General features: G+C 27.7%; 1 protein-coding gene across 1 annotated transcript; it reads left to right on the forward strand.

The window, feature by feature from the left end:
- Window positions 1-9,529: 9,529 nt before the first annotated feature.
- On the forward strand, window positions 9,530-31,626 carry LOC129961777 (NACHT and WD repeat domain-containing protein 2-like). Its single transcript, XM_056075341.1, has 10 exons — window positions 9,530-9,643; window positions 10,568-10,683; window positions 12,242-12,330; window positions 14,602-14,718; window positions 15,765-15,968; window positions 18,950-19,094; window positions 20,515-20,740; window positions 23,610-26,508; window positions 28,819-29,091; window positions 30,651-31,626. The coding sequence occupies exons 2-10, from the start codon at window positions 10,581-10,583 to the stop codon at window positions 31,608-31,610; spliced, it is 5,016 nt and encodes a 1,671-aa protein (XP_055931316.1). The 5' UTR covers window positions 9,530-9,643; window positions 10,568-10,580; the 3' UTR covers window positions 31,611-31,626.
- Window positions 31,627-72,089: the final 40,463 nt, after the last annotated feature.

Raw genomic sequence — 72,089 nt, forward strand, 5'->3', positions numbered from 1 at the left:
ATTTTCTATTAGATTCCTCATTTTCAGATGGTAAAATCAAGTGCTTAAGAATTATCTTTTATGAATTTTATAGTTCTTGGTTCCTTCTTATTGTTAGTTGTAATTTAGTTGTTGTATTAGATGGAAAGATTAATTCATTAATTAATGCGAAGGTTTTTGTGCATGTTATTAATTATTTATGTAACAGATATTCAAAGTGCAAATATATATTTTGGTATATCTTGACGATATCAAGAAATTATAAATTTCTTTTCAAAAAACAAGAAAACATTCTTTTTTAGAAGCATTAAATATGGGAATAAACTTGTAATTAGTAATTTTCGACTTTAAATTATCCTCATAAAAAGAATATTAATTATAACTTTTTAATATTGATTGTAATTTATAAATCTTCCTCGTCCATTTTTTTTATGCTGCAATGGCAGGAATTTCATATTTTGTGGGAAAAAAGTTCGTACACATTTTTTTTCCCCCTGTAACGCTACATTAGTCTTTTTTTAGATGACCATGAGTTTTGATCGTATCCTAATCAACAGCCTTGAAATGACATTTTAAATTTGCGGTTATGGTTTTGAACACATCTGATAATATGAATGGAAAGCCTGTTCATCTCTTACTGCCAGACTATTATATTAAGAACTTCTTATCAAGGTTGTATAAACGGAGTTACAATAAAAATTCTCAAATGTGATTAATGGAAAGATGGAACAATGTAAACAATTGTTAGTAATTCTTAGTTATGTTATCGTATCTGTAAGGACTGCTGAGAAATTGCGAAAAATTCAAGGCTATTATTTATTAACGGCTGAGAGTTTTCTATGTATTTATGTAACCTGCAAATAAGAAGTCATCAGTCTATTAGTGATTTATCAAGTATATCAATAGCTTTTTGTTAACTATAAGACTTTTCTGATGTTGGCCAGAAATACGTATAGCTTTATAGCATACTGAAATAAAAAATGAACAATGCATTTTTTAAAATTAAAAATTGATTATGATTTAATGTGGGGTGTTTGTATGAGTGATGGGAGAAAAAAAATTAAATTTTATCGGAATTTAATTCTTAGAAATAAGAAAGAAAATATTAATGCAAAACATTACAAATCATAGAAATGCAACTTATATGGAAATCAAAAATCTAAAGTTTTAATTTAAAAATTTATATAAGTTTTGACACAGAATAAATAAATAATCAAAATCACAATTAGAAACTATTGGAATGCTAAATTAAGTGTCACAATTTTGTAACAATAGAGAATTCATAAAATGATGCAAATAATTAATTAATTTTATAAACAGGAAATCGAATCTTAAAAAAAATATTCATTGCTTTAAATAATGTAGTCTGCAGTCAATGCTTAACTTATTTATTCGATAAACAATAGAGAAAATGTACTTGAGAGGAAATATTTACAAAGCCTGGCAAAAGCTCTTACGAAAGAATGCTTTGAATGAAGAGCGTCTGTTTATAAAAAGATCTAAAACAAAAAAGTATTGGGAAAAAAAAGCAGAACAAGGTATTAAAACGTGAATTTCAGATTTAAAAAAACCTAATTACACCAGGTTTAACCGTATCACAGCCCAATTTTAATTATTAATCTCTCAAAAAATTATATTTCATAATAATGCATCTAGGAAATAAGCGTGACCTTTCAATACAGAGGGCGAATTTGCATCTCCTGGAAGGTTAAAGACTGTTCGCATGGTTTATTCTAGTTTTTTTAATGCGTGGGAATTATGCATTAATCTGATTTCTTTAGTTATATTTAGTTCATAAGCTTCTCGGAAGCATTACTCAAAGAAATGCAATCTTACTAGTGTAAGTTTAAGAGATTTCTTATGATGTTATGATATCCTCAACTATCTGATGATTGTTTAAATCAATCTAGATCCTTAATAGAAATCAGATAATATTATTAAATTCGACTTTGTAACCGAGAAGTTTATTTTGGTGTACTGAATATATTGAATAATCGATGACTGATCTAAAATTAAATAAGTCAGATTCAACTGTTGACAACCTTACATAATAAATCTGCGTCATACTGTCATATCAATGCGATTAATGCTTAACCAAATTTTATAATTATTTCTATAAAAAATTTATTAATGAAAGTTTAAACATCTCAACAACTGAAGATTTGTTCGTCTAGAAGGGCTGTTATCCTTTTAACAGTATCTCGGATATGATTGTCACAAATAAAACGTGAAAGTTGTAGCAGAAAATAATCTCAAACACATTGACAGAGTATTTAAGGAATAAAAAAAATATTATTTGTACATTTTAAATGTAAATATATAATAACATTATTATTTTTTAAAGAAGGATTTTTCTATCCATGATGCTCATGAACACTAAAAAAATAATTACTGAAATCGGTTAGAAACAACAGTAATCCAGAAAGAAATAAGACACTACAGGAGCCTAAAAAAAGAAAGCTGAATTTTCTATAATAAGGAATTCTGCCAAAGCTAAACACTGGGAAGCAAAATACGTATGATTAAACGATCAATAAAATGAATAATTTTATATAAAAAAAATTAATCGAACTCAAAATTGATAAAATTCGATTCCCAAAACGCTGATATCGGCTTTTCTGGGGAAGTGCAATGTAAAATATAAAATAAAAATAATGCTAGTGAAAAATATTAGCACACTTCAGCCCATTAACCTTTGTTAGAATTTAGCATAGTAAATGAAATTTGAAGTTTGCGGTCTTACTTTATCTACATAATATTCAGGAATATTCAAATTAAGACTAATAATCAAAATCGGATTGAAATAAATGGTGATTTAGTAACACAGAAAGAAAAATGCATTTCCAAATACAAAATAAGAAAAAAAAATACTGAATATAAAAAAAAGAAAGAACCATATTCGTGTTTATATACACCTTTGGGATTGCTCACATTCGATACTCGCGCATATTAAACAAATAAAAATAAAATCAGAAGCCAAAACAAGATGGCTAGGTACGAAAAGAACGTTACTGTTATTTTTAGATAACTCTTATGTAAAAAGATTATATGTCTGAAATTTGATTAACAATAGAATTTGTGATCATGCGTGCTATACGGAGTATCCATAATAATCATGTCCCAATAGATAATTTTTAAACTTCTAGACATAAATATGTGCTCGAAAAATGTTCTTAATAACAAAAAAATTCTGTTACAATCAATAAATGTAGTGTTTTAAATATATGAAGTCTAAATTTTTATTCAGTCCCCCTCTCCTGTTTGTCATATTTAGTAAAATATTCTCAATACATTAACATTGTTAAGAAAAAAATTCCACTCTTCTACGATCAAAATTGACTGGATGGTTTAGAAGCTTTGAAGCTCTTTGTTTTTCATCAAACAATAGATATCCAAAAGTCTTCTACTCCCTTGAGGAGTACACTGTAATGATCTAAAATAGTCATTATTCAAAGCTTCACAGTCCCATCAGTTTGATCATAGAAGAGTTGACTTTTTGTTGTTTAATATATTTAAGAGTCAATCATATTTTACAAAATACAGTTAATTGGATCAGATGGTCTGTATAAAAATTTAAACATCATAATTTTTTTAGAATTATATTTATTGGTTGAAACAATATAAAATGTAATTCGTCACATCACTTACAACATTTTTTTGTCTGGAAATATTGGCCTATTGCTAAAAGTCTTTGGGCTTCACGTTTATGGTTATGATTGGACACCCTGTTTATTAAATCATAAAAATTAATTGCAAAACCGAGAGTATTTCGATTTGACAACCAATTTTATTAATTCAATATTTAAATTTTATCTATTAAATAAACAAATGAATTTTTCTAAAAATAATCTTCTTGTCGTGGTTATAAGATAGCTTTTTCTTTAGTAAATATAATTCTATCAAAAAATCATTGAAAAGACATACGAAAATAAGTATCATTAAACTGTTAAGAAACAATTGTTACTGAAACCAAGGAAAAAAATGTATATGTAGGGTACTTTAGAACTAGACATAAAAATTTTCTGCAGACAAAACGAAAAGAGTATTTAGAAGGATAGATTAGATGAATCGCCATTCGAGGTCATTTCCCGAACCTCAGAAATAGAAATTAGTGTTAAACTTTCTAAAAATCTGTATCTATGATTCTGAATCATACTGCATGAATTCTTTTAGATGAAATTCACTTTAATTGTATTCATTTTCAAATATGAAAGTAGGTTATTTACATTTCACAATTTAATTACAGCCACGTTTTTGAAAGTAAATGAAACGTGAAATTTCAAATATCTGCAAACATTTAATAGATTTCATTTTCTTTCATTTTTTTAAAATATGTATTCCTCAGTGATGTGACAAATGACCGTTAATCACGAACTGACTACTCCAACCAGCCGGAAGGCAGGCGGAAAAACTTAAATGACTGAATCGCTGCAACAGTCACACAGGCGGGAACTGTGACTGAGTCCTAAGGGCCGTCATCGGCCACTCTACAACCCTCCCCAAAGGAAGTACGTTCCGTTATCGGTGGGAAGAACTAGACCTTCTTTTCGTGTACCCTCCACGGTGGCGAGAACCAATGTCGGAAGCTTTTCATTCTCAATTAGGAGGTGCCCCCCCCCCGTGATACACAAATGAACATAAAATTAAATTTTATTAAAATGTTCGGTAAATTAAACATTTTTTATTCTTTAATTATTTTCTAAGTTTTCTTACATGGAACAATCATAAAAATTAAAAAAATTGCAACATTAAATTAAAAATTTCATACATCTAAAAGCTTTCAATGACAAGTTAAGAATACAAGAATTTAAGTTTTGAATTCCTATAATGCATCGCTTTATAATTATGGATAAAAAAAGTCATAAGTTGAAATATACCATTACATGCTACATTTTGGCAGATTTTTAGTAGGAATATAAAGCGATTCAGTAAAGAATAACTAAAATACAGTGAGGGCTTATGAAGACAGGCCATCTGATATATTCACAGATTTTATGTACGATAATGAATGATAGGAAGATGTAACAGCAAAAAAATAATGTAATCCTACGTTCCTATTGCAAATTAATATTATTTTCTTTCAACTTAATTATTTGCTTAATAAAATTTGTAATATTATATTCATACAAACAAAACACTTCAAGATTTAGGATGAATCTCCATGTTATAAATCTCTCAGATTTCGACCCCCACCCCATTTTAGAAATTTTTTCAGTAGATGAATACGGCAACTCTAAAGAGGTTAGTTAGTTAGGCAAATAAAACTTGGAATGTCACTTTAGCGCAAATTTACAGTTCTATTTCATTTTCTTTGCTAAAATCCACTAAAGGCATTTTGTTATTCATTTGTCTCCAGCTGAACACGACAGCGTAAAAGTGATAAAAGACAAATAAAATTTGAAATATGGTTTCTATGATCAAAATTACAGATTTGTGTTCCATGTTGAGGCAACATCCCTCCCCCCTCCCCCCCCAAAATGACTATCTATCATCTGTATATGATTCGATAATTCAAAAATTCAGCAAATTAGATGAATCAAATTAGGTTTATGATCTTTACATTAAAATTGTAAATCTGTGTCAAATTTTGAATTCTGTTAGCCAATGAAAACATGCCTAAATGCATATTTGATTTTTTTCCTCAGAACTATAAAATTTACCACTTTGTGTAAATATTTAAAAAAAAAATGTCTAAGAAAGAGCATACTTTTCGTAATGCATTTTCTTATCTAGTCATTTAAGTTCAAAATATTTGACCCAAGTTATTTTTAAAACGTTATCAATTTACTATAAGTTAATTTCTGAAGCTTATTGATTTTCTGTCATCCCCAGAAAAACATTAAGAGATAACGACAGTGCTTTGATTCATAGTTCAAAATCCATTCACTTTCTTTTTTTTTTCCTTATCGAGAATTTTATAAAACATTGCCCTTTTATCTGACTTAAAATCTTTATATAGTTAAAAATAAATTTGCATTATCTAAGTATATTTTTATCATACGAGGCAATACTGAATTAGGTCATGCTAACGAACTTATTAAGTAACAGTTATATTTTTGTCAATACACTTAAGATAAATCCATTTAAAAAGTTAAATTTCTTAAAACCCGGGTTTTATGGTTTAAGCAAAATCAGCTATATGAGCTATATTTTAACACTTTTATAGGATTTTTAATTTGGTTTTTTTTTTATCATTTAAAGGCAGAAGCAGAAGTATAGACTTATAGCAGAAATTGTTTTGACAATGAAATTTCTAGAGTACTATTTTGTGGGATTGAAAGTTAAATTCATATATAACAATTCTGATTTTTGATACCAAATAAATCAGAATCAAGAAAATCAATTATTCTCCTTTAATGCAGAAAATTAAAAAAAACATGAAAGCATTAATGAAAAGCATTTCCATGAAAGCATTAATTTTTAACAAAAAATTAACAGATTTAACAGAAGACGATAAAACTAAAATCGCAGAATTTCATATTTTGATTTGTGATATGAGGTTTTAAGAAAAAAGAAATAAGAAAATAAGTAGCTTTAAAAAAAACTTGTGAATTAAAATTTTAAAGAATTAACAATTTAAAATATACATTGCAATCAAGATTTGAATCGTAACGATAAAAAAAATTACTTGGATTTGATCGACTTAAGTCTTGGTTAACGGCAGATGCCTATGTTAAAAGCTGAAAATGCCCTTAATTTGATTCTTGTCAGATGATTGAAACCGAATAAAGCTTAGGCAATGGGTAAGTTGCGATCGAGTTTAATACTCTAAGTCATAATTTGATCTTTGTTTACTTTCCGTCTAGGTTTGTTTGGGAAAGTATCGGTCCCCAGGCATCCGGCACTTAACATGTTAACGATATATTGGGTTGGTAATTTCAAAAATGAAGAATGCATCAAAAGGCATCATGAATATAGAGATGGCGTGATTGCAATAGTCTTAAAATATTTAACAGCAGTGTTGAGATGGGAGAAAGGTTTGAATCTGTTGTATGTGATTGATATCTCAAATAATGATTTCGACAATTAGAAATGAGTGCTGAGGATAGATTTATACATTGATATTCATTATTAGCAAATATGTCTAGGGACATTTAAATGAAAAGATAGAACTTCTTGTTATTTCCCAAATCCACAATTTGTATTTCTGAAGGAATTTACTAGTACTATATTGAAATTTAAAAATATCTTTATATAAAAAAATGTTAATATGAGATATAAATACTGAAAGCAGTGAATTTACTTTTTTTAAATGTGGGATGAATAGTGCTACAGATTTAAATCGATTCTTAGCATTTTCATTTTGATGTAATTTCGAGATCTATTAAAAATGGAATGATTAACAGCGGAAACCAACCGCTGTCATAAAATGTTTATTTAAATGTTTTAACTTTATTGTGAAACCATTAATAATTTTAGATCAATGCAGTAAGTAGAAAGCGGATTCTTTAATGATATAAGAAATAAGAATTTAATGCTTGGATTCTAACGCGTCCGTCATTTCCTTCAATGCTTTCAATGATTTGAATAGTTTCTTTCTCGATATTTTTGAATCGAGCGTCTTTTAAACTTAGTAGCACTGGCATTTAATTAAGGGGAAAGCATTACAAAATTATTTGCAAGACGTTTATAGTAATATTTGCGATCCAAATCCCTTTGTTCCAGCTCATGACGTAGTTATTTCATGGAATTTAAATTAAAACTTAGCTAGAATAACAAAGATCAATAAGATTCTTAGTTACAAGATACTTTTTTATCTTCTCAAAACTTTGTGAAAACACCATCATATTGTGGTTTCAACATGACGGTGCCCCTGCAGACAAGCCAGCTAGAACGTGAAAGTTTCTCAAAGATTGTTTTGGACTATAAATTATCGAGTAAGGTAGCAGAGTTGAATGTCCTCCATGATCACTTGACCTTATTCCGTTGATTTCTTCCTGTGGGGTTACAGAAAAATAAGGTTTATGCAACTCTACTTATAAGTCTGCTGGATCTACGTCGTCTCATTACAGGTGCCTGCAATGGTATGACATCTTCCATGCTGAGAAATGTGGTTGTAGAATTACTCTCATGAATACAAACGTGTATCGTGAACAATGACAAACTTTTCCAACATTCTAAACATTAACTTTTTATCACTGCAAAACAGTTTGTCTTTTCTAAGTGATGTTATCAAAATGAATTGACGTAAGTACATATTTCTGCAATAAATTGTGCATATTTCTTCATACTTCTGACTATTCCTTTCAAAACGTTGGCGCAAAATGAAGTGCGTCAATTTCAGACATTTTGGGAAATACAAGCGACAATTTATCTTATCAGTGTAAACCAAATGCCGTTTCATTCTAAGTAATTGATGCTCTAAAACTTTCTGATTGTAAATTTTCCTCTATATCTTTTCGTTTTCGATTTGCAATGGCTATCTTCCAAATTTCGCCACTAGGGGCTTTGCTGTCGTTTGCATTAGGTCGGGCGTCGTCGGTTTACTACACTGTTACCTCAGTTGCATAGTTGTAGCTTTCTTAGGTTAAAGGAATTTTCCTTTGCACCCAGTTGTTATGGAAATAATAAAGCCTGGGGAAAGCAGAAACATACTCGGCCAATTTACAAACTTTTGAGAAATTTGTGTCCAAACATTTATTTAGACTGAAGCTGTTTTAGAAACATTCAAATGCAAAATAATTGATGATCAATGGATAAAGAATGTAGTTAAATGTAGTTTTAATGTAGTAGGAGGTAATATGTAATAGAATGTAAGAATGTAGTTTATTACGTAGTAGGAGCGTCTTTTTTATTCTTTCTAAATAGGAACTATTTTATGGCGAAAAATAAACCCTTGCAATGTAGTATGCCATCCGACTTCCGGCAGTTGTTCAATTTAGACGCCAAAAATTAATTTAATAAAAATATTTTATTGTACTATATTGCTAAGTATACATTAAGTATTACTAAGTATACATACATTTAAAAAGAAATTTTAAATTCAAATTCACTACTTAGTTTAAATTATATTGGACTATAAGTCAAAATATGCTTCTATGTTTGCAATGTATTTGATGAGATATAACAGAAAAATAAGTGATATTTATTAATTAAAATTTTGTTCTTGTTCACAAAAGCTCAAGAATTTTCATAAACTCTCTACGCTCTAACTGAGTATTGCTGCAAAAAATGATAAATTGAATTATAATAGATTTTAATATTCTGTCACTGATGTATTTTTCTAAAAGTAATTATTTAATCGTACAAGGTAAACACAAATTGACACAGGAATTAAAATTAGACGAAGGAAAAAAAATTAATCCTAGAATAGATTTTCTTCGCTTTCCTTATGTTATACCAACACGAATCACCATGGCAACTCTATTCTTTGCAGATGTTATTCTTCCTATTGAAAGAATATCGAAATAAGTTTTGAATCATTCTTCTAGGTTACCTTACTCCTTTAATTACTTCTTACGTAAGGTGATTAGTTTCCCTAGAACATTTATTGATTTCTAGTATGAAAGCAGAAGAGTTGATACAGTTTCATCTGAACAAGAGTATTTTTTCAGCTAAGGAATTTTCAACAAGAATTGCGAGCTTTCTTGTACGCATTAGATATATAGGCTGATTACCTTTACAGTAAAGAATGGACTTCCAGTTGTGATAATTACCGTGAAAAGTAAATACGCTTTTAAATATTTTTAAAGTATATTTTAAAAACTGTAGCTTTTAACTTTTCTGATATGTTATAGGTAGGAAATTTCAGAAAAAAAACTTTTCTAAATTGTATTCACAACAATTAAAACAATTTTGAAGATAAGGAAAAAAGAATATTTGTAACAACAGTTTTTGTTTCTCTTTAAATAAAGAGAATTTTTTAATGAACTTTATTAATTGTAATCTATACTGCTTATTTTTATAAAGAAATTTCACTAATTCTGTCATTAACAAATACTTCAATCTGTAATAAGAGATTAAAAAAAGTGTTCTTAAGGAATTCCTAGTTTCCATCTGAAAATTCTAGAATAAGTTAAGTTGAATTAATATATATATATATATATATATATATATATATATATATATATATATATATATATATATATATATATATATATATATATATTTTGGAAAAAATAATTTATATCCGGTTCTAAAAATATTCTCGAAGCTTTCATAAAAATAGCCCACAATTTCCTCTCTACACATGCATATTTTATTAAGACCCAAATTTTTTGTTTTACATAATTTATCCAGAAAAATATCTAATAGCTTTTAATCAAAACAATCTAATATCTAATAGCTTTTGCAATCAAATAAAATAAATTATTGATAAGCTCACTCAATTAGAGTGTTTTGAGACGTAGATTTGTAACTGAATTATGTTGATTTTTTTTATAATTTGAGGCAACAGAAACAAATAATATTTTTAAAAAAAATCTAACTTAGAAATTTTCAAATATTGAAATTTAATCAGAATGATTAGATTGATTTATGAAAATACAAATCTTACATATGTATATACCATTTAGAAAATACTGTAATAATATTATGAATTTACTAGAAGATGATTTCAAATTTAGAATAATTTATCTTTGCATTATAGATTTAGATTGAAAATGGACGACAGAGCAATAGACGGAATATTTTTAGGTTGTTTGGATAACTTACCTCCAGTGAGTTCGAAGATTGTAAGAATCTTCACAAGTTCAACGTTCACAGGTATGTATTTTGAAAAAAAATGATGAGACACATACATAATTAATTAAAAAGCAATGTTTCATCATTCAAATAAAATGATAATTGGCACAATACTTATTAATGATTTAAAATTTTATGTAATTTTCTTTTAATTCTTTTTTTAACTAATTAAAAAATGCAGATGCTCAAATTGATAGAAAGCTATAAAAATTGTTTTCATCATAATCTGAACGTAAAATAAAAATTGACTGAAAATGAAGACTGATTAACGAAATATTATAATTCCTTTTTCTGAAAAAATGTGAAATTTGATTTTTTTTTAGATTGTTTTGAATGTGATAGAATATGAAGCTTTCGAAAATTAAAAATCTTTGCGTCATTGCATCGATTATATAACAGTATTAAGGCATTTTTTCATTTTAAAGCCATTGCTTTAAAAATTCTTTTCTTGTAAAGGCAGTAGATAGCTGAAATAATGAAATTTTCAAAATAATTTTTGGATCTACAAAATAAAAAATTCTGTAAATTTAAATGTCTTTCTAACATTAAAAAATTTGATCAATTCGAAAAGTAACTTTTTATTACTCAAATTATACATATTTATTATAAGCTTACAAAAAATTTGGTTTATCAGATTATTGTATAGTTCATTAATCTTTTCAAATGTATAAAAAATAATGATTATATTAAAAAGTAAAATTGTAAATGCAGAAATTTTAATGCATTCTTTTAATATTGCTACATTTTCATAAACATGTAAATGCGCCTTTTTTCTTAAAATACGCTTCAGTATGAAAAAAAAAAAGAATTACTCGATGTTTGGCTATAAAATTTATGGATGCAAAATTAACTCTTCAAATAAATGAAAAATGGTTCGAATTGATAAAACGAATCCAAAATATAAACAACAATTATGAAAGAGGAATCAATTTTAAGATCTATATAAAAATATTATCGGAGTGTTCATTTTATATGTATTTATTTTTTTAAACAAATTAATACTGAATTTTGAACCTTTGTACAGGATAATTGATTATGGCATTTAAAATTTAAAATTGAATTTATTTTACAGAGATAAATAACTATTTCATTGTATTATGTTTTAGACTATTATTGTTTTTTATTTTTATAATTAAATGGAATTTTTCAATAAAACATTAATTAGTCTCATTAATTATATAATAATCAAACATTCTTATTATAATAAAAATGATAAACTATATAGAATGCGTCCTTTTTATCATTAACTTAATTTATCCTTAGAAAGAAGATTATTGATGAATGTAGAAAACCGATATATATATATATATATATATATATATATATATATATATATATATATATATATATATATATATATATATATATATATATATATATATATATATATATAAATTGGGAATATATTACATCTCTCTTTACTCCTAACATTACTTTAAATTGTGAAGGAAGAGTATTGTTGAATGTAAGCATGCAATGAGAATAATTTATAAATATTTATAAAGATTATATCTAGAGAATGAAACTACAATGAAATTAAATGCATCCTTCGCTTTAATGGTGTTTTGAATTTTATTAGATATGTCTATGGAAAGAAATGCATTAATGGAAGAAGTATATCCTAGGATCAAAGATTTTTGTCGAGAGAAACATGGTCTTGAATTTCAGGTAAAACAGTTAAAGGAATATGATCATAATTTTTATAATAATTTGTATAAAATGATTACTTAGGGAAAAATTTTCACTTAAAAATTATATTTTAAATGTATTTCTGGTATTTTATTTTACTTTAGATTCCTTTGCCTTGTATTATCAGTTTTCAATGATTTTTGAAACATATTAATTAGTCAAATTTAAACAACATATTTTCTATTTTAATAATGATTCTGTTTGTAAAATATTTTATTTTTCACAAAAACTACTTTGTTTTTTAGAAATGAAGCTGACAATTGATAATAATCTCATATGATATTAATTTTACAAATGGCTTTCAATTATGTATAATGCTCTCTCACATAATCTGATTGATTAATAAGAATCTTAAATATAATGCTTTATCTGAAATAAGATGAGAACTAAACATCTTATCCAGTATTTTATGTAACAAATTCTTGAAAATTTATGAGTTTCTTGAGAATTTGAAGAGCAGCTTATATATAAAAAAGTTTAAGCATAGACGTGAAAGTTATATTATGCACGTGAACGTAAATATAAATGACAATGCTCTATATTAAATGATGAAATTTCATTCTTAAGATGAAATTTCTTCTTAAAGATGAAATTTCAATTATTTAGATAATAAAATCCTCATAAATGCATTATATTTGAAACTACAGGAAATTTCATATTTGAGGAGAAAAAGAAAAAGAAAAAATTAATACGAATAAAAAATATTATTAATCGGTAATATGAAGTTGGTTATGTTCATTTATTCTCATTTTAGAAGAAAATTCTTCTCTCATTTTAGAAATTTTCAAAGTCAACGAATATTGCTTTCTTTTGTATAAAATCAGATGCTTAATGACTTTAGTTAAGTTAAGGTAAAGTAAGGCTAGTTTTTGTTTAATTATAATGGTGCAATTCAACGAATCTTGAATTGGTTTATAATGCAATAAGCAATATTATTTTTCTTACATTAAGTAACATAATATGAAACGGTATATTAAATAATATAAAAGGAAATAAAGAGCAGTTTATAATATTTCAATATAATAATAAATTTCTACTAATTTTAAAGAAAAAAAATCAAACATAAAAATAAATTCAAGTATACAAAGATTTCCATTTAAAAAGCACAATCCACAACTCAAATAGTTTGATGATTTTCGTCTTTAAATGTAACTGTTTATTTTAAAATAAATAAATTAATATTGAATATTCTACATTTCATTTAGAAAGAAAACACTTATTTTCATGCTGTGTAATTCTGAAATAAATGTATTTAAGGATTTTAGTCAATTTTTTTTTTAATTAAAAGTATTCTTTTTGACTTCATATACTCTCATGTGTTTCCTCAGAAATATGTTACTTCATAACATTCGGTCCCAACTGAATGAGTCTGTTACGAGCCACATATTTTTGGCTAATTTCTATGAAAATTATTTAGAAATGATGTTTCCATTGATGATGAGATAATATCATTTTCAATACGTCATGTTTTCTCACATTAAACCCAAATATTATTATCTAGGGAAAAGATTGTTTATGTCATCTTGACATTAAAAATAAAACTATCTAATAAAGGACGAAAATCAGTTATCACGATTTTTTTTCACCGTTTTAAAGATTTTATATATAATTAAGATAAATTACTTACAAATTTAAATCAATTTTACTTAGAAGTAAATCGCTAATAATAACATTACATGTTTCAATTATGTACAAGATAATAAAAGTGTTTGACATTTCGGCATTATGTATGTAAATAAAAGCAACATCGCTATGATAGGTTTATTGAACATGGATGACAACACTCAAATAAATAAATATAGTCATTTAAGATGGTTGCAGTATTCAATTTTATTTAAATAATACCCGCATGTTACAAAATGTTTGTAAATATGTTCATTTTCATGCTGCCTCTCAGTATAATATATGTGTTTTTTGAAAAAATATCTTCTCCAGTGATGATTTTGATTCAAAGTTTCATATAGATCTACAATTTTGATAAAAGGATCACATGAAAAGTTTCATTTGTCTTGCTTTCTGCTTTTTTTAATCATGTTCGCATGCATATAATCTTACAGACAAAACTAATTCTAAAATTGATTTTTATCTTTAAAGAGATTTAAAAGTCAAAATCCGTTAAAATATCGAGATCAAATTTTTAAAAAGATTGCAATATTTTTTTTTTTTTTTTTTTTTTTTTTTTTTTTGCATTTTACACTTTAAGAAAGTAGAAATTCAAGGAAAGCGAAATTGTGTATTTTTATTTAATAGGTTGTTGATATGCGTTGGGGTGTTCGAGACGAAGCGACAGACGATCACATGACGACAGATCTTTGCATGAGAGAGATTGAAAATTGTCAGAGATTATCAATGGGGCCTAATTTTGTGGTGAGTTGTTCTGTAAATTTTACAGTTCTAAAAAAATGTATTTTGTGGGGAGTTGTTTTGTAAATTTTACAGTTCTAAAGGAATGTATTTTGTGGGGAGTTGTTTTGTAAATTTTACAGTTCTAAAGGAATGTATTTTGTGGGGAGTTGTTTTGTAAATTTTACAGTTCTAAAGAAATGTATATCCCTTCAAAGAAAATCTTTATGGACGTATTTCTGTAGAGATTCTTGAATGAAACGAAACATACACATATAAAAATATATTTTAAATAGAAAACTTTGAAATTGATTGAATTTGAAATTGAATGTTAATGTAGAATATCATGATTTTCTGTATTCATATTTTTAGTTTACAATTTATAGTGAACTAATAAATTGTAAACTTCAGAGCCTTATTTTCCCTCTTTCCATATGAGATATAAATTTCTAATGGCATATATCTATTTTTTTTTGTTTCATATGAATATTTTAGTTCGATAAATTTTGAAAGGCGAAGGCAAGGTCATATTTAATCTATAAATGTTGAAATATTTCTCGCATTTATTTTACTTCAATGAGTGCATTTCTCTCCTATAAATTATGATTTATTATATTTACTTAATAGTGAAGGTTCGACAAAATGAAGAAAAGAGCTTCAACGCACTCGGGAATAAAACGATACTTTACTGTGAATTCCTTCCATTTTAAGTGTTTGCACTTTCTGAAGAGTTTAGTGAAGAAGTGAAAAGTTAAATCAAATAATGTATTTTCGTGGAGATTTCCTTTTCCATCCAAAGAAATTAAATGAAACGTTTTATCATTTTCATCGTTAACAAAAAAAAAAAAAAAAAAGACAAAATTTAATTAACTGAAAATATTTGTACATCAATTAATGCAATAATATAATTAGGCAATAGAACAAAACTAAATTTTAAATTGGAAATTATTAATCTACAATATATATTTCTGGCACATAAATTTAATTGTTTATGTTTAAGGAATAAACTTGCGATATGATTATTAGTTAATTTTCTTCATTTGTATATTATTATTTTTCTATTTATGCAGACATTTTTGGGCCAGAAATATGGCTACCGCCCTATACCAACGATCATTGATGGAAAAGAATTCAGAATGATTCATGATACATTAGGACTCATGTCTCAAGATACCTCTCTTCTTGACAGATGGTACAGAGAAGACACAAATGCTGTTCCTTCAGTTTTCGTGCTCCAGCCCATTAGTTCTATATTAGTAAATTTTAATAACAAAGTAAGCATGATTTATTTTTGTAACCTATTAAAATGATGGCGGTTCTAGAATTTCATTATTTTAATCATACGGTCGAAATATGTAGTTTATCGCAATGTTCAATAGTACGTCATTTTGAAGCGAATAGAGGAGTTTTGAAAGAAGAATAGAGGAGTTTTTACTGCATATAAATTTATTAATAATTCATTTTCAAGATTAGAATTTAAAAAAGAATTCAGAACCTGCATGTGTAATAAAATTCAGAAGCTAGATATTTTTAATTGCCTTCTCAATCACTATTGCTCTTGGCCATGTCATGGAGTGATGTCATTCCATGTCATTCCACTTTTTTGCCATCCATTCAATCTTTCATTCACGAACACTCCACGCCAGATTCACTTCAACTCTTTGTGTGGACGCCTTATTGGAATACACTGTGGTGAATAGCATATAAGCCAGTTAACAGCTACGCTGCACGAGCAATTGCTTTTGCATAATGGTTAAGTTACTGGATTGCAAACCACAAGGTCCCAGGTTCTATCCTTGCTCATCCCAAACCGCTAAAACACCACAAACCTTTCCTCCAGATACACGTTTATTAAACGCCTATTCCAAATGGTGCGAAAGAAATGGATTGTTGGAAGTCAGGAGGGAATGAATATATATATATATATATGATTTCCCATTGCCCACCATAACAATTCAAATAGGTTTCATATTGAAGATCGATTTGGAAAAGCCATTCCTCCATTGGCGTGACATGGAATGATCTTTTTTAAATTTATGGTTCCAGCGTTCTTTTAGTGTGGTGTTGAAGACGTAGTGATGTGTTTTTTTTATACATCAAGCAATGTGTCAAAATTATGAGATCTGCTCCGAAATAGCTCTTGTATAGCAATGAATCCAGGCATTAATTTTACTAAAATTTTCAAACGCAAGATATTGCTAATGCTTAGAAAAACCATCTATGTTTAATATAGAAATACAAAGAGAAAGTGACTAAATACTCTCATGATTCGTTTTACCGGAACATTTTTTTTCTATATGGTACGAAGAAATTTTATTCTTTTGGCTCTTTTTCGAATGATAAAAATGGTTGTTTTGTATATAATAAAATTCTGTTAGTAATGCCGTAGAATAACATTGAATAGCTTAGTATACAAATGAAAAATTCGATGTTTAAAAAATACATCGACGGCGGAAAACAATTATGACCACCGCTATATCGTTCGTTGCCTTATACGTAATGGCAAAAAGAAACAAAAGTATATTTCATTAAAAAGCTGGATTTTCGAGTATGCCACTTAAAGAACAGTGTGAAAGGAAAGTGAAATAAAAAGTTTTCAAGGCACGTGATTAACACATCATCAATTATATAATTATGCGGGCTCTTCAATCTGATAAAGCTACCGACACAGAAAAGACTTCTGTTCTAGTTTCTGGATGCACAAGGACTTTTAACTTCTACATATACATTGAATATCAAGAACAATCTTTTGCAGATATACATGGATATTTATTTTTTTAACAGTTTTTCATCTTTTGATAATTCTTTCTTTATTTCTATCTAAAACAGTATTTTAGTTAAGAAAATGAAATATAATATTTTAGTTTTAAAAATTACGGAAATAAAGCTGAAAATTGCTGAGACTAAAATGAAAAAATTTATCATGAGAAATAAATAGAACCCTTTCATGACAGAAGAAATTATAAAAACATTTTATTATAATTGCAAATTTTATAACCAGGTCTAATGCTTTTATAAATTTAATATTTATTGATGTTCTTTGATATAAGGATAACAATTTTATCTTTAGAGCTAGATTGTGATTTTAACACTAACAATATTTTACTTTTTTCGACTAGGTAATCAGTTATATACTCGAATAATAAACAATCCTGAATGGATAAATATATGGATTATATTATTGGTTATTAATGTTTAATAAATTATGATGAATTTAGGAATTTATTTTTAGTTGAATCGTATGTTTTGTATTCATAAAAAAGATCTTTGCAGTTATAATATTTATAAATACATTCTCTCATTATGAGCCAAATGCATTTGTTAAAATTATAACACGTTAAATATGACAGGAAAAAAATAATAACAACAAATAACAAAAAAAAAAGCTTATAAACAATTTTATTATTTGCTGTATAAATGTCTGTTCCATGTTGTACAAAAAATGGTATCATTGGCTCAACATATAAATGACAGAATGGTAATTCATAATTTTGATATTAAACTATATGAACATAAATAATATATCATACAAAATTAACAGTATAGAAATTCATCAATTATGTTATAAGTTATTATTCTCAAGAGGTAATTATAACATTATTTTATTAACAAATCTATATTTATAGTATTGTTTTATGAACAGATCTATAACTTTTGCATTACTTTATTAACAGACTATAACATTACGGAATATTAACAGATATGCATTATAACTATTAAATATGCATTAATTGCAGAACGGGAAGCATTTAAGTCATCATGATTACCTGTATTATGAGAAAGTCTAGAGTATATTAAATACTTAAATTTGGAAAATAAATTATTTAATATTTTATGATAATTAATAAATTTGAAGTTTGTAATTATTATCTTCATATTTTCATAGTGTACATCAAATTTACAGTTTTCAGACCGCATCTATTCTGTATTTTTCAGCTTATCTAACCAAATATCCACTATATTCTGATTTAAAAATGGCTGAACATGTTTCGGGGGGATAAATTATATTATCCAATTAAATGTCAAAACTTGAAAAATATTCTTACAAAATTAATACTTTTTTTTTTTCAATTTCTTTTTCTTTCTAAAAAATGTCATTTTTAAAAAAAAAATTGTTTAAAATATTAACATTTCTTTCAGAAATTTCTCTCGGGAAACTTTTAAAATTAAATACAAATGAGTTGGAATGAAGTCCTATTTTAATAATTAGAAGTGCAATTTTTGGGATTTTTATTTTTTTAATTTTTTTAATCAGAGAGCTCCCAAACTTCAAGCAGCTGACCAAGCAACGTGGTGGGACACCCTGGACAAATTACAGAAAATGTTGAGAAAAGCAGCTAATACTCTTTATATATCAAAAAGGATTGATCATGATGCAATGCATAATTATATGATGTCTGGTGAGAAAAACTGAATGAAATTCCTCTCATATGTTTCATTAATTTAAATAAATATTTAAAAAGTGAATTTATGTTAATTTATATTGTATTTTGTATAAAATATTACTTTTTTTATTAGACAAAAAATGTCAAATTTTTGACATGTTTTCGGTTTTACTTTAAATAAACTTCATGTGGTTTTAAAAATCACATTTCCTTTATTAAACTTAATTAAATATCTGAGATATTTATTTAGGTATCTAGATGTTTAAAAGTAAATTGAGATTAATTTTTCTATAAAGTTACGTGATTTCAGTATTTCAAGAATGCAAGTAACGATTATTACTAGAATTTTGAAAAGAAAATCACAAAAGGCCATGCTTTTATTCACTTTCATTCTATGCTTTTATAACTTTTTGAAATTATGATTACAATAACTTTAAATTTGCACTTCTATGTTCATAAATAATGAAGTCTAGAACATAAATTTTCTTATAAAAAAGTGTACCACTTTTAGACAACTGTAAGATTTAAGAAAATATAAAATTAAAAACTTTATTGATAAATCATATAAAAGAAAGGAAATGAAGATAAATATTTTTATGACATATTTTGCTGTGAATGCTTTCATGCTTATTGAAAAGTAACTAAACAAACTTAATAAGCATGCATTATAAGATTAAATTAATCAAAACATTTTTTCCGGCAAACAATTAATATGAATTTGATAAAACATGATACTTACTTTCCCAAATCCCAATTTGTATAATTTAGATTTGGAAACACTTTTAAGCATCATTAAAAAAATACTTTTAGAACTAGAACTAATATCTTTGAACTTAAGCTATGACTATGATATTTCATAAAGAACATCTTTAAAGAAATGCCTTGCAAATTTACATATAGGAGATTATTAACGTATTTAGAATTTTCATGAAAACGATAACGCACACACTCTATAGTTAAGCATTTTTTTTTTTTTTTTTTTTTTTTTTTTTTGCAAAACAATGCTAATAATCAATTTTATCTAAAGAAATCTAAAATAAGGCCAGTAAAGCTTTTGTTATAACAACTGAGTACATCTTTTGATTTATTTAAATTTTTATCGACTTATTATGGGAAGTGCATACGTGAAACAAGTAATTTAACATTTTCAATAATTTAGTTTAATTTTTAAAAATAATATTTAACCAGATCAGTACACTCCTGATTGGTTACAGATTGAAAACTTTATAAGCGCAAAATAAAGTACAATATCCCTATTGTTCGATATTCTGATTGCCATACAATATCATAAAGATGTGGAAATAATATCGAAGGACATTTTATGCTATTGAGGAATAAATAAATTTTAAATATCGCTAATCATGATGTGTTATTATTTGTTTTCTATGACTTTAGTTGTTGCAATTTGTGCTCATCTTTTCATGCTGCCATCTAGTGACGGAACGAGAAGTCATAAATGGAATCCTTAACGTTCCAAATACCAGAAATCACTGCCTAGCATATATTCGACAGATCAATGCAGTGGACATGACGAATTTAAAAGAAGTCAGCAAATTCATCGATACTTTAGGAAGAACAGTCGACATTGAAGCTCAGAAACTTCTAACAGATCTCAGAGACGTTAGATTACCTCAGAAAATCGAGCTTTCTAATTCAGTGAAGTAAGAAATTTAATGCAGGCACAAAAGGAAGTACATTTTTTTTTTAAATTTCATATTGAGTTTTATTCTAAGCAAATTTTTTTAATGAATTGAAATTACTCATTTACAGTACAATTTTTGTTGATGTTTTGATTCTTCGAAACTGTAAGATAAAAACACTGTTACAGATTTTACATATATAAAAATAAACTTCAGATTTCAAGTTATTTCTTTGCATAAAATCACAACCTATTTTCATTCGTTATTGAAATTCAGTACAGGCAAATAGATCTTAATAAATTTGCATTAAAGATAATTTTACTTAAAAATTTGAATATCGGAGTATCCAATTGCAATTTATTAAATGATCGATAAATCAAAAGAAATCAAAAGTTATTGAAAAATCACGCAACCGAAATTTACGAAAGAGGTGAAATTTCCAAAATGGATAGTCATTTTAAATTGCTTCAATAAATGAAATTTCTAAGTTGCTTTCAGTTTTACATTGCTTAAAAATTGAAGTCTGCGAAAAATGGACATGAATATTTCCCATGCAGAATGAATATTTGTGATAGCATTTTTTTATTGCAACCCTATTCCTCCACATAATATATTTTTACAGAAGCCAGTATAGCATGTAAAGCCGCAATAGCTTACGAAAAGGCTTTAGATTAATCAAAAATAGGTGTTCTGAATTTTCAGAATTCCTCATAATGATTTTATCAAGAAAAAGTAATTTGCTATATAACTAATGAGACGATATTTCTCACATATTTCCTTTTATGGTGTAATTTAACTGCATATATTAGGCGAACATTCCAGGCTGTATATAAAATCCTAAAGATGGAATTTTTTTCAAAAAAAGCATTGTTATGCTAAGAAAAGTACTCTTAAATTTGGGAAAAAGTGTTGGCCGGTTATCAAGAAATAGGGTTACATTTTGAATAGATATTGCAATATTCAATGCTTCACTATTTTTTTTTTGGTTCTCATGATAGTAGATACCTTAAAAAAATTAGTTTAATTTAGAATATGATTCATTTTATACAATGTATCCATTCTAAATATGGCCCAATAGTAAGTATCTGAACCTTTAGATGTAGGCAAGTTTTACCAAATGAAGAAAAGTCTCTAAATATCGAAAAGAATTAATTTATATTGTTTGAGACAGATAGTTTAATAGTTTATATTGTTTTAGTATATAAATGTAATGTCGTAAAAATCACGAAGTATAATTTCTATATTGTTTCCCGATTCTATTAATCATATATAGTGAAATATTTTGATAACATTTTAAACAAAAGTAACTCCACCATTTTGTTACTACAGCTGCAGAGCTTTGGATTATTTTAGGCCAATCAACGTCCGCTTCGAAAAAACCGATAGGTTAATTGACGAATCTTCTTAGAAGAGATCATTGAACTTATCTAAATTCTTCTAAGATCTCGATATTCAATGCTTGGTAACCGGATCAGTTTCTGTCATAAGATTGTGAGAGCGGTTTTTGTTTGTTTGTTTTAGATGCTAATAGGTTAAGAATACCTTATTAAATATGATTGCCAGACCAGTTATTATGGTGTTTGAAAATTTTGTCATCATAATTTTTTTAGAATTATATTAATTTATTTAAACACGAAACTATTATTTTTAAAGTCATTAAAAGCATTTTTTCAAGGGGCATTCAGTATATATTTGTACTAAAATACTTTTGCAAGGATTGCGTGACTTTTATATCTTCCTACGCAATTATTTAAAGTTAATTCGGAAAATTTATCATAGTTTTAGAAAAAAGTATCCAGAATGTAAATATTCAACTTCCACTTTTTGATTGCCCAGATAATTTAATTCATCATTTTAAATCCATTGTAAGCATGATTTTTCAAGGATATGCGAATTGGTTTCTCCGAGTTGTTAAGGATTATAAAAAATAAAATCACAACCATAGACAGAAATATGGGACATTTTTACCTTTTTTTTTATTATTAAGAAATGTTGTTGCAGTAGCAGATTCTTGTTAGAAAAAGAAATGATAGAATTCTTAGGAAAATATTAGCATAGAAGTTTTAAAAAATTTAGATTCTTAAACGGGAAACGATAAAAAGTAAGAATTGAGTAGTGAAGCTTATTTAATCATTCTAAAATTAAAATATGTTTAATTTTCATCCATTGTTCAGACTACATAAAACCTTAAAACGACCTATTTACTGAAATAGTGATGAATTTGGGAAGATGCTGAAATATGAAACATTTAAATTCTGTGATCTAAAAAAAAAGAAAGAATAAAGAACCAAACTGTTAATATAACTTATTCAAAATATAACTAACACATGTTCCTTGTGTATTGTGTATTCACCGTGAATCAATATGCATTATTACATAATAGTCTGTAGTTAAGAAGATATGATGTCACCTTCGTACTTTACAGTTTGTGAAAGATCTTTATAAAAACAAAATTTCAATGGATTTTTCAATTACATGTTATCTCTCTTTTGTATATCATTTTGTTTTAAATATTAAAAAAATCAATGGCTTGACATTTAAATGACCATTTTAAGAAGAAGTTTTTGGAAAATATTGTTTTTGAACTAAAATATTCCCAACGAAATGATTAAAAGATTGGCAGTGATTATAAATATGCTTACGCATATCTCGCTCTTAATATCTTATAAAAAAAATTTTTCTCTGTTCAAAATTATTTATGATTATTACTGTCACTTGTTTTAGTCACTTCATTCAAATCAATAGATTACAAGGCAATCATTTCTTATTTGAAAAGTATTTACTTTTTTAATTCTCATTTTATAAAAATAAATACTGATTCAATATCAACATTTCTTAAAAACTGAAAAATATCTTTAATTTAATATAAAGATAATTTCTTTTTGTTTAGATATACAATAAACTGGTGCGGAAAGGAAGGTTTATCTGTGAAATATCATCAAGACTATCTGAAAGAATTTACAGCTCATTTCTATAAACACATTACTCGCTTAGTTGATCGTGCAATGCGAAAAGAAGATCTGAGTAGCCAAGGACACATTGTGACGGAAATTCTGCAACATCTACAGGCAGGAAAAAATTCAGTGTCAACTTTTCAAGGGAGAGAATATGAATTGGACAGAATTAAAAATTATATCATGTCGAGTTCAATTCAGCCATTTGTTCTTCATGGGAAAGGTGGCTGCGGCAAAACATCTCTTTTAGCAAAAGCTTCTAGCATGATGGTTGAATGGAGTCCTAAAGGAACCAAACCCATATTGACTCTAAGATTTCTTGGTACTACACCAGATAGTTCCAGTGTTGTACCTATGCTTACAAGTGTCTGTCAACAGATTATGTATAATTACATGATGCCTTGGGAAGGCATACCGGATGATTTAATCCCTTTAATTGCTTTCACAAAACGATTGCTTACAAAAATAACTTACGAACAGCCTTTGTTTATATTTTTGGATTCTGTGGATCAATTATCAGGACCAAGTGATGCCAACAAATTGACATGGTTACCAACCAGACTTCCTGAAAATGTAAAAATCGTGATTTCAACTGCTTCTGAAGGTGATGCCAAGGAATATCATTTGCTTCGAAAAATGCTAAGCAATGAAAACCAGTTTGTTGAAGTGCATCCTCTTGGTGAAGAACTGGCAGAACAGACAGTTAAATGTTGGCTAGAAATGAATGGTCGAGACTTAAACAAATATCAGTGGAATGTGGTTAAGAAGGCAATATCAAAGTGTACTTTACCTATTTTTATCAAACTGATATTTGCTGATGTTATGCGTTGGCGATCTTACTCAAAAGCCAGCGAAACTATTTTGGCATATACCGTAATGGATAGTATAATGAAACTTTTTGATCGGATTGAAAAACAACATGGAAGACTGCTCGTAGCTCACGCATTGTCATACATTACAGCTTCGCGAAGTGGGCTAAGTGAAACTGAATTAGAAGATCTGATTTCTCTGGATGATATTGTTTTAGATGATGTTTACCAATACCATATGCCACCAGTTCGAAGAATTCCCCCTCTTTTGTGGACAAGAATTCGCAGAGACTTGCCTAATTATCTTTCTGAAAGAGAAGCTGACGGCGTGAGTGTTTTAAATTGGTATCATAGACAATTTCGAGATGCAGCAATCGAACGGTATTTTGTAAAACGGGAACAAATAGAATATTTTCATTCATCCATTGCCGAGTATTTTTTAGGAACTTGGGGAGGAGGTAAACCTAAGCCGTTCAAGTATACAGAAATACAAAGATACAGGTTCGGCCTAAAGGATCAAGAAGGAACAGCCGACAGAAAAGTTCCTTTACAACCTTTGGTGTTTCACACGAAGGATGGTCGAGTTTCAGGATACAACAAGCGAAAATTTGGTGAACTGCCATTCCATCTAGTGCGATCACACCGTTTCGAAGATCTTTTTGAAAATGTACTTTTCAACTACTTATGGCTACACTCTAAAGTGAGCTGTTGTCCATTACAAGCAATATTAGCTGATTTTGAAGATATGGTTCAACATCTTACTGATAATGAATTAATTAAACAACTAAATATAGTCGCCGATGGTATGAGACTAGGAGGAGTTATTTTAGCTCAACACCCAGACATGCTGGCATCTCAAATTATTGGAAGGCTATTACCTGTGAAAGACATTTATCCAAGAGTTAAAGGTTTAATAGAACAATGCGACAAATTGGGTACTCAGCATTGCGCTCTAATACCCTCATTTCATATCTTACACACTCCAGGGGGTCCTCTGAAATATTCTTTGGAAGGGCATCCTTTTGCAGTATTTGGATTCTGCCTTACTTCAGATCAGAGATTTATCCTTACTATTTCCAATAAATTTTTGATGTTCGATCTAATGACAGGTGAAATATCATGTGATATCAATCCTGAAATTCCTGGAATTATGCAAGCTTTAGATTTGAATTCTGATGATAAATACGCTGTTGCCTACACAAATCATAATGAAATAATCATATTAAATGCTTTATCTGGAGATATTGAAAAAGTAAATAACTTACTTGAATCTTTGCCCATTACTGGTATTGCTATCGGCGATGATGTGGCATTAGCATGGAGCCCCAAGCAGTGGGTAACTTTTTCTGTACCTAATGGTGCAAAACTGTCTTCACATTTCATTGAAGATAATGAATACTTCATTTCCCATATTCACTACAAGAGTTCTACGGATTATTCCATAGCTATTTCAAGTTTGAGGAAAAGTGCAGAAAATCTTAGAGCCTATCATATCTTGAGAACCAGATTGAATGACTGCGACGTTAGTGAATTGCATATTGATAGTGCATTGCATTTTGTGGATGATGGCAGCATATATGCTACATTACAAAACGAAGACACTTATGAAGTCGCTCATTTTAAAATATCTACAGATGGCTGGAAAAAACAAACCACTGTAGGAGAAACACCTATGCGGATTATGGCACTAGAGGTGTCTTCAGACAATTTGTTTCTCGTTGGAACTGTACCAACAGGATTTTTGTTGTGGAATTTAGAAAATTTTAAAGATACATATTTTTTCCTTCCCAATAATGTTAAAAATATCTCAACCAAACCTTTTTACTCCCAGAGTTCTTTGGCATTGACGAAACACAATCAGTATGGCGTAGGGGGAGTTAGAAAATCGTTATACATTTGGAATGTGAGAGATGGACAACTTCTGAAAGAAGTAGATGCTCATATAGCTAGAATCATGAAGATAAAGTCATTATATATTGAAGATTTCAATGGAATAGTTTCATCCTCAATAGACAAAACAATTAAGGTAAATACTTTTACATTTTTGATATTTGTAAATGCTTTGCTGTAGAATTATACAATTCATAAAGAATTATTAGAAGTAACAAATACCAATTTTATTTTTACTTAGATTATGCTATCTTCTTATAGCAAATATTTTAATCAGATTTTTTTAAAACAAAATATTCCTTTAAACCAGTAAATTTTAAGTGAATGACAGAAAATTTATTTAAAAAATTTCTTTCCCCCTGCAATCCAATAAGGATTTACAATATCTTTTTGAAATGTGCGTTATAATGGACAAATATTACAATTCATTTTTGCAATTAAATCTTTTCAATTCCAGAAGATGTTTTTATTTAAAAAAATAAAATATACGATTTTTTTTTTACGAAAGAACTTGTTTTAAGAATTGAAGGTACTAAACAAAAAGCAAAACGACATGAAGAAGCAAATGCACTTTTCGTATAAAGTTCACATAGTATCTATTTTATTTTTAACCTTTTTTTAAATATCTTTATTTTCCTTATCTCATGTTTGTTAGGATGGAATTTTGCAACTAATTTTTCACTCATCTTCTGATATGCCAGATTGTTGAAATTTCGTATGCTTTTATATTACATTAACACCACTTACACTTCCATTTTTAGAAACAAAAGACCCATTCCCGTTTTGGATAAATGAAGATGAATTTTGTTTTTTAAAGACAAATAAAAATAACTAGAACAAAGTACAAAGTAAAAGATGCTACTACAGAACCTGTATAAATAAATATATGTGAGGATGAAGTTTCGAACCCCAGGCATTTTCATCACTTTAATATATTTAAAATAGAATTTTCCATTATTCTATTAATTAAGTTAAATTTTGATTTCAACTTATGGCGACACATAGTATTTAATTTTAAAAAATTCCATTCATGATAACAATGATAAATTAAAGACTAATAAGTAGAAAATAATTAAATTAAAATAATTCCACTTCTTAATAAGCTATTAAATGTGTATTTTTAAAAATTAATTTCTTTAATTTTATCTAATGTTAAGGTAAAAAAGAATGTTTAGTATTCAAATTTTTATTAAATGTAAAGGTGTTAAAATGCTATTCACAAGAATTTATAGGAAATATCATTTAAAAAAAATTCTTATTTCTGAAATAACATGTCCGAATTTTAACACTGTAAAAATATTGAAACAATGATTTATGTTCATTTTAGTTTTTTTTTTTTTTTTTTTTTTTTAATTTTTTCTGTATGAAAGAAAAGGTAGTATTTTCTTCTTCTATCTTTAGGAATTGTTTTTTTATTCCAATAGTGAGTGTTCTCTCTGAGATTTTAATTTTAAAAATGACATTTACTTTTATTTCTTTTTAAAATATCTGTATGCTATACAATGTTTTTAAGTTGAACACATTAGTTAAATCCTTATTTCTGATTCAATTATATCTGTTATGTTAAATTTTTTTCACACATTTTTATTAAAAACCCTGTTTGTTCCGTCTGTTTGTTAAATGCAAATTTTGCAAGCGATTTTAAAATAACTTCTTGATGAATTAGAGACTCGAAACATTAAATATAGCTCAATACTGCAGGACAATTCAAAATAAATTCCTCTTTTTGTCTGTCTGTCTCTTGGTTTATTTGGCACAAATTTTCCAATCAATTAAAAACTTTCATTACCGACAGATGTCGCTCTGTTACCGCAGATGTTATATCACTTTGTCTGTTTTTGAAAAGTTTAACTAACAAACTCTAAAAGGCATAAAAAAAAATTGGCTAGAATTCTACAGCAAATTAAATTTTTTAAAGAAAGACTGCTTTTTAGTTCCTATGTGCAGTATGTGAACATAACTCAATAGTACAGCAAGCCAGATCAGTGAAATGTAAAGTTGAACTGTTTTATTACCGGAATTGTACGATTTTAAAATATCATTCAACTGCTTGATTAGCTGCCTATTCTTGAGCACAAAAATGTAACAAAAAAAGAATCCAAGAAATCACGTAAATAAAATCTAATGCGTGGATTCTACACTTAAATGATTAAACTTTGGACTCATTTGATCAAAGGCAGAAAGTCTTTAGACTACACATTGAAGTCAAGCCCGAATACACAGATGAAAGACATTCCATTTAGTTTCTGAGTTAAATTTCTAAATTCAAATAAGTAAATGCATTCAGATTACTGATTTTTTTTCCATAAAATCACTCTGTAACATATATCTCCTGCTTTGCAACTCTTTTGCATTTCACACAAACTTCACCCTGATCATTGATATGTTTTTGGATTTTAATAAAGTAATTAATACTATATAAGTAAAGTTTATTTTTGGCCTGTAGGTATGGAATGTGAAAAATATCTTCGAGAAAGTCTATACGATTGACCGCATGGAGATGGCCATTGAATCTGTGTCGCTGTCAGGAGATGATGAATTGGCAGTCACAGTTACAAGAAGTAGTGTTGGTGTTTGGAGTGTGTCAACTGGCAAACTGTGGAGCAAGTTAGTGGATTCACCTGTCGGTGCTATAGTAACCCATGCTGTAATCACAGCAGATGGTCGTTATGTACTTACTTCTGAGTCTGGAAATTTACTTGTATGGAATATAAAAAAGGTAAGTTGGAACTGAGAGTCATTTATTAGAAAGAAGCCTTCCTTTTAAACCAACTTCTTGAATAATATTGGTATATTTATCCAGAGAATTAACCGCAAAATTAATTGATTACTTTTTAAATTAAAAAACAGTTAATCTACTTTGCTCCAATATCATAATGGTATATTATTTCATATCAAAAGCTTTCAATTAAGAATTTTTCTAGGTAAGTAAAATCTAATATATACCATTTATACGTAAATAATCAAACATTGGATTTAGTTGGTTAACAGAAGAAGGTTTCTGCACCAAACAGCTAAGACAAAGCTAAATAGAAAAACACTGAGGTTCTAAGTTAAATTTCTAAAGATTAAAGGTTAAATGTACTTTACTTAAGAACAAGAAATTGAAATAGTTACCTTTTATACGCTATTAAATGTATAATGAACGCTCCTAAGGAACGATAATAAGAAAGATTGAGTTATTTTTTACTTCATATATCATTTATCAGATTGTAATGTAATAAACCTGACTTATTTTAGAATATTATACATTTTTATCAGAATAATTGTTTTCTGTTCAAAAATTGTCAAAACCAAAACATGGTAAATATTTTGTCAAAAAAAGTAAATGAAATTATCCATTGAAAAACCAGCTAAAGAGGGATTAAAAATCTTTCCTTTCATTTAAGTTGGAGGTAATTTATCAATAAGAGTGGCAACAGTTATTAATTTTTTTAGTTGATCTCAATTATAATCCGTAAATCTTATACTGGATAAATTATATAAGAATAGTTTGCTCCAAATTTCATGTTTCTAACGGAATTTATTGTACTAAATCATTGAAATTCCTGGAAAAAGGTTACGGCGATTAATTATATCTAAATAACAAGAAGCGAGAGATGCAAATAATTTATAGTGGATAGAGGAATTGTTGAAGATATGTATACTTCCTGTCGGTCTTTAGCATCATCAACTGAAGAAAATATAAATAAAATAAAAAATATCATGGTGTAATATCTTCAGGCAAGCTTGACAGAAAGGTCTCTGGATATGGACAAATGCCACACAAAAACGCTCTATTGATTTAACTGATATTTGGAGTAAAAAATACATTGCGAGGAGACGTGGTTCCAAAGAACTGACATTTCTCCTTGAAGAACATTGCAAACAAGTGCCTATAAAAAGTGTTTCGATTACTTGAATAATTAATAGCATACATCTTTTGTATCAAATAGAACCCACTATGAAGTTGAAAAATAAATAATAGGTTTAAATGAATATTTTTTTGTTCTTAATTCCAGATGCTTTTTAAACAAAATGTATATACTTCATTGATATTCTCAGTGTCATATTTTTCATGAAGAACTATTTTTTGAGCATGTTAATTAACATTTATCACCAACTTTAGAGTTTCCAAATTTTTTTTAATACCTAAAATTTTTGTAATACCTGTTTTATTTAGAAAATCTATCTTTGATGTGGATCAAATAAATTATAAGCATCTTTTATTTGCAATTAATATATTTTTAATCCCAGTATTTACAAAGATTTCTCTCACTTTTTTTAATGATTTTTTAGGGTTGTGTGACCTTTCGTGAAAGGCATCCTCACATAAAACAACTTCTACTTGGAGTGGATGATAAGGTCATTGTAGTAGTAACTTCTGAAGCAGAAAAGAAATCGAAATGTACAGTTCGACAAGTGCCATCTGGAGACTTTTTGTATGATTTTACTTTTCCTTGCGAGGTATCTAATCCTGCTGTTATTACAATAAATAATTTGTATTTGTGTTTAATGAGCATGGAGTCGAATCAGAAAGTTATACTTGTCCACAGTTGTAAAAAAGGTGGTTTCCTGTTCAAAATACCTTTAGTAAGCGTTCAGATGTTAGGATTTAGTGCAATTTCACCTTTTCCTGGAAGAGCTTCAGCTGTTGTTATTGTGAGTTCAGATTCTTCTTGGATAATTGACGTAGAAACTAAGAGAATAGTTCGAGGAATCAAACGGTGGAATGGTGCTTGTACCAGCGATGGTAAATATGGCTTGGTGGCACCTAATCAAGGAGGTCTGGAAGTAATAGAGCTACGTAGTGGAAAAACTGTGAAAGTTCTTATACCACCTGTTAGTGAAGGCGTTTTTGCGGTTACTGCTAAATTCAATAGCACGGACGACTATGTTTTGTATTACCACAGTGGGAGACAGACAATACGTTTGTTTCGCATGTCCAATGGAAAGATGATCGGTAATTTCAAACTCGCAGCAGAAGCAACTGATTTCAGGACCACTCATGATGGCTTATCTGCTGTAGTTGGTGGGGTAGACGGAAGCTTCGTCGTTCTGGCCATTTCTGATCCTGAAAATCAAGAATCGCAACTTAAACTTCAGAAGTTGCCGAGCAGATTAGATGGAAATATTCATTCGATGAAAACGACTGTGAGTTTCAAGACAATGGCCAAAGTAACTGCTTCTGCAGCATATACTAAACGACAGTCAGCTTGCGAAGAAAGCCAGACTTCTAATATTTGTAATATCTCTTAGAAGAAAGATAAACGATTTTTCCAAGGCATTAATATATTAGTCTAATAGACGAAGAAATGATTTTGTTAAAATTCTGTATATCCCCTGTGTTTTGTTCAAAAACCTTGATGTAATTAGTTATATATATATGTATCACTTGACAAAAATATTTTATTACATTTTAAAAACTATAGTCATTTTTTTTTGACTTCGTAATTATATTAAAGATTTATAGAACTATGTGGAGAAAGAAAAAGTGTGTTGTCGTTTCTTTTGTATGTATAAGAGATGTATACTTAGTTATAGCTATCCAAATTTACTTATTCCATTTTTAATTAAATAACTCTTTAAATAATAAAAGTTAATTAAAAGGCTTCATTATTCTTAATTATTTATTTATTATATTTGAATATTCATATAAAGTGAAAGAATAGTTATAATCTGAACAATTAATAATGCGTATAAATAAAAGTCTCAAACCTTAACTTGCAATAAGTTCATTTGTTGAAGCCTATTTAGTTTTACAAGGAAAGAAAAATAAATGAATAAGCAGTCTGATAAAACATTAATTGTGAATGACAAAATGAAGCTAACAAAATTTTGAAGAAAGGGAAATAAGTTTTATTAACTGATTAATGAATAGACATTTTGAACTACGGAATATGCCTTCAAGGAGGGAAAAGTTCTGAACGCAAGCATTTTTTCTTTTGCTGCCTCATAGACATTTTTTGAAACTTTAAATGCAAATGTAGTAACTGAATATTTAAAATAATAATTTTTTCAGAAATATTAAAAGTGAATTGATTTTTAAATAATTAATGTGTTAAATGAAACATCATTAATTTATTAAAAGAATCAAAAGAAATGTTGTAAAAAAATTAAATTCTTTTGAAGAGCTTTTCAGAATTCAATTAAAAAATTGCAATATGATATAATAATATATTTTTTCTTTCTGCGTTTTACAAAATGTTTCAAAAACAAACAAAAATTCAATAGATTTTTTTTTTCAGTTTCAAAAATAATTTTTTTTCTAATCCAAAAATAAATTTACATCATAAATATGGATATCATATAATATCAAAATTTATGAAGTGACGCTATTTCAAACTATTGTATTTTGAAATGATTTTCATAAAATTATAGTATTTTTGAAATATAATATTTAAAAATATTAATTTTAGCGTCATAGTTAAAAAAAAAAGTATTTTTTTTTAGTTAAAAAAAGCAGTTTTAACGTTATTAGCGCGGCTGTTTCAAATGCCTTATTTTAAAATAAAATGTAACAACGCACATATAACTTTTTATTTTTAATAAGAGAAGCACAAATTACCATTCATCGCATGAATTCATCCATAGCAGGTCACCCATTTTGTAAATTTTATCTCGATTTATTGCATTACCATATGAAAACGAATATGGAATATGTCTTTTCCAAAATTCAATTAATAAGCATAATTTCTTTTGGAAAACATTGCCTTTTACAAAACTGTTAACATATTTATTGATATTCAACATATTCAATGAAAATAAGAGGATTTCTAAATAATTCTGACGATTTCTATGGATCTAGTTCTTGCATGATTTGATATGTTTTTTTTTTAATCCAAAGGATATTTTCAAATTGCGTAAATTTTTATAAAATTCATTCAGAATTGAAAATTAAACAAATTTTAAAATCTATTAAATCTTAGGGAAAATTGTTTTTAAAAGGTTTGAAATGAAATATATAGTTTATTTTAAAGTATATAATTTATGTTAGAGTAAATAATTTTTTTATAAATATTCGAAATTACGAAATTAGGGAATAGCATATAAAACATATAATAAATGACATTTTTAATGATTTTGAATTATTTCCTTTGATTAGAATGCATAACCATATTCAATTAAAAGGGGATAAAAGTGAATAAAAAGCAATCTAAAACGTCAGTTTTGTATTTTTGATTTCAAATAAAACTGAATTTCTTTTGAGAAGCATAATTTTAACTAATATTTTAATCGTTAGATGGCGACACAGGAGAGATGAGGTTTGTTCAAATCTTGATTTGAAAATAATATGAAATCTGTTCAACTGGATATGATGAAGTAGTACTCTTTACTAAAGTAGTAGTATTACATTATTGCGACCTTTTTCAATTCGTAAATATTAATATACATAACGAAAAAATATTAAATTTAAATAGAAGAAAGATTTCTTGACAATATTTTATGAAAACGGTTTGTACGCCTTACTATTATTTTTTAAAACTCTAATCGCGCATTAAAATAAGTATTCTCATTCGTATTGAGTAAAGCTAAATCCAAATTAAAACGTTGCATCACGAGGTACATCTGTGCTTCTCCATCGAACTTTTAAGTTGCGAGAAAGGTCATTGCATGCATTGTTGGGTTCATGCGCATTAAAATATTTAATACGACAGGAAAAATGAAAAAAGTAAAGAAAAAACATTGGAAATTAAAAAATGATTGAACTGAATCTTATATGGTGATTGCAGACAGAATAAAATCCCCTGTTTCTTTAAAGTTTGATAAAAAATTTCTAATTTGATAACAAAAATAGTCAAATGTAGAAATGTATTTTTAAAAAAATAAACTTAAAGAATTTGAAAACAATTGTCAAGAGGTAAAAATAAATAAATAAATAAAATAAAATAAAAAAAGAAGTAGTAGAAGAAGAAGAAGTAGTAAAGTAATAAACTTCAACATGAAATGAACTTATGTAATGGCATATTTTTAAAACAGATAAAATAAAGCAATAATACAACAACTGAAAGTTTTGTTATTTCCTAAATAATTGTAATGTTGAAAATGTCGTTTGAGAATGGCGATTATATGAATGTTTAATTAAAATGTCTGAATATCTTTTTCTTTTTAATTTTAAAAAGAAAAATAAGTGCTAACATAAAAGTTATTCTCTGCATTGTCTGTCAAGATGGTCAAAGACAGAATTCGAATGGCGGAATTCTTAATTAGTCAGCAGGTACAGATTAAAGTTCTCATTTCAGCAACAGAATGTAACAACGATGCTCAATATATTGCATAGATTATACTTATTTTTATATATATTAACTCTGATGGACCTCAAAAATGATTGATTCATATACTGTTACATTAAAAAAACAAAGCAAAAAAAAAAAAAACCATAGAATTTACTGGCAAAACTCTTGTTGAGGGTATTGAATGTGATGCTACCAATCGTTTGGAAACCAAGAATATTTATATAAATAAAATAGTATCAATTTTAACTGATGAAACACAGGTATGAAAAGTTAAAAGAAAAATTTTATATGTAGCTTTTTTTTCACACTCTAACAGATATAATTATCAGTAGAATGGATGAATCTAGTAATAAATATAAAAATCAGTAGACTGGATGAATCTAGTAATAAATATAAAAATCAGTAGACTGGATGAATCTAGTAATATAAAAATCAGTAGAATGGATGAATCTAGTAATAAATATAAAAATCAGTAGACTGGATGAATCTATTATTCACTACAAATTCTCTGAAATTGGGGAATCAAACTGAGCACAGTTATCTTCCTTTCTTCCTGACACTAATTTTTGACCGATATTTTGATTTTAAGAGAATAAATAAATAATAATAATAATAAAAAACCTTGAGTCACACAAAGATAAGAAGTAACATTTCTTTGATCTTTAGCACTAATGAAAATTATATAATGTCCCCAGACTCCAAACTGATCATTTAGAATAACTGCCTAAAAGCATTTGTGATTCTTAAGGATCACAATCTGAGATATCCAAGTTACAATTTTCTTATTATTTCAAATACGAAAAATTAGCTTATAACTGATATATATTTAAATGATTAAATATTTCTTTTTTAGTACTAACTTAGAAGTCTTAACTACTTTCTTAGTACTAAGATAAGGGTTTTTAATGTCTCTGTAGGTCACGTCCTCAGGCATTCTATCAAATGCGAAAAAATCTGGACAGATGGTAAGAAAAAGAATCTGTCCTCGATTCTATCCCACAATCTTTTATCACTAAATATTCATAGGCATTTCTTACTCGGTCAATAAATGTCTGCTCCCTCCTTCCACTTAGCATCGTCCACCCCTACCTGGATGATGTATGTCACGTGGTAATAAATGCTGGGCAGTGATTAGGGATTCGCGTGCATCGGGGACCGCGCCAGAAAATCACCAATGGAGGTGACGCCCCGTCTCTCTCCGTTGCGCGCCTTCACCTCTTCCTGTGGTTGATCACGGCCGCTTTAAGATTTTCCCATGTCACAATGGAAGAGGAAAGACTGACCCAGTAGCAACTCGCACGCTATCCACTAAGTAAGGGAAGGAATGAAAGTGATCCCTCTTGAGGCAGAAAAAAAGGCGTTTAGTTCGAAGCCGATGGGAAAATAGAGGCATTTTTCGAAAGAAATGGAAGAAAATGAAATAATTGGTGGCTAAAATTGAGTTGTGCGGTATTTTGTGATGTAAAATATTGGCACTATAGAAACATTCCAGTGTTCGACGATATACAGGAAAACAAACTGAAAAATAAAATAAGCCATTGAAAATAAAGGGACAGATCTATCTCTATAAATTTGAATGTCTGTTTATTTGAATCATATGAAATTTCATATTTCTTTACGAATTCGAACAAAATTTGGAGCATATGTTCCTTCATGCTTTAAAAATTAATTACTCTTTTAATACGTTTTAAAGGGATGAAATAGAGGTAAAATGATTTAATATTTTTCCATCACCATTAGGGTATTTACTAACAATTTTTTTTACACCGTCTTAAAATGCTATAAATTAGCTTTTTAATATATTAATCCGATTTTCATACAGTTTTCTCTGATTTTCATAAAAAGTTAATAAAAAAGTGAATCAATTCCTTTTATTTTTTGTCAAAATATTGAACTCTGATCTGTGTTCACACAGTTGAATCATGTCTGTTATTTGATACTTTTGCCATTCCTATAGTTAAGATGTTTTCATCAGAAATTTTCATTATCGCCTTTATATGATTATTGGCAAAATAAAAGTAAATGAGAAACAATTTACCATTGCCTTTTAAAATCGTTATAATTTATTTAAGTGTTGAACAAAATTTAATGACTATAGCTTTAGTCGCAGAAGAATGGAACCTTTTTGTTAAAAATATTATTGTCAAAAACATTTTAATGAATATGATCAGTACTATCAAGGGACTTCAAAAATTAAGATTTTTTAATTTTTTTCAATAGCTCTTCATCGAAATGACATAAAATACAATCTTTATGCTATTGAAAGTAGTGTTTTCTATTGGAAATGTTTGCATGTCTTTAATGGTTAGAAATCAACCATTGGGATATGATTAAAATGGACACCTGATACAGTGATATCTAAATACCACTTTAAGACAAAATTTTCATTACCCGTCATTAGCAACTCACAAGACTTAGGATAATGAATTAAATTGCGAAAAACTGCAATATTTTAATATCAAAAGGCAAAAACTGAGTGAGGCCAAAAGGCCATTGAGTGAAGTGAATAATTGGATAATATATTAACAACCCGTTTTGAAGATATTTGAGGGCTATTTTGGGCATCCATCGAAGTTTCAAACCGTGGATTAAGTATCATAGTAGAAAAAATACATAGTGCATCATAGTAGAAAAAAACAACAACTCTGGACTGAAGTCACGTTTGTAAAATAAGTAACATTACTATCTCCATCAGATAAACTTATTAATGTGATATTCTTTCTGTTTATAGGTTTTTCTTGTCAGATTCAAAGATTTAGTAGAAAATGAGGTAAGTATGAGTTTACATTCCTATTTTATTTGATATAAATATGTTCATAGATTCTAATGAACATATTTATATCAAACCGCTATAGTAGCAAATGTATTATAGCAAGATTTTATGCAAAAAATTTTACGTTTTATGAATTTAAATTATTTGTAAAAGCAATGGTATGCAAAATTTATTTTCATATTGGATTTCAGAGGGTAAATTAGTCCTTTCTATGTCCTTTGAGAATGATGTTTACTGGGTAGAATTTTTCATTTGGTATTTTGATAAACAGAACTCTTATTTCAAGGACGTTAATACTTTTTTTACTATTTATTGATTAAATACTATTCAATAAATTTTAGACTTAAGAGGATGGTGTGTTATGCTTAAGATTGAGAAAGTTGTGCAAATGACTAAATTAACCTTCTGCAATCTTTAGTTTGTCATTTAGTGTTCTACATTTGCTGAGATTTTGAAGGATAAGTTTTATCGGTTTAAGTTTTGCAGAATTCATTCATATTTCGAGTGAATTTCTGAGTGTAGCACAATTCTAAAAGTAAACAAGAGGTTCTATGTTTGGAGGCTAAAGAATTATAGAATTTTTTTATAGCATCTTCTATAAATGTTATATATTTCAACTTTTTCTTTACATTGAATTCTTAACCGTGATGAAATTCTTTTTGTTTCACCTTCATTTCACTTTCAATTAATGTAGAAATTTCCAAATGCAAAATTTTTATTTCTATTTTTCTAATTCTTCGGCATTCAAATGAAATTTGGTGAATATTTCTACAGATCGAAAAAAATAAATAATGGCTTATAATTTTAATAACAATACTGTGAGCATTATGAGGTCTTTTCTTTGATAAATTGGTCAATTTCGATTCATATTCAAACACATTTGAAATTTAATTAACATAAGAATGTTTTTTTAAAGTAAATTTTATATATTTTTGTAATTTTGCGAAAATATGTCTTTATTTACTTATCTATCCTCTGTGACTCATAACTGTGCAGATCCGCATTTATTCACAATATGTATTAAGAAGACGATCAGGGATTATTGCAATAACTAATCGAACGTAATGGAACACATAAGAAATGAACCAGTTATACTTGAAAAACTTAATGTTATTCTAATATTTAATAATCTATAAAATTGTAATTTTAACATATTTACTTATTTCAAAATTAGGCTAATAACTTTTGTTTTTTACCAATCTACGTGCAACTTTCTCTGCCAACTAGGCAGCTATCTAGTCTACCGCAAAAAAACTCTTAATTTCCAATTTTCTGCCGGTAGTTGGAAATCCACCACTCTGAAGGGTATTTTGGGAAGGATATTTTTTTCTAAGGATTTCTAAAATAAGTTGAAAAATTTTAAGATATTATTATTTAGTTCTGAAGTTATTCAAAATTTGCAACAATAAGACGATTATAATCTCCAAAAGCCTTTAAAAATCTCTACAAAAATTTCAAAAGATTTGAGCTCCGTAAAGCTCGCATGCTGTCAAGAGCGAAAAACAAATTTGATATCATTTTTACATCAGCCTTCAGACGGATTCTGCATATACATATTAAGAAATAATTACAAATTTCACTCTTGTTTTCACATAGCTTAATATTGTTATGTGTACAGTCATAACTGGACTTAGAGCAATCAAATTGAATATTTTAATAGCTTTATTGTTGTTAAATAAAGCCAAAAAGAACAATTTGCAACAGCTAGTAACTTTTTAACTTATATTCATGCATACGAAGTGCAGATAGTGAAAATGCTGTAATCATCAAATACTTCGAAATTAGGACTTTTCTTCGCTTTTTAGACTTCCCTGAGAGCAATAAAGCATTTCTGAAATAATGTTCCGTTTTATTGTTTGTGAATATGATAAGAAATAAACGAAATGAGTTAGACAAATGAAATCTGGCATGAAGATTTTCTTTACATCAAATCAAAGTTGTGCAAAATATATCCTAGTAATATTGCAACAGTGTAAATCTGCATCTTGTTGATTTATAAATTTGTATTCGGTCAAAATTCGTCAATTGGTAATCTTCGTGTCTGACCGTGCTCGTGCATGCGAACATTGTAGTTCAAAAAAAGGCAATGAGATCGATGATATTAAATCGATAGATTAATGACAAAATTCATGATTTCAACAACAAATGTGTTGACGTGCATCGAATTTTGAACTAAATGTATCTCTTTTGATACATTTAGTTCAAAAGTACAAATCGATACTCATTTCTTTTTGCTGTAAGACAAAGCTAAACAATACATACGATACTATGATAATATTCGAGGCATTTAAGAGAGGGGGAGGACTCCCTTGGTTTATTATAATAAACTAAACAAGAAAAAAGAATCATTTGCATCAATGTCAATATTGGTCTCCATAATGAATGAACTGAGTTTTTTTTATAAGTTAAACAGTTTTCACGCTACGATTGCTATTAAAAGCCATTTCATGCGTATCTTTCGCGTGTTATGATTTGACGCAAGCCAGATCACTAATATGATCAATATAATTGTTTTTACACAATTCTTAAGCGTGGAGGAATCCCCATTCGCGGAAACGAACTTCGCCATGCCACGACTTAATGACCCGCGGCAGGAAGCATCCGAACGGAAGGTCACGGTTGCTACATACACGTCGGTTGACGTAGATTTCATTCTTACGGCAAAACGTAAGAAAAGCGAGTATAGTGAACTTTTTCTGACAAGAGCCCTTTTGTAGAAAGGAATATTTACTACCTGATCACGTGATAGGGGTGTGGCACCCACAGGTTGGCACGCGAACCGGTGTTGGTAAACCTTCGGCCGCACCCACCGTCGATAGCAGCAATTACCAACTCTAACAGATTTTTCGGGGGTTTATTTTTAAATACTCCAATAACCATTTCTGATGTTGTAATATAGAAAATGATTTATTTTAAGGTGAGACAGACTGATTTTTTATGTAAATAAATCGAAAACTTGTTCTGTAAATATGCAGAAATTACTTCATAAGATATGATTTCATGAGCAGATAAATAATACAGATTCGAAGAATGAAGTCATCTGAAAATATGTCTAATGGAGTGATTATTAATGCATAATGCAAACTATCTTTATATTTATAGCTTTGAATTTAAAATTGGGAGGAACAATTTATTTATAAGAATGACTTAGTAAATATTCTTAAATATTTCTGAAGAAATATGGGTTAAATAACTTCAGTTAAGAAAAATCTGAGATAATCTTCTAAGGCAGAGATTTCAGCGATTTGGTTCCCATCCTTAAGAAAAGACTGAATGATAAAATTATATTAAATTTATACTGCTTGTAATTATATATTCCTATATCATCCATCTTTAAATTTATTGTTCATGTAATGACACAAGTGATCCTTAAGTATCATATCTTGATACTTAATCTTATCCATAGGTCATGTCTTGAGAAGAGATAGCAAGTGTGCAGTCCCGAAATATTAATGCCACGAGATGGGCGAATCCTAACAGTGGTATAGCGACTGAGAAAAAAGGCGAATAATTGTCCCTGTAGCTAATCTTGGGTGCCACCATATGGACCGAATATTAGTGATTTAACGTTATTTTTCAAAAGATAAACATCATGAGGGCGAAGGCTGAAATAATGCTATGGCCAGACCCGCTTACCCTTGCTACTCCACTACACCACTGGAATTCCAATGAATTCCAGTGGTATCTTTACAGCATATATATTTGTCAGTACAAAAGGCAGAAAGATCTGATCAGTCCGCCTGGGAAGGGAACTACATCATTGTTCTACTTTATTACAGTTAATAATAGATTCTGCGTTTAGTTTTATAATCAAATAATGATTTCATAAAATTTGCTTTTTCCATCGACTTTCCTTTCTCATATCTTCATTCTACTTCAATGTAATTATAAATATTTGCATTTTTTTATAATAAAATAATAATTTTATAAATCTAATCTTGCTTCTTCCATCCACTTTCTTTCTTTCATTTTTCAGATGATGAACTTCAAACTCAAACGATATCGACATTTCAAAATTATTATTAAACATCAATTACAAGAAATTAACAGACTTCAATTGACATTTGTTTCTGGGGATAAAAATCTAATTCTTAAAGAAACACACCCAGGCTTAGTGTTCTTTTGAAACGGAACCTTGGACATATAGCAGGAGCACGTGACCAGCCAATTCAGTAGCTGAGATTTTTCGCCCCACCATTGTATGGATATTTAAATCTGAACGACATTTTAACATGCTCCAGACATTCGCGGAAATGGATTCTCGAATCAGCCACACTGAGATTATGGCATCAAAACACTGCGATAACTTATTTTAAATGGAACATAAATAACCTTTTTATATTAATAAATTAACAGTTTTTGGCTCTGAATAGTTCAGAATAATATGTGTTTTATTATTTTTTTAGTAGCTGGCGTTGGTGATCAGTTGATTCTGGTCTGGTTGTTCTCAATTTCTATCAAATCTCTTTTACATGACTCCATGATTCTCTTAACAAAGGATTTAAAAAAATTAGCTTGCGATGTATATTAAAGCCATATTATTTAATAGTCTTACAACTATTCTGTTTATTATGGAAACTATTCTGTTTACATGAACTTTTCTAATATCTTCAAATCGTATAGTATTATAGTAACCATTAAATATGTGGCATTTCGGGTAATTCATCTTCTATCTGCATGTTGCTTTTCAAGGTACTGTAACTACTTTTTCTTATTTTTCTTATAAACAGCAGAAACAATTAGGAGAATCCTTTTTTCTTTTGTTTTCAGCAATGAGAGAAAATCACACAAATAGATAATTCACGAAACTGAGAAAAAAATTCGAGTTTCATTGCAACACTAAACTATATTGTAGAAAATTAGGCAAAGAATATTTTTATAAAACTGTCAAAAGTCAGAAAAAAATATGGATTCTTATAACTAAATTTTTTTTTTAAATTTTAAAATGGTGTAAAAATAATTCTTGTGCAGTAGTATTTTTAAAAGTAAAAAAATATCAAAATATTGCTTAAATTTTAATTAATTTAAAAAATAAGCAGAATCGCTCGGCAATGCACAATTTCTCCCTAAATTGCACTAAATTTGTTTGATTTAGGTCAAATGCTCTGCCATATAAGAAAACAAATTCTTACATACATTCGTTTTTGTAATATCAAAAATGACAACACATTCCGTTTAGCATAAAAATTCTGCGCATAGGACAAATATACGAAATTAATCAAATTTTATGGAATGATTTCTTGTTGGTTATTTGGTCTGAATTTATGCAAAGTGTCCGAGAAATTTTGTAGTATAAAAGAAAGAAGAAGAATAAACAACAATAAAATTATAAAACTTAAGGTTGCTATTTTTTTTTTATTCTAAAAACTACAACACGCAGAACAAGTTTATTACAGAAACAATTTATGAGTATTGCTCCAAAACGAAACGGAGAGACTTCTGAGCTCTTAGCTGGAAGCGTATCCATGGAATATAAATAATTACATATACGCATAGTTTTAAATAACGATGATTCACTCTCACATAATCATTATATCTATTTAATCTATAAAATGAATGAAAGTTTGGTTAGCAGGTAATAAAGTTCACATTGATTTTTTTTTTACCTGCATCAATTTTTAAATACTATTATCCTGAAATGTGGATTGATGTATCTATAGTTCGTATTCCAAGATACTTATGGTCACCTGATATTTTTAAAACACAAATCGTACAATTCTTCCTCCCAACAATTGGGGGGAGTTTAGTCACTTGGCTGCCATGTACTTCTAATCCGAATTCATATAATTTCTGGTAGTTGGTGCACCAAGTATCAATTGAATCAACAATAATTTCTTCTAGAGAATCTTTATTGCCGACAAGGTAACTACAACTTCAAAAATGTATCAATATGTGGGACAATCATTCGTTCAGAAATCTTGAACGAAATCTTCAATTCATTTGGTGGAAAATGCATTGTTCAATACATTAGACAATGATGTTTAAATTATAAAATATCAAAAAATGCAAGCAAGTTTCTATTTTCTTCTTATTCCATAAAAAAATTATGTAGTTAATTTTATAAATTCTATGACAAATATTTTTTTTTTGGCGTCGTTACTCTTCTTTTTTTATTACAAGAGCTCATTACATTTTTAAGCATATTTTCTGAACTACTTTTCGAAGTTTTCTTTATGAATATGCAAACTTAGAAACCTATTAGCATCTGGAAAAAAATAGATATTTAACACCTAATGAGCACATCTGTATTTAACCCTTTCTAGGGCCATGGGAAGTATGCTTCCCACCAAATTTATCAATCTTTGTATGAAATTATGTAGGTTGGCATAAGTTCTGACAAATTTTTTTAGAAAGACAGAAACTTAGATGCTTCAGTTCTTTATCTCACACAAAATAATATGCCTTGATTTGTTGCTGAATTATTAATTAACCAAATTAATTAATTAATCAAACTAAATTCATCCAATAAGCTAAATGAATCCCTTTCATTATTCTAATTTCAAGCCTAAAAATATTTTAACATAATATGACTAAAAAAAAAAAAGGCCCTTTAAAGGGTTAACCAAGATTTCTCAATTTCATTATCACGAAGATAAGGGAGATAAGAGGGAGGTAGGAAGATACCCAGAGCACCAGGCTTAGGCAGCATAAGAAAAAAGCAGTAAAGCATTTATATCATATTTTATAACCAAATACGATGATTCATTTACTACTAGTATGCCATTGTTAAGATTCTTTGGTACTTTTTAAAATTATTCTTGCTACATTTCATTAAAGCTTTTTCCTAGTAATATATAAAAGTAAAAAACTAAAGAACCTTACATATATATCAATTTATTACTGCATAATTATTTTGTTTATATATAGAGAGATTTATGTAGTACATAACTATTATCAAAATATTTTAATAATAGAATTATGTATTTTATTAATAAATTAACAGACCTACTAACATTAAGCAAATCTTTAAAAATATTTAATTCTGCAATTCTATTACTATCTTACGTTTGTTTATTCATGGTATACTAGCACAGCATATTCAAAAGTGACCTTATCAAACATTCAGAGCAAAAGCCAATCAACAATGAGAAAAAAATTAAACAATTTTGAATTTAAAAATTTTATACTTATAAAAATATATACTTTTACACTTATAAAAATTTTGTATTCGAAATTTTTTTCTTTAGTATATGAACGCAAATTGCATTTTCAGATCCGCCAAGATTTTAAATTTTATTAAAATTAACATAATACTAAGCGAAGTTAAAATGAAAGTATTCAGATTTGAGAAACATCTGATTTCTAGACGAATATTCTGATTTTTCTAAAAAAATTTCATTGAATAAACAAAATATTTTCTCAAAGGTAAAATTATATCTTTAAAAATATTGAAAATATCTAAATAATCTAAATATTTAAATAATTAAAAGTAATCCAGTGTATGCAAAACTAAAAAAAAAAAAAAAGATGTTATGAAGCTTACATGAAACTATTCTTGCAAGGCGTCTAAGAAATATAGATTTTTCGAATCTTTCATCTTTAAAATTGAACATTTAAAAAAAATATACCTTCTGATAATAGCAAGCATTCCTTTCGCGCAATTTATCATACGTTTATAATACGTTCCAAAATATCATGATTTCCCTCAAAACTGCAGGAAAATATGTTTTGGGATGGATTAGCTTCCAGGAATTAAAACGTATTTCCTAGTTTTTAAATAGATATATTACTGAGCAACTCAATATTCGGTTTGAGACTAGAAGATTTTGGGCGTGGATAGCTGGGTGGAAAACATCCCCGCAGATAACGCCGTCTTTTTTCGAACAGTTTCCGCTGAAATATTTGGCCAGGCGGATGTCCGAAGACCGCCATCGAAATCGGAGATCTCTTATCACTTTGGCGAGCGTTCTGCTGTTATAGATAATGCCGGGAGCTGCCGATGGCCAGTTATGGGAGGAAGATGATACAAATAAGATAAATCTTTGAAACTTGAGTCTATTCTTGAATATCCGCTTTGTCTCTCTTTTTCTGATAATCAGCATGGATATCGGGAAGGAATGATTCGTATACAGTTCTAAGGAAATTTTTACTGGGTCACAGAGTGGTGGAAGTTAGGTTTCTGTGATTTAGGAATATTCCATTCCGCATTCTTATCATTTTGTTAAAGTGAGGAAAATAATTTTAAAAATGAACTTTGAGTACTTCAAAGGTAAAATAAAAAGATAGTATAAGTTATAGTAAAAAAATTCATTCTTATTTTACAAAAGGCGTTTAAACTAAACGCATTGAGAGTTGAGTGTAACATTTTGCAGGTTGTAAAATGAGATTTTCTGTTTAAAAGAGACCTGTTTAAAAGTAAAAATGCGGAGATTTTTCTGATATAATAAGACCAATTGATTACTTTCAAACAATTTAATATCTCTGAAAATAAGAATTCTGAAGGCTGAATAGTAATTAAATTGAAATTGATTATTGTAGCATTTATTTAACTGCTGTATATTTTGCGAATATTGATTTTGAGCAGAAATATGAAAATACATTTACAATTTAAATATAATTTTTTGGCATTTTTGCAATAAAAGAAAGAAAGAAAAAATTCTTTAAAAATTAATAGATTGTTATATTTTTTATAAAGGGTTTTTAAAAAGATAGTTTTTAGTATTAATAGTTTCAACTAAAAATTATCTCCAGTTAAAATTTAGAATTACAACTGAAGGCAGAAGCTGAGATTTAGATACATACAGAATGCTGAGCTTTAGATACATATGGAATGTTTTTGTTTTTCATCATGAACACAAAGATCTGTGAACATGTTTTCATGAAATTTAACTTTATAATTTGCATTCTTTACATGAAAAGATTATTTCACTCGAAATCTACGATTGATAATGTATTAATTAATATTAATGTTATATATTTACATTTTAAGCCCATATTGCTCCACAGATTTGAAAATTTAAATTTGCGAAATCAAATATTTGACTTAAAATATTACAAATATCATAAGTGAATCATGCATTTTCGATTTGGTAATAAACCAATAGTTAGTAATAATAACCAGCTGTATAAACTGTTTCCCTTAATTAGGAATGAGTTTTATAAATATTTCCCGAGATCAGGAACATTTAAAATTGTGAAGATCTCCAAATTATCTTCAAAATCTTTAAGGCTAGGATCCAGATCTTTCAATAGCATAAAATGGATTTAGACATAAAGAAAGAACTTAATCATAATTCCGAAGTACCTTGAAACAAACAAAAACAACCCAAACTGAAGCAAAGCTTCACAAATTACGAAATAAACCATCATTCAAGCTTCGTGAAGAGTTATCCACTTTCCGACTGTCAACAGCGTGTCGCCAGGTTGTTAAATTAATTAGATGCGTTTAGAAAACAGATAACGCAATTTTGCGAGCTGTGTCCTGAATTAAAAATGAAAGCAAAAGAGCTTTTGTTTGAGATTCCTAGTACACTATTTTGATTGAGGAAAACGAATAAAATATGATAGAGGATCATGATTATTTACAGACAGAATTAATTTACTGATAACTTCTCTTTTATTTTCTGTTTCACTAAGTTGTGTTATTTAAAAGGAAGTGAATATTATGGGATAATCTCATTGTTCTGAATAACTTGGACGTTTAAAATTGCAAGGAAGTTATTAGAATTCTGTAAAAAAAAAAAAAAAAAAAAAAAAAAAAGAACGTGCATAGAAAAGAATAGAATAGAAATTGAACTTCTATTGAGTTTTTTTCCCTTTAAAAAATAACATGTTTTATTTTTTTATTAGTATCAAGCTCGTCTTAAGATATTTGAGTCCCCTAGTGAAGAGTAATAAGCTACCGTAAGAATCATAATTAGCAGTTTAGACACCCTTGTTTTTTAATATTGATTTGTGAAGTATGATTTAAGAATTAAATAGATATACACATCTCTATGATGCTAGGCTTCAGCGTGCAGCTACTTACTTAAATAATGCAAGAAATTTCTATAATAATAGAATAATTTCTAATAATAATTATTCCAAATAATTATTATTCTGTTATTTTTTATCTCTCTCCATATTTTTTTCAAACAGATATGCATGTTTATTTAACGTTAGAGTATTTATAGTTGTGTAATTACAAACTTTAATAATATCTTTATTATTAACACATTTAAAATCCTAATTAAATAATTTTTTTTTAAGTTGAGAGTTAAAATAAAATGATTATTATAACTTATATCAATGGTGCCTCTGGACTCTGAACAATACAATGAAAACATTCCGTACATTTAATATTGCCTTTACTAAAATCTTATGATTATTTATTATATTTAACCAATATTAGAATTAATTTTTTTATTATAGTAAATACATTATTATTTAAGTAATAGAAACTAAGTTGCAGCTAGAAATTAGACAACAATCAAAATTTATTAATAAATTGTTATTAAAATTTATTAATATTCAATTATTATTAACAAAATATTTCATCTTTTTATGCTAAAACGACTATTCTAGAAATTGAAAAAAAAAAATTCCTAAGAAAAATATTTGAGAAAGCATTTAATATAAATAATTTAAATAAAATAAATATCTAGAGCAATTAACTAATTTTTCCTAATCCTTGTACTTTTAGTTGTCAGATTACAAAAGCATAAAATAACTGTATATATTAGGTGATAATTAAGAAAATAAATTTCAAATAATTAATAATAAATCAAATGAGTTGGAAAGTCATTTTTTATATGAATATGAAAGATGAAGTCAACATGAAAAATGAAACGAAAGGATTGATTTAAATGAGACAATCTACATTTAGCTATCAAAACTGTGAAGTAATTAGGTAAAGTGAGCAAGTGATGTTGGGACAAAAGTTCAAAACTGAACAAACTTTGTTTACGGGAATTGCTGGTCTTTTCATCTTGACAGTAATGATGATCGTCCAATTTAATACATTAAGAAGTTGAATAATGTTCGAAAGAATTGTTATAATGCAATAAAATAGAACGGCTATATTCTAAATAGAATAAGAGTTGAAAAGCAATATTACTCTTAGATCGAATTCATCTAAAGCCTTTCTTTTATCGTTTGTAGAGACTGAAAAAAGTTAAAAGTGCAGTGTGACTTCATTTAACGAGCATAATCCGTTCCCGAATCTTACTCGTAAATACGAAACACACGTAAAATGACACCATTTTTTCCCCAGGAATCCATGTAAAATAGATAAATGCGTTGTATTTCTGAAAAAAAAATTTCAAACAAATTTTAATAACGTAATTTATTATTTATAATTCATGTTATTTTTTTACAAGAAAATTGTTAAAAATCATTTGTCTTTGGTTCTACTTTAAAATTTGGCGAAAATGAGACACAATATTTCGTTAAACGAATTTGTAGAATGCATATTCACTGTCTTATTAGGGTGATGCTTTTCAACATACGAAGCAAAAGTTTCTGATGTTTTCAGAACTTCCCTTATTTTACTGAAAGACTGTTTATCTATTGAGTCTATTATTTCTTTCTCTTTCCAAATCTCCTTTGCTGTGACAAAGAATGCAGTTCCCTAAGTTCTTTGGTAGCTCTGTCAATGTTCTTCCATCAACTCTTCGATGTCGTTACTATTCACCTCTAGAACTACAATCGTGGCTAGAGACACAATCTCTTTGTTCTACAAGCTGAAAGTTTCACAGGTTCAACTTTTGGAATCACATTCGACGACGTTATCCGTTCAAAATTTCTTCCACTCTCTTCAAACAAGCATTTAACTTAGACCGACACAAGCCAATTCTACATGCGAAGTCACGATGGATGCTCGGCACTCTTCTGCAAAACATCGTTCGTTAAACGAATTATGTTTTTTTACGTTTTGTTTCATTAGTTATTGTACTTATTAAGCGAAGTTTGGCTGTACTTGCCTAAAAGCTTTGTTTTATCAAATTTTGAAGAATGGTTATTTTGATAGAAAAAAAAAAGAAAAGAAAAGGTAAATATGTTTTACATTAAAAAACAATATTCACGGTTATAGCGTAGAAATTTCAAAACAAATTCATTTCAAGAATGAAAATTGTGCAATTTTTGCAACAGTAGATATTTTATAGTAATACAGGGTGGCCATGAAATAATAAAAATTTTCCCTGTTTGAGTGCATCTATGATTGAAACAAATGTACGGAAGGAAATCATATTCCATATACAGATTGTGCATATGGAATTGTGGAAGGAAATCATATTCCATATATAGATTGTGCATATGGAATTGTGGAAGGAAATCATATTCCATATACAGATTGTGCATATGGAATTGTGGAAGGAAATCATATTCCATATACAGATTGTATAAGGCGTTGAGAGTCGCAATCAGTAAAAAAAGTCACGCCAGAAGTTGTTAACGAAAAATTTTGAATAGTAAGCGCATTGAAAATGTTGCACATGGACAAGGGGATTCTAATATTGATTAATAAAGGATCATTTGTGAGTTTCGTAATATATATCTTTCATTTCTATATGTTTATTTTTTATCATTCGGGAATTTGAGGATCAAATTATTGGTAATCCATCTTTCCATAAACTCATGACCACCTGGGGGCACTTCCAAATGAGGATGAGATGCTTCCGCCATGGTGGAACAAATAGGTGACGGATATGGCTCCTCCCATCGATGACGGGACATACCTCCTTCGGGGAGGCTTGTACCGTGGCCGGTGATCACCCTTAGAATTCAACCACAGTTCTCGACAGTGTTGCTGTTTCGGTGGTCCGGTCATTCCGGTCATTTTTCCATGTGCTTTCTTGGAGGGTTTGAGGTCAGATGTATGACTTTCCATAAACCCATTTTTTTATGCAATTCATTATGATCTATCTTCGCTCTTACAAAGACAAAATCTCTGTTTTCGATGATTTTTATTATCCAAGTTTTTGCCAAATTCTTTTTACTATACTTTCTACAGTCTGCATGTGGAATTTGGTTTTATTATATTTATTAATTTTCCCAGCAGATTGCTCCAAATTGCTATTTTATAGTCACCCAGATTTATAATGGAAAAGACAAAAATAATAGTTATTTAAGTTCAATTAATATAACTGAACATGCCGAATTAACTAGGGTAGGCCAAATTTTTCATTCTTTACTTAGAATTAGTAAAACACCCGTTATATTCTCACATCCGCCACTTTCGAATTTTCATGTTTTTCTTTATTTTTATGAAATATTTCTTATAATTTTTAAAAAACAGTTAATCTGATTCAATTTTCAAAAGTTTGCTTCTGAAAAATTTTTCGTCTACGTTTTTGATAAGAATAGAATGTTACAATCGAAAAACCGGCCACTGAGTGTACAGCGAGAAATCCAACAAGTTCTATAACGGGTAACGATTCCTCAGGAAAATTTTCATTTCCACATATTTATTACACAAGAAAACACAAAATACGGGTAATAAAACACTTTCGAAGAATACACAAAGACACACTTATAGAAATCATTAACCCACCTGTAGACAATAAATCGCTTATAAAAGAATAGCATGGCGCAAAGCTCTAAACATAAAACAGTAGGACATCTTGCTCCGAGATTTAGACACCAAAAATAGAATTTTATTTGACTGACTCCATTTGAGTTAGACTTGCTCTTATATAGCATTGCACAGTTTATAAGAATCCCCAAATCCCTAATTCCAATTGAAATATCCTCTTAATTCATGTATTTTCGAGACCTTTCACGTTTGTCGCCAAAGTCGTTGAATCCGTCGCAAATTCACGAAATTTGTCACCAAGATCAAGGATCATTTATCTGGCATCCATCTAACATCTATTAAAATATCTACAAAATTCTTCCATGTAATGTGACAAGCTTCGCAAGGAAGAGATATAATAATTTCGTAAAAATATCGAAGTGAATAATTTTAGTTAACTATTGTATTTTTGAAATTTTTATTAAATTTAGTTTTTAAGATTTTATCGTTATTGTAAATGATTAGTCATTAAATGTCTCTCTTTAAGTAGGAAAGCACTGTTTTCCGGCTTATAGTCCTGTTTTGATATTTGGTTCTGGCTTCTTCTTCTAGAGTAATCAAGATTGAAATTAAAGAAAAAATCATCAACAAAAAAACTTAAAGAATTTAGGATATCAAATATTAAAAAGCTATATTTTGAGTCAATTAATTAACATACAAAGTTATTCAAAGGAATCACATAAATTAGAAATCTACGCAATTTTATTGTAAACAAATATAAGATGAAAAAATAGGAATATATACATGGAAACTTTAAGTTTTATTTGGGTACATCATTCCAAATGACTTCCTTGGATAGTATGGAAAACAACTCAGTATATTCCATTTAATTACTAATGTGAAGCCTCCTTTATGCTTTGCTAAAGTTCGTTCACTCGTTCATGCAAAGGAGACATTAAAACATAGTTTACGACACATCCCGCAGAAATGAAGATACGAAAGATAACTTCAATTCATTTAAATAAACACATGCAGAACATAACTGTTACGAATCTGTAAAATTATATCCCTATGTAGTTAGACTTCTGGTAAGGAAAATAATTTAACTAATATAGTAATGGCTGTTGAATGGAATAAATTTCAACGATCTCCCAACATTTACGATTATTTGGCAACTTTCGCGAACGAATGAAGGATCCAGAACATACGAGAATCTTGATGATGGCTTCATTAGGATTCAATTTCTAGTGTTTGTTCTAGAACATTCGATGGCTGTCTCGGAGGGTGTGGAGTTGAGCTCAAGCAAGTATTCGAATGAAATCTCTTTGAACACTTTGTGCTGCTATGGTTGTTGAATCGCGATTTTCTGCTTGTGTGCAGGAAATTCTGTTCTTGTATACGCTTAGACTGTGTTTTGTTACCTTTCTTTCATATCTTTGTGCAGAATAAAGCGTTTCTTTTGCCGAGTCTATTGGTTTTAACATCATGAAATTTCTTGAATGGATTTTGGACTTTTTGTAATAGTATATGCGGCTATCAAACATACATAATTGTTTATGAACACGCCCGACCTTGTCTGGAATGAAATGAAATAAAACATGTATGTTATCTATGTGACCAAAGGAAGTCACATAGGATTTCCTTTAATTACTCACATAAACCTAATTTTTTTCGTATTATGTTCAAAAGTTTTCTTTCTTGCTGCTGTTTATTAAAAAAAGCTAATTGAAATCGATGCAATTATTTTGATAAACCTGCATTATTTCTTACAGAAAATGCCTCATAATCTTATTGGCAAAGAAAGAGAGGATTTTTCAAGAATTTTGTTATCAATTTCTATCAAGAAAATGATGAAATGTTTTCGAAGCGGAGATAAGCGATAAGATGTGATCAAAATATGAAAGTCGTTAAAACAATATTTGCTCAGACGGGAATATATTAATTCCTATTCAACCGTGTCAGATTGCGCAGTGTGAGAGTTCTAGTTTATCAAACATAAAATCCTTGTTTAGTAGCATTTTTATTCGTATTTTCTAGATCTAGTTGCACATGTTATCATTTCCTACGACCACGAATAAAGCCTTTTATGTTTCTTGCATGCATAGCTCCTTTTGTCTCAATCTTTAATCTTTTTTTTTTGTTTAGTGAGTATAGAAATCGAATTAGTTCAGGTGGATTATATAATATACTGATGAAAGCAGAGTCTTGATTCTATTTGGCTAATGAAAATTATACTATCCTTTTTTTTAGGTTAAATCAACATCTAATTAAGAAAAACAAAAGAATGGTTGTTACACAAATTATTGAATTTTATTACAGCATAAAAATTATATTACTTAATCAGGCTTAAAAGACGAGACAATAGTGTTATGATTTTAGTATAAAAAATATATTCCTTAATCAGGCTGTTGTGAAAAATATTTTTTAAAGAATATTAATAAAATAAGCATGTCAACTAAAGAAGTTATGAAAGCATAATATTATAAGATATTTATTTATGTGCCTTAAGTTATTTTACGATAAAACGAAAAAGAATTTTTATATACAAGGATTATTGAATACAAATGAAAAATTAGTTATTCAAAATATCCAAGTAAAGCATTTTTTTCTTTTTAAGAAGAAGCAAGTACAGAGGTTTTTTTAAATTATTATTATTATTATTTTTTTTTTGTTCTTACAGAAGGAATTAAATTTCTTATTCTTTATTAAGATTTCTGTGAAAGAGTCACGACAAGTGGGAGACATAATCCGAAGGAAAAGACGGAAATCAGGAAAAAGAGACTGCGAGCAAGTATTTTGAACATATATATATTTAGAAGGGAATTTGCTGGTATAGCAATTTGGATCCAGCAAGTTTTAGAATTATATTGGAAAAATAAAAACCCATATATCTCAGAAAATTATGAATGATTAGACAAGATTATTCCTTGAACAAGAATAAATTGAAATTACCTCTGTCACAATGCGCTAAATAAAAGAATTAAAATTTTCAATAAATATGAAACTTAGATTCATAGGGTTATAGAGTCTGTACATACTCCATTCTTTATTTATATTTATTTTTTTCCGACTAAACAACTTCAAGCAATTTTGTACTCAAATAAAAATAGTTCAAAGCTCATTTATGCATATTCTATATATTTGACCCAGAAAAATTATTTATTCAATCAATTACTTAATTGATTAAAATGACGAAAAACAGAACAATATTTTCCATGTTTTTTGTAAAATCAAGAATAATTACGTGAGAGCAACGTAGTATACAAATAAATAGAAAAATATGTTCAAGGTATGCTTTTTTGAGTTAAAATTAAGAAATAAGCTCTAAAGCATTCATCACTTTTACTGAAAATTCATAAATGATGCAATTTTGATATCTTGGTATGCAAGTAAAAATTAAATTATCCATATTTGAGTCATAGAATAATAATGTATTAATAGATAATGCATCATTTGAAATATCTTAGTTTTAGTTTTTCGTTACGCAAATTTTGAACTCGATTACCATCGGAGCCATTTTAAATTCGAATTAAACAAGTAATAAAACCTTATGTAAATAATTCCATAATAGTAAAACAGGGAATCCCGTATCTATTTGGGTCACTAACATCTTCAAGTACTCGCAATTAATCAGGCACTTTATGGAACTCTAATTATGGGATGCTATTTTTTGTTGTTAATGCAGCTCCTTTGCCATACTTCCGTCTTCACAAGGACGATTTCGCAACGATACATCAACATATGAATATTTGTTAAGAAAGTTGGATATATGGAGCTTTTGAAAGTAAGTCAAACGAATTTTATCCATTATTTTAATGCGATTTGATTTAGAATAATGTAAAATTATATACCGGTAAATTGAAATACATTCAGTGTTTTAAAATTTAAATTCGTTATTTATTCGAATTTTAACTTTTGTTTATTAAATATCCTGATATCATAATGCTAAAGTATAGCTTGTAATTAAAACTTATATTAGTTTATTCGAATTCCTATTTAAATGTACTGGAAAAAATTGCTATTATATTGTTAGTTTAATATGTTTGTTTTGGTTAGTTTAGTAAGCCTGTATCTTATGTTTGTTTTCTTTTACATATGAATATACTTAATTTCGAAAAAATCTAACAAAATCCTCACTTCTAAAAATATTTTGAATAATTAGATATTAGATTAGCCATTTTATTTTAAATTTATATTGCAGTCATAATCTTATATAAGGTTTGTGCATTGAAATTATCTGCTCATTTATAAATATTATGTTTTTTTAATTAGTAAAGCTTTTATTATGATAATCGTCAGTTTATTTATTAAAATTATTTAATGTTGATATTTTGTATTATTTATTAAAGATGCTGTAAAAGGAAAATGAAATCTTTACTGCAACTTTTTAGTTAACATTTTAATTTTCTTTTGGTGTTCCTCTTAATCCGAGTTTTTGAAAATATCAAATATTTATTATGATCTCGTCACCTGCTAGGTGTCCCAAAATAAAGCGCTTTGATTATTTATAAAACGTTTACTAAATATCATTAAATATACCTTTAACATTTCTGAAGATATATACTTATGAATATTCATACTTTGCATATATTTCTAAACTGATGAACATTTTTATTTGTGCGACGCTGTCATCGTAAAGTTATACATTTTTTTAAAAAATCATACATTTTTTTAAAATAATTCTTTCGGAATTGTAGCACATTCCATTTCAATGCCTATCTTCTATTCATCAACAGTTGCAAGTTTCTTACCATACATTTCATTTTTAAAAAGATTCTACAAGTAAAAATGCGTGATCTTCATCGCTTCTATTAATTGTCATTAAAATTCCTTGTTTTTTTTGCTGCCAAATAGTCAAATACCATTTACAAAATTCCTTGTAGTATGCGGAACATTTGTATTGGGAACATTTATTGAATGTTGGTATGCAACTTTTCCTCTCAAATCGCTTCAGAATATGGTGGAAAATACATTGGGAATCATTGCTTCATGGACATTGGTGAAAAGAGGATTTTGATTGTATGCAGTGTATTTCAGACAAATATCTTGCCTTCTAAATTTACTTTACTCGATAATTTTGTGTATGGTGAACAATATCTTAGGAATTATCACTTCATGGACATTGGTGAAAGGATGTTTTGATTGCAGACAGTGCATTTCCAACAAACATCCTTTCTTTCAAATTTGCTTTACGCGATAATTTTGATCTTTCAAAATGTTATCAATAAACATTTTGAACAGATCTGTCTGCTTCATCACTGTTTCGTGCTATGGAAGAAGCAGATCAGTGCGAAGTTCTTTCCAAAGTCATTTTTGCTCTTCTTTCACATTTTCGTACATTCAGTTGCACTTTAACTCAAACTTCCTCTCTTCAAAACTGAATTTGGATTGGACCATCATTTGTGAATTGTTAAATCTGCAGCAAAAATAAAATTCACCGGTTTATTAGCTAAGAAAGTATAGTGACGCTTTTTTGCAGCTAATAAAGTATAGTAAAAATATTTTATGCGACACTTTATGTACATTAAAATCCAGCAATAAGTTTAGAAGCAACGGCTAGCAGAATAAAAATAAAACTAACTTTAAATGAAAATATTACAATTTAAATACAAAATAATAAACAGTTAGCTGTAATTTAAATTTTAATACTTATTTATTTTTAATCTAATACTTTCATTTTATTTTAATCTGAAAATCCAGATTGTTAAAAATGGTTAGACAATTTACAATTAAAATATATGGAATGGTTTGAAGATTTGAAAAAAAATATTAGAGACTTAACCTCTTAATTGTTTTAATTTCTTTACAATCTAATAAGATGACACCTTCTATTTTGGGAATATTTTTTCACTTTGATTCAAATGGAAATCCATTGAATACTTGACTTATCTATGTATTCGAAGTGATTTTAATATTGAATTATAATCGTTATGAATGATTTATTTTTTGCTTACAACTATCAAAATTCGATAAATCGATCCACGCGTGGCATACGGGCAAAACAGTTAAGGGGTTAACAGTAGTATGGGGTTTATTTGAAGACGAATTTTGTGATAAAAGTCTTTGAACTATTTATTGTTATGATCAGTAGCTAAGTTTAAGGTAGCCGACTACGTTCGAAGCAATATTTTTGAAAAATTGGATTTTTTAAAAACTATTTATGGTTTTTAGATGTATTGTCAATTATAAACACTATATATACAAAAAAATTATTTGGAAATATAATATATTTTGAGAAATAGGAAAATTTGTAGTAAATTTTAATGAAATTTAACCTAAACGGTTAACACTCTACACAAAATTGTAATGCAGCAATCCTATTTTTCTTTGTACAGAAGTTATAGAATATAATGATGAATGAAATGATCCACAATCTAAGAAACATTTTGAGATGCAAAGAAATTATGGGTAAAAACGTACGTATATATACATTTTTTCCATAAATTTACAACTTAATTTTTCTAAAAACACCTATAAATGGAAAAGTATTTCACCAACAATAAAACTTTTGGTTTATCTCATTACCCATATTATTTAAAACACACGCTAAAATTTTTATGTAAATACCTCAATTAGTTTTTGAGATATCATGTTAACGGTGGATAATTTTTATGAAAATTAAAGTTTGAGAAAATTGAAGTTAAAGAAATATTTTAGCTAAAAAATTGTTTAAAATTCTCCTGAATGATAGGTCAGACCTTCTTTTTCCTAGAAAATACTATTTTGGAAAGAGGAAAGCCTGAACTATAAGAAATAATAATAAAAGAAGAATTCGCCAATGTGGTCGAAAACCAGTGTTTTTAACGTAGTCGGATACCTTAATTTGCAGATAGATTTAAGAAACGCAACTTGGATTTGACAACGGAAATAAAATATATTTTACATTATTAAACTGATTTGTGTACTCTGCCCAGTAAAAAAATTAATTTTAAAGAATTCATTACATGATTTATTAAAAAAATTAGAATCAATAAGTTATTTATTTTCATGTTTAAATGGTAATCAGTAATTATTATTTAAAAATTAAGAAAAAAATTGAATAAAAAATTTTCTATTAAAATGCTGTAAATTAATGTAATGTAAAATTTTAAATAGATTTTAATATTAGCAAATTTTTAAATACTACCTAGTTTAAATTTGATTCAGAGAGCTTAATATTTTTATCTCCCGCTATATCTAATACCATTAAGACAAATCTGATCAACCTTATAATATTTTCAAACATAATTTAAAGAATCTGAAATTCAAAAATAATTCTTGATTAATTTTTTTTACTTGTATAATTATAAACGTGAAATGATTAACAAGATTTTGATTAACAAGAAATTCTTGTTAATCAAAATTTAATTATGAGTATAGTGAAATTATTGCTGCTTAATAATATTTTGTAAATTAAATAATAGGAACTCTTTTGAGATTTCCGAGAAACAATTATTAAAAGTAATTAATTTATTAAATTAATTACATTGATTATAAATTATTAAAGTAATTCAATTTATTAAAAATGTATTAAATTAATTACATTGATTATAAATTATTAAATTAATTACATTGATTATAAATTATTAAATTAATTACATTGATTATAAATTATTAAATTAATTACAATGATTATAAATTATTTAATTAATTCAATTTATTAACATTTATTAAATTAAAATTATTAAAAATTAAATAATAAAGAATTGCTGAAATTCAGTTAGAATGAATCGATTTTTGTAAAAAGATAACTTGCTTTGAATACATTAACTTTTATTTTCACTGATTTATATTTTGGAATGGTCTTGTATCGAATCTTTAACATATAAAAACAAAGAAAATTGACAGAAATTTTCAATTATCATTTTTTGGGGGATGAAGGAATTATTTTGCTGCTAGCAAAAAGTGCTGGTAGTCAAAATTTTCAAAAATCGGAACCTGCAAATCATAACATTAAATTAATGATTATATTTAATATTCATAAAGCTCATATCAAAAGTGCATTTTATTAAAAGAATAAAAATTTACTGAATATGTTTTATTATTACTTAGTATATATGACTATTCTAAATTCTAATGATCATATAAGATATTTATTCTGTTTATTAATACCCTGAGAAGATAAGTGTGTTAGTCGAAACTAACGTAAATGGATCCAACTATGGGAAGGTATAATTGACTCGGTGAATCATTAATGGATTGAATATACGAGATTTTAAACACCAGCTTAAAACTGCCAGAACTATTAACTAATTTATAAGTTTTCCCAATGAATTTTTATCTATCAATCACAGACAATTATTCATCCTTTATCAAAATCAATGCCATGAAAACAACTACTTCAATTTGCACCACTCTTTTTTTTTTTTTTGCTTTTTTTTCTTGGAAATTGAGTTTTTTATATTTTTGAGTTTTTATATGGGACATGATCAGAGTATTAATAATTTATAACATTAGAAGTATACTTAAATAAAATGATCATAGATTAAGGTCAATTTGGATAGACGATGTTCTAAGTATGCTAGATGACAATTTATAATTTGTTTCTATACGTCTTTTTTTTCTGAAATGGAGATTCTCACTCTAAAAGAGATGTGTCCTATCTCCAGACAGCCACGGCTGGAGATAATATACATTTTTAAGGAAGAGTTTTATAATTTTTTTCGTTTGACCGAACAATTAATTTTGTAAATAGAGTGAATTAAATTATTGTGAAAACTGGAATCCTGTATTATTTAGTCTGACACTACATCTTATATATACCATTTCAGTAAAAATGATACTTTAACATTTTTTAAAGCTCAACATAATAATAAATTATACGAACAAGAACACTGATTTGCAAAAAATTTAGATAAAAGAAATTGCTAATTATTTTCAAAAGTACGTTTTAGGTGCATTACTCATCATCCATATTTGAAAAAAAAAGCTGTTGTTGGCAATAAATGTTTTCTTAGATTCCATTTTTGCGAATGGCTACGTTTATAGATTTGTACAGGCAGTTCTTGCTGAGTTCCTGAATAATTCAAGAATTGTATCATTTAATAAATAAATATGTATGATAGATAAAATGGCCTTTTTCATGTTAGGTAATGTATAAACAGGCATCTGTCTGACTCACACCCTACATTCGCTGGAGTGTTTTGGGCACCAATAGTATGAGTTTGAGTCTACAGTATGTTTAGACAGATGAGGAAACAAACAGAATGCATATGTATTCACTATATTTTCCACATGCACTGTCTACAAGGAAATTGGTTCCTTGAGATGAAAAATAACAAAAAAAAAAAAAAATATCAAATAAACTTTTCGAAATAAAGATTCTTAGATAAATGAGATAATATTTGGTTAAGTGTTTTGATATCTGCGACCTGATATAAATTGTATATTAATCTGTTTTAACCCGAAGTTAATTGATCGAAAATGTTATTTTGTGGCACACATTGTTTTATTCCCTATATTTACCGCATTATAAAGAAAATGTCTTCCTTGGTAAAATAGTTATAATTAAAAAATGATACGCATTCTAAACAAAGATTTTGATAATATTTGGCCAGATCCTTTAATATAAGTGATCTGATGTAGCATTAATAAGCTGTGTTAGCCAGATGTTAATTGGTTGAAGTATTACTTTGTGATATAACATATTCCAGCCTCCATATTTTCTACCTTTATTAATGAAAAATTTGGCTCTTTGGAAGAAGTGTAATAACAATAAAAATGCTAAAAATACTTTTCGAAATAAAGATTCTTAAATGAATGAGGTAATATTTGGTTTGGTTCTTACATACTAATTTGAAGGAAGATTTTATATAAAATGATTAAAAGTTTCCGTTAATCTCAAGTTGAATAGAAATGTGTTACTTTGTGGTACAAAATAATTCTAGTTTGGTTGCGCATGGTTTTAAGTTTTGATTCCGAGTAATTCTACTTTGGTTGGTGTGAATTTACATTGAAGCTCTATTGAATTCAGTCGGTGATTTCTTTCTGAAATATGTCTGTCCCAGTACCTTAAACTTATTATGTAAAAGGATTTAAGAATTTATGTCCGACTTTAATACACTTCACTTTTATGGAGAACATAATCATGATAGCAATCTTTATATTACTTGTTTGTTTCTATTTCTATTAGTGCTAAAGAACATAATGAATATCTGTTTGTTGGAGCACTACAAGCCAGACATTTGACCCGGAGCTCTCAGAATTGACATAAATATCATTTGGAAAGTGGATATGTGTATTTAGAAGATATATATTTTTTTTAAAGTTTTAACTACTTAAAAATAGATTGTTATTTTTACTCTTTTATGTGAAATGCATGGAAAATATTATAGCAATGAAAGGAATTTTACATCCTTTTAAAATATGAAATATTGTTTTCATATTGCTGCCAATTTAGTTCTCATGCAGTTATATTTTGAATTTTGACAATTTTTTAAAATATTTTTGTATCATTACAATATTGGTGCAAGAAAATTCATAGTATTTTCATTGTTTCATCAAATATTTTAATTCGTGGTTTTCCTCCATTATTACAAATTACATAAGATAGACTCTGCTTGCAACAATTCTTGCAGCACTTTTGACATAATCAGTAACAGTATACAAGTAAAATTTTAGGCAATTTAAATACTAATTTAGAAATATTCGATGCAGATCATCTCAATTTTATTCATTAGAATTATTCATTCATTCGATGACGTTATTGTATTTTGTTGTAAGATTCAATAGTCTGAATATTATATTTTAATTGTGAATGACAAAAGTGTAATCTAATGTTTTTTTGTTTTTTTTTGTTCTAACTCTTTTCTTATCGTGAGTATACCCAAAGAGTATTTAAACAGTTATCCTTTAGCAATAAAAATACTCATGGTGAAAAATTAATAATTCATAATAAATTTTAATTTAGCCTGATTAAAGTTATGTAAAATAAGCGTTACATTTCCATAACGAACTAATTAGAAAGTTATTTTAACTAGTTTGACTGAATCATTATCTGAATTTGGTTCAAACTCACATGCTTCAATATGCCGCAATGAAATGACTCTAAATAATTAGCAAGTAATCTTTTTCGTCAGTTGTAAAAATAAATTACAGGTAGTTTTATATTGTTAAACCATTAATATACTAAGATTTTCTTTAAATAAATAAAGAAAAAAAAAAAGAAGCGAAGTTAAATATGAGATTCTTTTCAAAATATACTACTGTTTTTTTAAGGTCATAATTTTTTTTTTATTTGAAGATACATTCAAATTCTCTTGACAGCTGTTAGGACCGATCTTTTTAATTTAAAAATTTATTAAGTTTAACATCTGTAAAATCTAATTTATTTGTTATATTTTACAAATAGAAAAGAATTTTTTTAAAGCCCTTGCCTATTGGCTGCATACCATATTTTAAAAAGAAGCTTCATGTTAAAATTATATATATATATATATATTTTGGGGATATCATGATATATTTATCTCCAAATTATAAAAAGTAACCTCCTAATTGATTCAAAGAAAGTTCGGGAGAAAAGACCTCATGTTACACAGACAAATTTCATTTTGTGCAGCTGCTTAATTCATACATATTTACATTTTTTCAACATCCTTCCTAGTTTCACCCCCTCCCTCCTCTCCCCCGCACTATAAGTAGCCCAATCTGTTCAAATGTTAGAAAGTCTCTTTTTAAATGCAAACTAATAAAGTAGTTTCAATAAAACATTTCTAAAGGGATTCAACAGCACGTGGGTTGCCCATGGTGCAAAATACTAAAAATAAATCTTGAAAAGTTAGATTATTCTCTCTGGAAAGAAATGATAAGAAAAATCACTGACTGCACCAGAAAAAGCTCACGATAGTCTACCTCAATTAAAACGAAGTCACTTTTTGTGCGTCTGTTCAGACATCACGATATCACGTTGCACCGTTGCAGATGGCAAAGTAAACATACATCAAATGAATGTACACACTTTGCATAAAGCTGGGAAAACAACACCATCGGCAACGTGGACTCAATGAACTAGGATTCGAGTCGTTGTAAAAAAAAAGAAGGAATAACATTTCCTTGAAGCAACGTGTCAAATAAAGCTATGATTTTTATGTGACTTCAAGCATGCGTTACAGGACTGGATGTGAATCTCAAGCTTAACGAACCTTACCAGACAATTAAAAAAATACCGCGGTTATGTCACAGCTTTCAGGCATTCATCAATACATTTTTGCCTTCTCATATAAGAAGTTCGCAAACAGAAAATACGTTAATATTTAATTATTTTGGTCTCGAGAACGTTGATGAATTTTCACCTTTTCGACCTTTCTGAGTTTTTTTTTACCTTACTTTTCCATATTCTTTGAATTGTACCTTTCAGTCTTTTGTAACTAATATGATTTTTAAAAGAAACAATACAAGGATTCCGAACGCTTTTTTCATTTTTGAAACTATATTTACCAAAATAGTATTTACGGAGTCACAAGTCAATAACTTGGATTAAAGAAGTATACATTTTTAAAAACTGAGTCCAAAGTGAGTTTTTTAAAAAGGAATTTAGCTTTGAATTTGATAAAGGCACTGAAAAAGAGGTTATTATGCGAGACAGTTTTAAATTAAAAATTTAATTTTAAAGATTCTTGTATAAAAATTATATTTTGTTTCTTCAAGCAGTTTTTTGAAATTTCATATATTTTATATTGCGTTTAACTTGCAAGAAAAATAAAATTAAAAAATCTATATATTCCATAAAACGATAGAAACAATATACGGTTTTTAATGAGATTTCTATTGCTAAATTTCATTTTCATTTGATTCTGGAACGCTCTAAGATATTATTAGCATCTAGACAGCTACATTATCTAGTCTATAAAAGACAAAATTGTTTGTAAAACACATTATATTGTGGAAATATTCGAAAACGTTGAGGGGGAAATCTTTATAGTTTGTAAACCAATAATTCTTAACTTGTTCAAAGCAATAATTCTTAACATGTTCAAAGCAATAATTCTTAACTTGTTTTGAGCAAAGATAACATTAACGAAAGAAAAAAAACAATAATATCAAAAGAAAAGCTGTTAAAACGAGAATATGAAAATGCATATTTTGATAATACATTGATAAAATCTAACTTTCGAAATTAACCAATTTCCAGTTAACACAAAAGAAGTTTTAAACTTATACACAGGAAGCCTTAATTTTTGAAAATAATTAATTAAAAGTTAATTATTTAAATTTCAAAAATTAATTCTTGAAATTTCATTGAGGTGGAGAAGAAGAAAAAGTGAAAATGACTAAAGGAGTGTTGCTGCAAAAAATAAATAAATGAACAGACATTTAAGTTAGAACCACAGCATTAGATGTCTCTTCCTTCATTTTTGTTTTGTTCAAAATATAATTAATGATTTATTGCTAAGAATTTTATCATAAGTAGTTATTTACTCATAATTAAAATAAAAAAATATTTAAACAAACAAGGACTATAATTTGATTTTATAATTTCCTTTTGACGAAAATAGAAATAATAGCATACTGTAGTTTTCTATAATTCAAATTTATAATCGCTTATAATTTATTTAACAGTTGATATCAATTATTTTATGATATGTTTCTTTAGTTAAAATAATAAGCAGTGTACTTTATTTGTATAGTAAGCAAAGGATTTCTTTGTGTTATTGTACTTTAATTGCTTAGTGTATAAAGTCCAATTATTTCCGACTTACTAAGAATTGTGCTTTTCAGCAAGACCGAAGATGGCAGGAGTAAATACAAATCAATTTTATTAGACAAGATGGGCAAGTAAAAATTGATGTTCTAAACTCTAGAAGAAGAATTGAAGTAAAAAATAATTCGAATTTTGGACATGTGTTAATGAATGCATGTCCCCAAAATAATAAATAGCGTAAACAGTACAATAATAATAAAAACTGATTACTATTGTTTAAAAATAATAAATATTATTCTAAATTTTTAATGAAAAACAAGCAAAATATGAATATTGAATTTCATTGTTCGAAAACAAATAAAAATAGTCATTTCATGGATTTTTAATTCTTTCGTATAAAGCAAAAATCCTAGCCGTGTTTCTTATGCAATTGAAATTTACTCGTTTGGAAGTTAATCTATAATCTATATACGATACAATTAGATTTTAAATAGTTTCCCATTATTTTGCATTATTTATTTCTATCCATTTATGTTAATACGGATATCTAATAATATTAACATGTGGCAATTTGTACTTATTAACATGTATTAAAATATTAACATGTAGTACCTTTTGTAGCAATAATATTTTTATTGAATCAAAAGACCTAAATCCACTATTGAGTTTAGGTGATCAGTGACATATCTATAGAAATTAAAATGAAGCCTCCTTAATTCGAAATGACCCCAAAACTATTTAAAATCATAACATAGTTGATTAATTAAGTATATGTTTTGAAATATGTTTAGAATTTATGGTTATATATAATTTTAAAATTAGTTAAATAATTCAAAATTGCGATTTTTATCTTCAAGGTGTTTATGGAACCTATAAATAAGACATTTTTTTCAAATCTGTCTTATCACATTGAAAAGGGATTAAAAACGAAAACAGATTGCATACTATTATAGACTATTTAATAGAATATAATAGACTATTTAATAGAAATTATAATCAAATTAGGCTACATCATATATCTATGATCAAAAAACTTCTTGTAAAAAAAGGAACACCGCAAGAACTAAATATCTAATGCTTATTTAGCATCATCTTTTACTTTCTCCTATACGAAGACTACAGATAATATTTTAATCATCAAAAAATTCGAACACCAGACTTTGAAAGCTCAACGGTTCAGCCCCCCCCTCCAAGTTTAAAAATAACATTTTTGACATCAAACCAGTCTGTCCGTTTATCCATCTGGCTGTAAACACTATAATCCAAAAGCGCTTTAATCTGGTTAATTGAAACACGACAAAATTTGTAGATTTCTATGAAATTTTGAGCGAAATCTTTTCATAGGAAATCTGTCCGTTTGGCTGTTAAAGTATAAGTAAATTCAATAACTACAAAACGTAAAGAATGAAATAGTTAAAAATCTAGTACACAAGTTTAATATCTTAAATGTAGATTCTTATCAAATTTTGAACTCAATCTGTAAAAGGGTTGACCGTTTATTAGTCCGTACTTTCACATGATGTAAGCGCAATAACTCCTAAACGCAATGACTTAAATTTGTAGATTTCTATGAAATTTTGAACGAAATCTTTTCATAGGAAATCTGTCTATTTGACTGTTCAAGTATAAGTAAATTCAATAACTACAAAACGTAAAGAATAAAACAGTTCAAATCTGGTGCACAAGTTTAATATCTTAAATGTAGACTCTTATCAAATTTTGAACTCAATCTGTCAAAGGGTTGACCGTTTATTAGTCCGTACTTTCACATGATGTAAGCGCAATAACTCCTAAACGCAATGACTTAAATCAAGCAAATAAGATATGTGATTTTATGACAAAAAGTTAAGCAGTCCCGTGTTAAATTTTGATATCAATCGTTTGGAAAAAAAGGAAGGTGCCCAAATTTATATTTTTGGACGATGGATTCGGTAAAAATGCTAGATTTAAAGCAAAGATCGATATTTCGTAACTATTGCTCACATTCCAATTCCAGTTTCATTTGGAGTGAAGGAAGCTCTCAAGACCTTTATTGGGGCCTATGCGAGAAAATTTCGGATTGATCAATCCTACTAGGCTGATTTATTCAGAAACTTAAAACTTAAACTTATCAACAGAAATTAACTTAAACTTAACTTAACTTTAACTTAAACTTAAACTTATAAACAGAATGATTATTGAAAAAAACCAGATCGCTTCAACTATAATGTATCTTTCATTATGTAATTTGGATAGAAATTTAATAATAGCACTGATTATTCTCTCATATTCTTGAATCCATGAAAGTGAAAAGTGGTTAGTAAAAATATGGAATTCAATGTTTTAATTTTAAAAGTAAAAAAAAAAAGATGATTTTGTACCTAAATTGCAATATTTTATTTAAAATAATGTATGGCTGTTTCTTTAAAATAAGAATTTTCAACTCTAAAGTTGTATTTAACTTTTTTTTTTTTACATACAAACTTTAAACAAAAACTTACATTCATTAGAGCATTGTTTGGTTACAAGAACTAATGATTTATATTTTATATTTTAGTTTAGCATGCAATAGATTTAACTGTTACAGAAAATGTTCAATAAATATACTTAAAGCTATTATTTGCGAAAATTGAGTAGAAAAATTTCATTTGTGGAGATAAAAACACTAATTTATAAAAGTATTTCAATATTGCTCATTTCAATACTCCAATCTAAATAACATTAGAAAGTTCAATAACATTTGAGAAAAGTTCAAGTTACAAGCACAAAGAGAAATTTTCACGATTAACTAACATAAAAATAAATTCCAAGACAATAATCTCACGGTGAAATTATTATTTACGTGTAAAGTGAGTTTTCTTTAAAAGTTTGTTCTCTCATTTTTCACAAAATTTAAAAAAAGAAAGTCTTAAGTTGCTTCATATTTTTCTTCCAAAAGTTTTGATGAACTTCAGCCTTGCGTCTGAAAACGTTTGAAATCCTCAAATAAATACGCTATTTCTATTTTTAAATGTATTGTTATTTAGTTTCCACAGAAAATAGTTAAAATATTTTTCAGGAATTAAATTTCATTTAAATCTAAATACTTATAATGGTTTTTGGTTTTTCATGAACAGGAAATTTGTAGAACTTTTTGAATATCAGAATTTTATAATAATGATATATTACTGTGTTTTGTATTCAGGTCATCTGTAATATGGTTAATTTATCCTGTACTTTTTTAATATCCTGTTGTAGAAAGGATAATGAAATTCAACGTTGTATATGAATTGTTATTTTTTAACTACTTTAGAACATGAATGAATCATGTTGTATAGGAATCATTATTTTTTCATTATATTTACTGGGAATTTTTATTTTCACTCAGTGTCGTATCGGAATCACTATTTTTTAAATATGGTGTGTGGATATCACTATATCTAATTTTTTTTTTTTTTTTTTTTTTTGTATAGGAGCCTCTATTTTCCCGCCACGTTGAATGAAAATCGTTATTTTTACAGTGCGCTGCGCTATTTTTTTCTCTGCAATACGTGAAAATCATGCTTTTAGAATACCTATATATTTCTTGAAATTATGAAGGAAATAGTCTTAAATGTAAAATAAACTTGTGTTTCATTATCATTTCAGTTATTCCGTAATAACTATCTACATCACAGCAATGACCTACAAACCATTAAGCTTTCAGTATAATATTCTACATTGCCTAAAAACGTACCAAAATAAGCATGCAATAAAATAACAGCAGATTCGTACATTAAGCCAAATTAACTAAGTTTAACTCCGTTATTTATACTTTAATGCAAAAGAATTGGAATATTAAGTGAACCGGACCATGTTTTTTCGAAAGATTTAAATAAGAAATGGAGAAATAAAAAACTGTAATAAATCAGCTGTTTACTTATTGATTTGAAAGAGTACTAGTTTTAGCGTCCCCATTACAGAATTATGTTTTTATTTTACTATTTAACTGCCTAGCAATAGATAAATCATACAATAACTAGATCTTTTAAGAATAACAGGTCCATGCAAAACTGTCAATTTATTATTTACTGAACTAACATTATCCATATATCATGAAAAATATAGATATTTATAAATTAAATGATATGCTATATAGTTGTACATATTTTATTTTCATAATATGTAAAAAAAGGGTGTCCCAAAATTAACGCAGATTTGAACTTGCCACCATTCGTGCAATAAAGTTTTGGCAACCCTATTAAAAAAGCCATTTGGCAGCGGATAGTTTAGGGTTAGTAAAAATGGATCATTACACGATAGAACTAAGTGTTTTCATGACTAAAAAATACTTCAAAAACAATAAATAAAACATTCGAAAATTCGACCACAACTCGAAAATTTGAGAATTGGCCCCTGGATCGTGTGATTTAATACCATTGGATTTTTTATGGGGTTGTTTGAAGTCAGGTATATTCCAACAACCCCACAAGCATGCGTGCATTGAAGAAGGAAATTCATTGTTGCATCAACGAAATTCAACAACATTTATGCAAAATAGTCATGGAAAATTTCGACAAAAGAGTGCGTAAAAGCAATTAAAGCCGTAGAGGCCATTTGCCCTGTGTGTTATTCCGTACATAACCCTATCTTGTGTACTTTGCGATTCAATAAAAATATAACAATTTAAAGAAAAAAAAGCCAGCAGTTTTTTTCATTTAATTCAAAACTTATGTTAACACGTTCTATCATGTAATGCTCCATTTTTATTAACCCTAATCTATCAGCTGTCAAATGGTTTTCTTTGATAGGATTGGCAACACTTTACTAAATAAATGGTGGCGAATTCAAACCTTGCGTTAATTTTGAAACACCCTGCATAAACATTTTTTAATGCAAAAAACATGAATTCGATATTTCGAAGAATCATTAGTAGAGATCAAGCCACATACAATAAAATAACGGCTAAACAGCTGCAAAGCAAATTAAGCTTTTCTTCTTTTACATTTCCTGATGTAAGGAATTTCTTTGACATACAAAATAGAAGCTAATATAGACTTTATGATACAAGTGTATTTGAGCAGCTGTAAAAGGATGAAATATTATAAAAAACAGTTAAAACATTGAATTTAACTAACTGCATTTGGTTACAAAGTATAACATTATATATTTGTTATCCACATACCGAGCCTTCTATAAAAATAATCTCTGCACAAATTAAAATAAATGTACATGTGCGTAGGTGCGTTGGCGTTCTATAAGGCAGAACATTTGACTGAGAGCTACAAAATTCGGTACAAATATACTTTACAGGTGTACATCTCAAGAATGATTTAAAAAAAATGTTCATTCGAAATTTAGTGAAATAAAAATGAAGTTTGATTTTGGTATTTTTTCGTACTAATTTCAGTGAATATAATTGCTCAAAAGTAATTTGTACATCGTTTTAAAATTAAATTAAAAACTTTTTAACGATGCCAACAATTTTGTAGCATAATTATTTTTTTTAAATGCTGGCCATTATTTAAAAAATTTGCATGATTTTTTATAATACATTTCAGAATAGCAATGAAATAGTTTTTTGAAAGTTAAAGAAAATGTCTATCTATAATCAACATTATGTTTCTCTATCTATTTACTAATTTAACTTACTAATACTGATACTAATTTAATTTTCAAGCAATTTTATAAAATTTTGTTAGTTTTTAAAAATATTTTTTGTATAATGTTCAACAATAGCTTTCCTTGTCATATCAGATATTTAATCTCTTGATTTCTCTTCATTATTGAAAGCCGAAGAAGAAAGTTTACAGCTTATTATCTGAGCAGTTTATGTGAGAAATAACAAAATGTATTAAGTAGAATTTAAAGATAGATTGTACGGATTAATAACGCTATGAAATTATGGGTCTTGATTTTATTAGAAGCACTCATAAACTGAATATACAATATACTGAGCACACAATAAACTGAATATAGGTAAATCTATTAGTTAATTGCTATCATAATTTTATACTGAAAAATATTTTGGCGTTGGAATCCTGAGCAACAATTTCTGAAAAAGAGATTTAATTGAAACTAATTATTCATGACGGTCCAACTGATAAAACAAATAAAAAAATTAATAAAAAAAACCAAAACATATTTATGAACTAAATAATTTTCACCAAAATATCCGTTGAAATTTCAGAATTTGTGACTTGATCTAAATAGATCAGCATAACGTTTTGAAAATGCTTCCTTCCTTTAATGAACCTCATCTCATCATCAATTTAATTTTTCACCCTAACAAGTTAATATTTACCTTTGACATTGAGTTAACCATTTTCAAGTCTGCGCACAAGGTAGATTTTTGATGGACTAACACCAAGTTACCAAGGCCCCCAAAAGATATTTTTAATAATTTAGTATTTAAATTTTATTCATGAAGTTCATTTTTGCTTGCTGTTACTCATTTGTGAGAAACGGAATAGCAACAAATGAATGAATAGTGAAATATCTGAATTAATTCAATCTGAATGATTCAAATTCTGTATTCAGGTTATATTTGTGCAAAAATTACGTAGTGTAAGGTTTCTGAAGAATTTTTAAAATCGTTATCAGAGAAATGATACCAGAACAAATAATTCACAATGGCCATTTTAATAAGCGAATACTTTTAAGTATCCATTAAAAATTCTTTAATGAGCGAACATTTTTCAAATAGAACAGTTTGCTAAGATATTTGAAAAGTTGTCGCTTTTTCTTATTCATATCAACGAAATATATTAATATAATTTCTTAAATGCTCTTTTCAGATTTAATTCTAAACAAGTTTTTGTTGTGAATTTTCTAATTTAAATGCTAAACAAGAATTGAGTAAAGCTTAATTTCTAAAGTTAAAGCTTAAACTTTCATTCTTACATATTAAATACAACGGCACCATTTATTAGAAAAAGACTTAAAAAATAAATCATGCATTCTTAATGGTGCAAATATGCTTTATAAATCTTACTTTTAAATTTGTATTCTATTTTTTTTAAAGATAATTTGTACATGCAAAAATAAAATGGAATTTAAACTTGATTAGTTGATATTTATACCAATTCATCAATAATAGTTTTAGGAGTCACATTTAACTATTATATCACTGAGTTTACTTATTTGTTCCAACATTTTTAATCTCAAATCTAAAAAATTAATCTATTCTAAAAAAAAATAAGTTCACATATCTTTATAGTAAGAATAATTTTATGTAAAAAAAAAAATAAAGATATATGTAAACATATCTTATAAGTCAAATTTAACCATGAAAATTTGTTAATAAAAAGTCTAAGTACGATTTCGTTAATGTAAAATGGCATGTTTCATGTTAGTAAATATCTGCCAAAAGATCAAGTTGTAATACGTTAAAATTTCTTCTTAAAACAAGCTGGAGTGGTTTTGCCAAAACTTTTTCACATACTCTTTAATAAACTTGTCATATTAGAGAATGCCTTGCAATATCGTACAATGTTTACGAAAGTTATAATTCAAATTAACTTTTTGAAGTGAATTTAGAATTTTTACTGAATCTATTGTCTTATCTTTGGCATTTTTTTTTGGCAATTAATCCCAAGCATGCGTTAATAGTATCCAAAAATCGAATTTGAGTTTTAGATTTCTCAGCCGATTAAAATAAAATTTGACACAAAACTGCAGATTTAGTCCAAAAATCCCATACCAAATATGATATATTTAAGTCATTGTATTTTTTAATTAT

Source organism: Argiope bruennichi, chromosome 2 (genome assembly GCF_947563725.1).
Source record: "Argiope bruennichi chromosome 2, qqArgBrue1.1, whole genome shotgun sequence".
In the NCBI taxonomy this organism is placed as follows: Eukaryota; Metazoa; Arthropoda; class Arachnida; order Araneae; family Araneidae; genus Argiope; species Argiope bruennichi.

Bases quoted from the DNA above. Each gene is read 5' to 3' on its own strand.
- LOC129961777 (XM_056075341.1), top strand. From the start codon at position 10,581: ATGGACGACAGAGCAATAGACGGAATATTTTTAGGTTGTTTGGATAAC. The intron at 14,719-15,764 runs GTGAGTTGTTCT...CTATTTATGCAG, and splicing joins CAATGGGGCCTAATTTTGTG to ACATTTTTGGGCCAGAAATA. The intron at 26,509-28,818 runs GTAAATACTTTT...TTTGGCCTGTAG, and splicing joins CAATAGACAAAACAATTAAG to GTATGGAATGTGAAAAATAT.